Source organism: Sorghum bicolor, chromosome 3, assembly GCF_000003195.3.
Source record: "Sorghum bicolor cultivar BTx623 chromosome 3, Sorghum_bicolor_NCBIv3, whole genome shotgun sequence".
Classification (NCBI taxonomy): Eukaryota; Viridiplantae; Streptophyta; class Magnoliopsida; order Poales; family Poaceae; genus Sorghum; species Sorghum bicolor.
The window spans coordinates 58,859,533-58,912,502 of record NC_012872.2 but is presented as its reverse complement, the minus strand read 5'-3'; the positions used below and the strand labels follow the sequence as shown (position 1 = coordinate 58,912,502).

The 52,970-nt window shown below is 41.1% G+C and overlaps 4 protein-coding genes across 10 annotated transcripts; 3 read left to right on the top strand and 1 right to left on the bottom strand.

Annotated features, from left to right (window-relative positions):
* Positions 11,265 to 12,391, top strand: LOC8080824 (monothiol glutaredoxin-S5). The gene has a single exon (XM_002458241.2). The coding sequence runs from the start codon at positions 11,435 to 11,437 to the stop codon at positions 11,939 to 11,941; it is 507 nt and encodes a 168-aa protein (XP_002458286.1). The 5' UTR covers positions 11,265 to 11,434; the 3' UTR covers positions 11,942 to 12,391.
* Positions 20,243 to 23,281, top strand: LOC8080823 (splicing factor U2af small subunit B). 5 transcript variants are annotated; one of them, XM_021457349.1, is made up of 3 exons: positions 20,244 to 20,398; positions 21,351 to 21,436; positions 22,018 to 23,281. In XM_021457349.1, the coding sequence occupies exon 3, from the start codon at positions 22,048 to 22,050 to the stop codon at positions 22,912 to 22,914; it is 867 nt and encodes a 288-aa protein (XP_021313024.1). In that variant the 5' UTR covers positions 20,244 to 20,398; positions 21,351 to 21,436; positions 22,018 to 22,047; the 3' UTR covers positions 22,915 to 23,281. The 5 variants fall into 5 exon arrangements, with proteins under 5 accessions (XP_002458285.1, XP_021313024.1, XP_021313023.1 ...); XM_021457348.1 differs by having other exon boundaries at positions 21,351 to 21,443; XM_002458240.2 differs by lacking the exon at positions 21,351 to 21,436 and having other exon boundaries at positions 20,243 to 20,398.
* LOC8061836 (E3 ubiquitin-protein ligase arkadia-B) lies at positions 30,248 to 39,458 on the top strand. 3 transcript variants are annotated; one of them, XM_021455217.1, is made up of 6 exons: positions 30,248 to 30,584; positions 35,924 to 36,805; positions 37,058 to 37,389; positions 38,067 to 38,168; positions 38,249 to 38,413; positions 38,978 to 39,458. In XM_021455217.1, exons 2-6 carry the CDS (start codon positions 36,007 to 36,009, stop codon positions 39,125 to 39,127), a joined length of 1,548 nt encoding a protein of 515 aa, XP_021310892.1. In that variant the 5' UTR covers positions 30,248 to 30,584; positions 35,924 to 36,006; the 3' UTR covers positions 39,128 to 39,458. The 3 variants fall into 3 exon arrangements, with proteins under 3 accessions (XP_021310892.1, XP_002458284.1, XP_021310891.1); XM_002458239.2 differs by having other exon boundaries at positions 30,249 to 30,584; positions 37,040 to 37,389; XM_021455216.1 differs by having other exon boundaries at positions 30,250 to 30,584; positions 37,040 to 37,389; positions 38,070 to 38,168.
* Positions 39,584 to 41,772, bottom strand: LOC8080822 (ras-related protein RABA1f). Its single transcript, XM_002456066.2, has 2 exons — positions 41,088 to 41,772; positions 39,584 to 40,367 (listed from the first exon to the last, which is right to left on the bottom strand). Exons 1-2 carry the CDS (start codon positions 41,309 to 41,311, stop codon positions 39,932 to 39,934), a joined length of 660 nt encoding a protein of 219 aa, XP_002456111.1. The 5' UTR covers positions 41,312 to 41,772; the 3' UTR covers positions 39,584 to 39,931.

Genomic DNA, 52,970 nt, shown 5'->3' with positions numbered 1-52,970 from the left:
CAGCCGCAGGTCGATAGCGTCTTTTGTTGGGAACCTGTGTGGACTAGCCGAACCCTGCCCAGCGGCTCTCAGCCAGGACAGACGGGAACCTGCCGGGGCGGGCCTGCAGAGTGCAGATGAGGCCATGAGGGGCCATGTCGACTTTGGTTTTGCGGCTCGGGCTCAACCGGCTTTGTCAGGAGGGACATTTGCGCGAGAGGCCTTGTTCACACAGAGAGGAGTTGGCCCGTGAAGACAACAAGGCCAGGCCTTCGCTAACCTGGACTCGTATGCCTTTGGTCCTCCTTTGAAAAAAGTCTACTTTAGCTTCTTCAACTTTCGCGAAAGTCTGATTTTTATCTCTGAACTCTAAAATTGGACAAAATACGTCACTCGACTTTTAAACCGTGCACATTACATCCTTGACCTGGTTTTGAAAGCGGTTTTACCTTTTTCTTTTTATTTATTTTGGCTGATTTTTTTTTGAAAAATCATAGTAAATCACATAAAAATTATAAAATAGAAAACTCAATTTTGTTGGACTTCAGATCAGTAGATCTACACATTGAATATATATAATATAGTATGTTCTAGTACAAATTTTTTTGATGCATCTTTAGATCTATGTTTTTCTGTAATTAATTAGACTAATTATAGCTACATTTTCTATGGTCTAATTGTGATGAAATTTATATGGTGAGCTAATTATTCTATGTTTGAGTTATAGTAAAAATTTTATACTCATTGAATCATGTATTACTTAGTTATAGATTTATTTAGGTTTATGTTTGTTAAATTAGAATAAATCTATAACTAAGTTATACATGATCTAATGAGTATGATTTTTTTACCATAGTTTAAACATATAATAATTAGTCTAACATAAAAAATTCACCACAATTGGACCATACAAACTATAGCTATGAATTATTCTAATTAATTATAGAAAAAATAGTTCTAAAGCTACAATAAAAATTTTGTACTAAAGCATATTATATTATATGTTCACTATGTAGATCTAATTATCTGGAGTCCAACAAAATCAGATTTACTATTTTATGAATTTTATGTGATTTACTATAATTTTACAAATATTGAGCCAAAATAAATAAAAATGAAAAAGACAAAACTGCCTTCAAAACCGCTCATAACCATGTCAGAGACGTAATATGCATGGTTTCAAAAATTGAGGGATGTATTTTACCCGGTTTTAAAGTTTAAGGATGAAAAACAGACTTTTGCGAAAGTCGATGGACTCGTGGACTTCTTCCTCCTCTCCTTTCACGTAACGAAATGCTAGGCGAGCGAAATGCTGCTGCACCGCTGATTGGATTTGGTTTCCCCACGGCCCACGTAGAGCGCGCTCTGCAGGCCCCCCATAGGCCATAGCATTCCACTGCCAGAACTCTAGTGCTTGTCATCATCATCATAGAACGAACCCAAAAGATCATCTTCCGACTTCTGCATAATCATTCCCCCCCCCCATGTCAGCAAGCAACTTTTATCCCCTGGACAATGGTTAGCCGAGCAGAGCAAGGATAGGATTGGCGATTATGCATCATCATATACTTCGATGCCAGCCAATCGTCGCTATCGCTAAGAACCGTAACATCCAGAGAAGAGTAGACAACACTTCGATCGATGTCAGTCAGTCGTCGTAAAGTAAAGTCAGGGATGCTGGCTTACGTACGTACTCGCTTCATATATGATTTAGAAATCGTTTATAAAAAGTAATATAGTCTTTAAAACACAATTTCAACCTCTTATTTTTATAAAAATATTTAGAAAAAAATGAGATATGTATACTTTTATAAAAAAATTCCAAGATAAATTTATTCATATAATTTTTACATTTATGAATTTAACAATTTAAAAGTTATTAATGATTTATATTTTGAATATTTGATCCAAACTTTGTTTAAAATAACTTTTAAATCTGATATGAAGAGAGTACGAAAATGGTGTGCCTTGTTGGATGGCAAGCACACCACACGACGTGGTTTCGCCAACAAGTGTGTGCGTCGACGCTTGCCGTTGCCGCCTTTTCCGTGGAAAAAAGAAGAGGCGTCCGCGTCTGCGTGGTGCGGAGCATATCTGCGCACGAAAACTAGTAATGGTAGATTTTTATGAGGCGATCGACCGACCCGGGATCTCAAATGGGCGACAATTGGCCACTTCTACTCCGTGGAACCGGATTGACGACGCCACCGCACCTAACTCTCTCAAACTATGACGCCTGACCTTAGCTAATAAATCGGGTTTTTTTGGTTGGAAAACACATGCAATCTGCCTGCCCTGCATCAGATGACGTACATGCTGGCGTGCCATGCACCTTTGCTTGAAAAAGATAGAAATCGCGCCAGGTTGTAGCGCCACAATTTTTGCTCCAGCTAGCAGACCCGTCTTTATTCTCCAACCACATGTGTACTGGATTTCCAACTGATAAAGTCGTAAGCTAAAGTTAGCGTTGCGGTACGATGAGGTTTGTCGCAATGTCGCCTGTAATCTGTTTGTGTGCCACCTAGGCCTTGTTTAGTTTCAATTTTTTTATATATATAAAATAGGAATAACAACACTTTTGTTTGCATTTGATAAATATTATTCAATCATTGACTAACTAGTCTCAAAAGATTTGTCTCATAAATTATAAATAAAGTGTGTAATTAGTTATTTTTTTATTTATATTTAGTGTTTGTGCCGTAAGTTTTGATGTAATGGAAAATCTGAAAAATTTTACAAAATATTTTAGGAACGCCCTACTTAATGGACTAATCCCCTCCCTTTTGTTTTGTTGTTGTTGGAGTGAACGTGACTAGGGCGCTATCCATTCGAAACCAAATGTGTTGCTAACACGTGCCCCGCCCGTGGAGAGGAACAATATCGAAAGCGCTCTGCCGCCTAGCGAGCCCACTGCGTATTCAAGTCAACAAGTGGATAAAATTGGACGGGGTTGCGCAGCGAACCATATCCAGATATGGGCGATATGCCGCGATATCCAGGACACGTCAGCGGATCTGCACCGGGGCCGTGTGAGGCTGACGGCAGGACGACGGCACGAGGGCGCCCGGCCGCCGGCCACGGCGAGGCCGCCATACCCACTTTGCGCGTGGTGCGCGCCCACGTACGTGGCGGCGCCATATTGAAGAGCTCGCACGCGTTCAAAAACACGAGCGCCGCGCTCGCGGGCGTGGCAGCCAGCGCTGAGCGGCGACCGGCGATGGTTCGGACCAGCTCCAGGCCGGGGGCCGGTCAGTGGGTCACCGGTGTTTCGGGGTCTGGCCGATCATTGATCCGCTTAAATAGCAGAGGAAGCTAATTTGCTTGTTGTAGTATTCGAATTTTTCAACTAGCTCATGATTTGTGTGTCTCATGCTTGAGTATTCCCATACCGATCACATGATATAGAGTATTATTTTTTTTTTCAAGGGTTTAAATTAGTTTAATTCTATGTCTTTGTGTAGTTGTGCTACTAACTTCGTCCACAAAATAATTCAATTACCGGATTTTGAGAAATTAAATATTTTGAACTTTGACTAAATTTATATAAAAAATTACAAACATTTGTAATACAAAATAAGTGTCATTAGATTAGTTATAAAAAATATTTTTATAATAAATTTATTTATAGAGACATAAATGTTAATACTATTTGCTATAAACTTGGTCAAACTTGATCTCAATTGACCAGCACGGATAACATAATTGTATTGTTTTGTAGATGGAGGGAGTACCATATATAACTTAAATATCGGTTTGTTTGGCACTACCACAAAACTGAGTATCCTTGAGGGGCGAAATTAAACCCCCAAGGATATACAATTACCTTGAGGGTTGTATAAAACCCCCCAAGAAAATGCATATTCTTGAGTGCTAAACCAAACCGCGAAGTTAAATTTGTATTTCCTTGAGTGCTAGTTGAAATCGCCAAGGTAATTTTATGTTTCCTTGAGTGTTATTATAAACCACCAAAGGTAATTCACATTTCCTTGGGTGTAACTAGAAACCGCCAAGTAAGTTCTAGTTTCTTTAGGTGCAAACCCTCAATTAAATTATTGTAGCTGCCAAGAAAAAAACAGTTTATAGTCATATTTCTCTTAACCACCGATATAGTGAACTCATTGCATTCTTGTTAGTTAGACATTGCATTTTATAGACATAAATGCTCCATTGACATGTTTGGAAAATGATATATATTTGTTGTTAGTAAATTAATCCAATAAAAATTATAATTTTGTGTTGTTATGCATTAGAGAATGCATATACTAGCACTTAGCTTGAGATGCCTGCTTATTTTAAAGCTAAAATGTAACATACTAATATGGTATGGAGACAAAGTTTATATCAAAGTTATAGAGCCCGATGAGATATACAACTTCTTAGTTGATGAAATTTTTATTTGAAATTATTTGAGGTCCATAAAATATGTTTTAAATTATTAGAATTTGAACTTTAAATTTTTTGAATCTTTCAAATGACCTCAGATAGAGATACAACCTAAACCAAAGTTATAGTACTCGGTGAGATACAAAACTTTGTAATTCAAACTTTTTTCATTTGAAATCATTTAGGTTCTCAAATATTTATTACAAGATCCACTAAAGTGAAAACAAAAAGAAAGAAACATTCACTTGGTAAGTTAGTTTCACCTGGAATCTCAAGTCATGAGTTCGAATCTCAGCTGCAATAAATATAAGATTGTTTCTCTTTTTTCCATGCATATCCTTGAGGATTATCGGCACTCAAGAAAACATCTATCCTTGGGTGTTTTTATATTTTATTGGGTGCCATCAGCACTCAAGAAAACCTATATCCTTGGGTGTTTTTACATTTTCTTGAGTGTCATTGGCACTCAAGGAAACCTATATCCTTGGGTGTCGTTACATTTTCTTGACGATGCTAAAAATCTGACCACTGATTTATTTTTTTGATGGTTTAACCCTTAAGAAATTGATTTGTGACGGCCGACACTTAAGGGAATATTATTTTCTTGTCTCTCTACCCTTAGCGGCCATGCCTTGAGTGCTAGCCGCTAATATTGATTTTCTTGACGGTTTTAGGGGTTTTCTTGAGGGTTTTTGACCCTCAAGGGTATTCAGTTTTGTGGTAGTGTGGGATTGTTCTTCTCCAATTTTTCTAGCTCTACTTCACTAACTCCATCGTAGCTTCGCAATGGAGTTTCTAGAGTAAATGAAACTTTTTGGCATGCAGCTTGATTCCACTCTAGAAACGAGAGATTTTGTAGAGAATGGTCTAATATATTTTGTGGGGTATATCCCACTCTACAAAATCTGCAAACATTTTCCAAGAACTCATTTGTTGTTTCGTGTATGTCTTCATATTTATAACATATATATCTGAAACTAGCAAAAATGAAGTAATTAAAAAGTTTTTTCTGACACTCGTATATACGCTGCATATACATCCACGTATGTACTCTACTCTAAGCTAGGCTTCGAGTGAATTAATTAACCTTGCGTACACTAGATAAATATATAAAAAAATGGTCATTAGAATTTATCACGTAACCGTACTTTTTTTAAACAATTGACGTAACCGTACATGGACATGGCCATTAGAATATCACGTGTACGCGTCCATGAGGTAGGCTGGCCGAGGGAGAATGTAATACGGTGGTTTCATTAATGAGTGACTGACAGATATGTAATTTCTCTGCAACTCCATGATGAGATACAAAACTCCAAAAGGTGGACAACTCCATGATGAGGTCTTGTTTAGTTGGCAAAAATTTTCAAGATTTTCCGTCACATCGAATCTTTAGTCGTATGCATAGAGCATTAAATATAGACGAAAGTAAAAACTAATTGCACAGTTTACCTGTAATTTGCGAGATGAATCTTTTGAGCCTTGTTACTCCGTAATTGGATAATAATTGTCAAATAAAACGAAAGTGCTACAGTAGCCAAAAATCAAAAATTTTGCGAACTAAACAAGGCCTGAGATACAAAACTCCAAAAGGTGGAGTACCTCTTGAAGTGCTGGAGAAAAAAACATAGAGTTAATTTATAGAATTTTTCTTAAAGAGAGTTCTTAGAGTTGAAAGTGTTTGGCAACATAGAGCTACAGTGAAACTGCAAAAACGAAAGCAAGCCAGTCCCAATTACCCCATAGTCACGATCAGGGGCGGAGCTAGAATTTAAACATAGGGGGGGCCGTGCAAACCAAGAAGAATCATGTGTATTAAAATATTACATGATAAAAGTGTACATAGCAGCAAAATAAACGTTTGCGTTACGATAAAAAAAATAAAAAATAAAAAAATAAAGATAAATTAATTAGTCTTAGGCCTCTAACCTTCACCTAATCAATCTATTTCTTTGGCCAGGAAAAAAATCACAATAAAACAAGTAGTTAAACGGGGGCAACATTAATTAGCACTAGATCCTAACATTGAATGACAAACAATTAGTTGCATGTCGTTTAGCCTCAGCCAAGACGATCACTTAAACGGATAAAATGGTCATTTAAATAGAAGGTTAAACAGAAACACCACACCACTGTTAGTGTTTAAAAGTTGAGTACACGAGCTAAATAACCGTTTAGAGTTTAGACAAATAATGACAAAAACTTAGGAGATAAGAAAGATAATAGAAAGACTAATGCTAAATTATATAGATTCTATTGTTGGGGATCAATTAGGAAGGATTAAACAAGAAAAACACTGATTTTTAATTAACTAGCTAATTAGAGTATGTAGTAGGAGACAAACTAATGTTTGATAGGCAATAATAAGAATAAAAGATATGAAGAAAACATTAGAAAGATTTAGATTTTATTTGTATAAGAAACTATTAGAGATTAATATATAATAAGAATAAAAATCTTAGTACAGATAATATTATTAACTAGTTAATTAGACAATTCAGCATCTAATCTATGTGATGTATTAAGGGAGTTATGGGAAGGTTGGGGGTGCCAGGCCCCCCTCAGCCCCCCCTTCCCTCCGCCACTGGTCACGATGGTGTGTAATCATCATCTGACATAACTGACTCTCGTTTTGCAGTTTGTACACAGTGATTTAGGAGGTGTTTGGGAATGTTCTGCTCCATGTTTTTAGATCCGTTTTATGTTTTTAGCCAAACAATTTTAGGTCCACACACTTATTTCGAGTAAAAAAAGGTGAAGTTGTAAGAGCTTACTCCACAAACTTTAGTTTTTTGTGAAGCTGCTCCACGGTGAAATTTATGTAGCAGAGTTTGTGAAGCAGTCCAAACACCCCCTTAAAAGATGTCGGGGCACAGTTTGATCGAGGTGTGAAGGTGATCTTAATTATATGTGCTTTGTATACTGTGGCTCTAGATGACTTGATAGAGTTTCGACACAAAACAAACAGCTCAATTTTCTAAAGACCCTCGTAGGGACATGATGTACTTTCTTTATCCTAAATACCTACATACTTCTCCGTCCACGAAAGAATCAACTTCTAGAATCCGTATCGGTTAATTTTTTTTAAATTTAACTAGCTTTATAGAAAAGAGTAACATCTATAGCATAAAATACGTATCTTGTAAAAATATATTTTATGATAAATTTAATATACTAATTTAATACCATAAATCTTAGTATTGTTTTTAAAAATTTGGTTAAAGTTTAAAAATTTGACTTAGAACAAGTATAGAAATTGATTTTTTATGGATGGAGTGAGTATCTCGCTTGTTAAGAAGTTATTAAAAAACTAAATTTTAGCTCCAAAAAAACTTATTATCAGAAATACATACCACGATTAATTTGCAGACATTTATTACGTGTCATCATACTAGAAATATATCTAGTTAAATTTTGACTCTTAAAAAAAAGACGTGCATTATTTTAGGACACATGCGCGTTTCAAAAAAAGAGTTCTTGGAAAAACGCTGAACTGGAAGCCTACTTTAACGTCATTCGGCGACTGGACAACTAGTGGCATCACTGCTTAGGTTGGAAACCTGGAGGGAATAAGTAGAATATATATAGAACTGAGAAAACAACAAATGGCAGTAGAATCCAACCTTCCTTCTCCTTCATGTACATCCAAAATGTAAATTTGAAACCATGAAACTTGAGTTGGAAAGATAAAATAAAGCGGTATACACATAGGTGTTTAATCCCAAATAACAACAAAATGTTTTACCAATAGTATGCTTTTGGATGAGCTAGGACTAATTACTAGTTTGATTTGACTAAAAAATAGCTCGAATTAACTCAAATTGGCTAATAACTTGTTGAAGGCATAGCTAAAAAAATTTGTCCACTTATTAGCTCTCTTGTTTAAATGCACGAAGACTAATTTGGTCTAGCTAGCAATTAACTCTTGTATTCAAATAGACGCTAGTACAATATAGTAAATGACTTTGAATGTGCCAAACAAACTTTATCTTTGAACTGAACTGAGTTCACTCATTGGAAAGGCAGAAAGTAATAAGCCCACTCCGGCTGCTTATATACTCCTTAAATAAAAATGAAAAGGATAATCTTGTGATTGGATAATCACAGATGTACGTGTTTGAATCGACACAATTAAACGTGTTTGAATCAACACAATTAGACGTGAATGGACACATGTTTGAATCGACACAACTAGACGTGAATGGATAATCACTACTTCTTCTAGTGTTTGCAGGAGTGTTTTAATTGGGATCGTGTGATTACCATCTTTCGTTTGCCTCTCTTCATACAGGTCAGACTAGCTTGTCCGTATCGTTCAGTTGGCGGAGGAAACGAACCAAGACAAAACATGACCTGATGTGTGGCGTACTTGTATGCGTCATGTGGCTCTAGTGACGCAGGCATATAGCTATATGGGCTATGGCTTTTGTCCGGCGGCAATTGTGCCGTCCATCTCCTCGCCTCCTGTGGAAACTTTCACGTAAATGATTACATATTTTATTACTACTATACAGAGTGACCAGAGACTAATTTAATCAACTTCCTTGATTATATATGCATTCTTGCAGCAGTTAATTAAGGGTCTGTTTAGACTACTAATTAAGGATTACTTAGGGATTTAACCTTGAGCAAAAACCTGTGTAAGGAGAAACTAAAAAGAGAGGCCATCGTATGAATACGCCAATAGACGCAGATTTAGAACTAAACAGTTACATCCGGGAACGTTGGCATGTTGATTTCTCTCTGATTTTTTTTTCTCGTTGCGCATTTTTTTTTATTAAAGCTCAAAATTCCTCTTGTAGTAGACGGTTACTTGATCTATCCATTATTAATTACTACTAATATTTAAAAACAATTCTAGATGGAGATCTGTATATATCTATGCTACTACCTCTGTGTTGGTAGCAAGCACGGTAACTAACTTTAGTAGATGACGTGGTAGCACCGGTGATGTTCTCTGTATTTTAGCCCAATTTCGCAATATACTGAAGCTAATAAAAACAAATCTTGAGTTGTCACAGTTTAGAGACCTAATTAAATTAGTTTAAATTTATACTAGCAAGCAGGAGCAATACTAGCGCAGCACGCAAAGAGACGTAAGTTGAGTGCAGAAACAAGAGCAGCAAGCACAAGAGAGACGATGGATCTATCAGAAGGTTCTCTCCAGCTAGGGTGCGTCATGCATGGTGTCCTCTCGTCTGGCCCTCTCTTTCCCCAGCTACTGTAGGTCGCAACCAAAGCAGCTCAGTACGGGGCCAACAAAAGCGACGTCATACGTGATCCACATGTGCGCTGCCCCGGCCCCCCGCCACGCGATCGTATTCTCCACCGGCGGCATCAACCGGCAGCGACACAGTCTGACCGATCGACCGGCCGCGCGCGCGCCGTCTCCCAAAGCTGGCCCGTCGATCGATCGGGACGCGCAGCCGCAGCTCGACCGGCGCTAGTTTAATCGGGGCCTGACATGTGCTGGTATAAAAAAAAATGTACACTACGCCCAACCCCGGGTGACGTCGCGGATTACGGACGGCTACCGCCGACGCCATCACACACGCGAAAAGTTGAGCGCCCGACGAACGACCAAGCTATACTACAGCCTACAGCCAGCGCTTGTGGGCCCGCTGTTGACCGCTTCCCTGCGAAACTGGCTGGGGGGGGGGGGGGGGGGGGGGTGTCATAGTATACGGAAATACGGTTTCGCCGTTGATCCAAGCGGTTTGGTTCTTTTTTTGGACGGTTATGATTGATAGAGAATGGAAACTTTGTGATTAGGTTGGCAAAATGCTCTGGATGGTCTTTTCCGGTAATGTTGATGTGTAGCGCGATTAATCAACGGTCTCTATATTTGGTAATCTAGATTGTCATATCAATACTATACTCTTGTCCCTTAAGTTTTTTTTTGGTCTTATAATAAGCCAAAGTGTATTAGGTATTTATGTTTGATAAGTTTATTAAAAACTATCAATATTTATGCGATACTAAACAAGTATGTTTGAAAGTATATTTAATAGTGAAGTTGATTATGTTTTTCTATATCAGAATTTTAGCAGTTTTATATAAACTTATATGAGTTGATTATACTTTTCTATATCAAAATTTTAACAGTTTTATATAAACTCACAGGGCAGTTTGGTTTGAGAAGTGGTCTCATCTGACATCAACACGTACGTCCAACATGGCTTCGATGACGAATTTAAGAGGAATGTCTCCATGATGTGATTATATTGGCAGAGCGTACGGTCTAATAACCGATAATTTCGTTCCGTGCACCAATCCAAAAATTGCATTTAAGATCGAACGCAGATATAATTCTTTAACTGTCGGTTTAATTTCGTGTACCAATACAAGCTAAAATATCACTTTTTGGCACCATGGAGGTATCACTGACTTAATATATTTCCTTTGTTTCAAATTCCAAGTCGTTTTATTTTTTATGTTTATCTATTTACTATACATCTAGACATATTATTATATCTAGAGGCTAGCAATTAAAACACGTCGCAAGTGCTTGCATTTCTTTTTTTAAAAGTCACTTCTTGAAAAAAAAAAACCATGCCCGCTGTTCGCGGCCCCGCAGTCTTCTTTCGCTCGCACAGGATGAGGACCGGCCGCCTGGCCCTCCCCCCCCATCATGAGTCCAACCGCAACGCGCGCGGGTCCGCGTCCACGTCCGCCTCCGTAGTAGCTGTCGTCACGGAGCCGGCGTCCCCGGCGCGGCCCCGAGCCGCGGCTGACGCCCCTCCACGCCAACGCCACTCCTCCCCCCCTGCTCCCAGCCCGAGCCCGAGACTCGCGTGCGGCAGTCACTCGGTCCGCGCGAACCGGCCGACCGCGTCGCGGTGGGGCCATACAGTGACGTCACCCGCCCACCTCACCTCCCTGTATATATCCCCGCGTCCCGCACCCCGACCCAACCATCGCGACCCACACGAACCACGTTCCACGCCCGCGCGGAAAAGACGGGTTGAGAGAGAGAACCCAAAAAAAAAAAAAAAGAAGTTAGGGGAGGAGGACGACGACCCGGCGGCCGGAACGTCAAACGCGGACGCACGCACGTCGTCGGGAAGTAATAATGTACCAGGCCATCCCCTACAGCAGCGCCCGGCCGTGGCTGATGCCGCCAGCGGCTGAGGCGGCAGCCGTCGTCGCCGTGAAGCCGGAGCCGGTGGTGGTGACGACGACGACCGTCGTCGCGGAGGCTGCGGCTGCGGCGGAGGTGGAGAGCGCCCGGCCCGGCGCCGCGGCTGGCGCTGGCGCTGGGGCCGGGGACGACGACGGCGGCAAGGCGGAAGTCGGAAGGGCCGTGGCGGAGAGCCCGGTGCTGGTGGTGGGGCGGCGCGGGTGCTGCCTGAGCCACGTGGTGAAGCGGCTGCTGCAGGGGCTCGGCGTGAACCCGGCCGTGCACGAGGTCGCCGACGAGTCCGCGCTCGCCGGGGTCGTCCCGGCCGCCGACGCCGCCGCGCTGCCCGCTGTGTTCGTCGGGGGAAAGCTCCTGGGCGGGCTCGACCGGCTCATGGCCGTCCACATCTCCGGCGAGCTCGTGCCCATCCTCAAGAAGGCCGGTGCCCTCTGGCTCTGATTTTAATCTTAGTCTATCGATCAGCAGCGTATTTCTCCTTTCCTTTTTTTTCCTTTTCCCCCCACCTTCCAGAAATGATGGCGTCGTCGTGCTTTAATCCTGGCCGTTGGATCGATCGAGTAAATTACATCACATCGCGGCGGATGCGTTGGCATAGTAGGACTTTGATTTTCTTTTTCTTTATTTACTTTTTTAATTAGGAGAAGCAAAAAAAAAAGAACAATGAGAATTCTAATCGCAAAATTTATCTAGGAGTAATAGCTTGTCTGGTAGCCTGCGTGCGTGCGTGTGTGATGATGAGGGCTCGCTTCGCGTCTTCCATGCATCCATCCATCCATCGTGTGAATACGGAAGACGAGCGAGAGAGACAGAGGGACGTCGTCTGCTGCCGCATCTGTACAGTCGTTTCCGTTTCGGATTTTTAATGAGGATGAGCTGTCCAGTTTCGCATTTCCTGTGTGTGTGGCCCGGACCATTTGCGTACATCACCTGGGTAGTAGTATGTACACTAGTAGCCCATACGGGTTCATTGCCGCCCGTATACGGCATTTGTCCTGTACGGCTGTACTCGACTGGCTCGATTCATTCATGGCCGGTTGCTGATGAGGTGGTATATGTATGGGTGGACGTCACTAGCTTTTGATGCCATCAGAGATGACATGCCAAAGACTGCATCCGTGCGTAAAATTAACGAAGGTGGCGTAAACAGCATGCGAAGCTGAAAGCCTGCTGGATTAATTAACGACACACCAAGCCTGAATTAACGACACACCAAACAGCACGCAACTATTTCATGTTCCTAGTATACTCCTACTAAGCCCTTGTTTGGATGTCTAAATATCCACCTCAATCATGTGTTGGGATGGTTTAATGTGCAATTTAGTTCAAATTTCACGTTGAACCACCCAAAAATCATCTAAAAAATTCAGAAGGGAAGCGTTATTTCAAAATAAGCTTATCATTTAGCTGCATGATTTTCATTGCTACTGGTAGAAAACAGTTAAAGGCTGGTCCCTAAAGATTACTGGTGCCAAATAGAAGACGATTGCAATTTTTTTTTAAAAAAAAATCAGGGATTATGCTATGCTTTGGTTGCCTATATTTTACTAGTACTACTCTGCCAGGAAGAAATAAAGTACCGTACTCCACGGTTCTTCCCTGCTCCGCTGGACTCTTGCGTGCGACAAACGTGACACACTGGTACTATTTCCGTTCCACAAAAAAAAAAAATCGTGTTAGTGCGTAAGCAGTGATGAGCGCGAAACTGGAAACAGCCGTAAAGTTTGAGTCGCAGCCTCGCAGGGAGTATAGGCAAGCACGCAGCAGCCGAGACATCGAACCTCTCGGCTTGTGGAATGGAAATTACGTTTCGGCTGAAAGGAGACGTTGCACAGACCAAATTGGGCACAGCCAGCCCAAGTCGAATCCCAGCGGCGATCGGATCTACCAGCGCAAAAGATCTTGGGCTCCGCTCCGAGTCCGGTGGGATGGAGTGCAAAAGCACAGTACGGTACGGTACGCGCGCCTTCTACCTCGGACGGGGAAAAGGCGAAAAGGGCATACTTGTCAGACTCTACTACCTTCACAGTGGGCAAGATCCATCCACCTGGTCCCTACAGTACTAGGAGTACCTTTTTACAGTGGCAGGCACAGAGGAATTTTCCGTGGCAGAGGCAGGCAGCACAACCTGGTCTTGTCTCGCGATCGCACAGTCGCTCTTGAGGTCGCTTCTGATGCATACGGCGGCCTCCGGGGCCACAGCCGGTGAAGGTCGGAGCGACGGGCCGGATTGACATTTCTCTACCACTCGAAAACGCTGGAGCAGAGCAGAGCAGAGCAGGAGGGCGGTTTCGTAGGTAGAAGCGACAAAGCGGCGGGATCGACCGGCACCGGCTGTAAACGTACTGTACGTGGCCACAGGTGCACGGAGCCGCGTCCCGCCACGGGCCACCAAACGCGTCCCTCTGCCCGCGGCCCACCGCACCAAATACGCCATGTGCGCCGCATCAACTGCGTTCATGTAGGAGTACTCTACTACTACTTGGCATTGGCAGCGAGCTCGCCCGCGACATCCAGGCGACGGTACGAGTAGTAGTACCCAGACAAACAGCGGCGTACTAGTACTGCGCAGTAGACGCGCAGCTATACTGCAGGTACGTCTAGCCGCCGACCCGAACCTAGGACTTGTTTAGATGCGAAAAGATTTTAGATTTCACTACTGTAGCACTTTCGTTTGTTTGTGGTAAATATTATCTAATTATGAATTAACTAGAATTAAAAGATTCGTCTCGTGATTTACAGTTAAACTGTGCAATTAGTTTTTATTTTCGTCTATATTTAATGTTTCATGCATGTGACGAAAAATTCGATATAACAGAAAATATTAAAAACTTTTTTGTTTTTGGTGAACTAAACAAGGCCGTAGTAGTAGAGCGGAAAGATTCCGCGCCACTTTCTCGTGGTCCTCCGGCTCTGGCTGCAGAGGAGCTAGGGAGAGGCTACCACAGTACCACTGGGCACTAGCTACTTGTACTTGCACTCACGGTGGTACGTATGGCCAGGGCAGGCCACCACAGATGACAGAGGCGCCGCCAGCGAGACACCACACGCCCCCTACTAGTTATCCGAGTCATCTCCACGTACGTAATCCGGCTCTTTGTGATTTCTGTTTATGGTGGTGGGCTGACGATTGTAATAAGATTCGATGAAACAGGCGGCCTGTACCGCAAGAAGACTGAGTTTTTAAAAGCAAGCTAGATCCATTACTACATTCATGATGATGGTCTTTTGTTGTTTATTTTTCTGTCATCATGAACGACAATCCTCCTTTTTCATGATTACATTGACCCACCGATGGCGATGGATCACATGAACTGTCGTTACGGTAGCCTGTACTAGTCTCTTACACTGTCCCGGGGTACAGCCGTACAGGCTTTAGGCTAAAGATTCGATGTGACGGGGAATCTTGAAAAATTTTGCGTTTTTGGGTGGAAGTAAACAAAGCCTTAAGATACGCAGGTAGAGGAAACTTCATGGTGTCTCATATCGTCATATGGCAGAGGATTTGGAGATGATACGTGTCGTCCCAGCCTCCCAGGTAACGTGCAAGTCAAAGCCACCCAATCATGGTCGACCGCAGGTTGCTGACGGCCGGGATCGACGATGATATGGGCAGAGCAGTGTAGACTGCAGAGCACACAGGAGCGCGCGCGCACGCGCCGCGCTGACGAGGCGCTGTCGGCGCGCAAGCGGACACGCTGCGGCTACTGCGCCGTATACTACAAAATTACAAACACCCCCGATCAGAGGTGAGATCGTCTAGCTAGCAGCCGTGTATACAAATATACCACGCGGTGTCAGCACGGCAGCGACGATGAACAACACGAGCTCGATCACCACCGGACAGAGTCAGTCGTTTTTATTTAGTTTCACGCGTTGCGCCGGCCCCGGGGCTCGATCGACCGGCCGCCGATGCTTCCTTCCTGCTGTCTGCCACGGTGCACATCATCGTATCGCGTCGATCGCTGTTCCTCTCCGACATGCAGCGTGCATCTATATCGGCGCCTCGCTGATCGCTCGCGTGTCGCGTGTGCGGGGCTTGTTTATGCGTTGCAATCCCACGGATCTGCACGCCTGATGATCCGCGCCGCGCGCGCATCTTCTGAGGCTAGTTTCTGATTGGCCGGTGTCTCTCCTTCTCTTCCCTGTCCCTGTCCGTTCTGCGTCTGAAGGGACGTACTACTGTCTGTCTGTACTACTAGACGCCGGCCACACCACACGCCGTTCGTTCACTGAACCCATGCATAAAACTCCTGTAGGGCTGTGCCCTACACACATGACACATGCATAATCATGCATGTTGGTATTGGTGTAGTATGTCCGGTGGAATGTGATTCCCGTCGTGCCACGTAGCTTGAAACCCCCACATGGGCGGCTTGTATATTAATCCCCCTCTTGTCCTAACTTAACATATATACTACAAGCTTAGCACTAAGGCACATGGTTAACGCACGCAGGTAACACGATGCGCATATGCATCCGTGCGCGTGTTACTTGATGATGCTTTAGCTAGCTAACGCTTAATTACGGTACTTAAATTGGGGAAAAGAAGAAGCATTGCAAGCGACAAGTACGGGAAGCGTACTTGTAATGCCCATGCCGTCACGCTCTTGATTCGTCACTGGGGATATCATGATGAGCTCACGTTGGGGGTTATTCAAGTCATACTACGGCAGCTTCTACGTGAGAAGCACGAGGAAACGAATGACACAGAGAGGAACGGGGAAAAAGACACAGCAATCGAATAGTGCAGATTTCCACATCATCCACAGAGAAATGTCAATGTAAGTCTAAACTACTAGAAGCTGGGGACGTAAACCATGCACGATTGCCGCTCTTCTGGACTCTCTCTAGAAGCTCAGACATGTGTGTGACTGGCAGACTGCACCTGATCGATGTGTTGAATTGACTCAACACCTAGCCTTTTCCTGAATCACAACATGCTGGTAGGTGTGGGAGGTGAATCGATCATGAGTTGCCTGATTATTTTGCTTCTGATATTTTGGTTCGAACTTAAAAAAGTAAGCTCTTTTTAGTAGACAAAAAAAATTAACCTAAAAGGAAGGGAGCTTTAGCTAGATGCAAAGAGGAAATATGCATGCTTGATGCAAAATGGAACGACGAGAGTAGTTTCGGATGCATCCGCTACCCATTCAGAGAATGGAATGACAAGTGGATACTCTTGTAGTTGAATGGCACACGGCACACGGGGACGTAACCTGCTGATGATATAACGACTACTCGTACAAGTTACTTTGTTTGACAAATCACAACTCAAATTGTGTGACGTGACCGAGCATGGCCAGGTGAGATGGAGCAGGGGATTTGATATCCATAATCCCTATGATGATGCATGTACGAATTGAATCGATCAGCACAACTATTATATTTGTCAGATTGTTTAACTTGAGTTTCAAAACGAATGCACTTCTGCTCCGACCACAGATGATGCAGAATTGAAATTTTGGGACAACTATGCTTTGCAATGTAAGGTAAAAAAAATCTCAGAACGGACATGGCAGAGTGTAGTCGATGGGGAAAAAGGTTGAACTGAAGCACAGTATCTGAGGAGATGACACATTCACACTGCATGTCAGCAGGCTTGACAATTTAGGAGAGGTTGTGGTCAGATCTCCAAATTTTAATGCTACGCAAAGACTATTCCATGACCATGCCGACAAATTTGCCACCAAATAGGACCCAGTGACGTCCTTTAGCTCTGTTAATTAACATTTTGATCGGCACCCCGAAGTCAGAACGCGTGTCATTTGTTCTAACAGACGTGTTATCAGTTGTCATGCACTGAACCAGTGGTGTCCGCGACACGGCGTCACTTTGGTTCCAAACATTTTTTTTGTTTGGTTTTGTGTACTGTAACATTTTCATTTTTATTTGGTAAATATTGTCTAATCATGGACTAACTAGGCTTAAAAGATTCATCTTATGATTTACAGGCAAACTGTGTAATTGGTTTTTGTTTTCGTCTATATTTAATGCTCCATGCATGTGCCGCAAAATTTGATGTGACGGAAAATCTTGAAAAGTTTTTGGTTTTTGGGATGAACTAAACAAGGCCTTAATTTGAAGGTTTTTGTGCGCGCTACGTCATCCATATGCAAGGCCAAACGGAAACGATGTTGAACAGTTCACTCGATGTATTCTGAAATTAAGCCTCCTACAGAGGAAGCTACAACGTTCTTCTTTTTCTGAACATTGTTATATGATGGTTCACCAGCTGCTTCTAGCCTGTTTTATTAGGCATGTGCATGTAATCGCTTAGGAGTAGTCCCAGCACTGAGGTGAAACAATGGTAGAGTAGAAATGAAAGCATTTATACCTGAGAATGCTATGCATCGCCAGAAGTCCAGTATGTAAAAATGAAGAATTTGCTGTTTTCAATCGGTGAAATCACAGGATATTCCTAGCTAGTTCCTACCCTAAGTCATGAAAACGAGGAGTGTACTTGTCATGTGGTTGGCCGTTGAAAGGAACAAGTTTAGGTGTGACTAGATCGTTTCGAGTGATGCAATAGACGACGCATCATGTCGACCTTCCTGACGCCAGATCGATTGGGATCAGCACAAGGTCTGTAGGGGTACTTGTCATTATCTTCATGTTTGCGTTCGCCAGAGACATAAGAGCAAGTTTGATAGTTGAGATAAGTGCTTGTCTCTAAGAAAGCTGTAGACTATTGTTAGAGACTAACATGTAAAACAACTCAACTCATCACTCATTCTAACATATTTTCTTACTGTATTATTACTCTCTACATCCATGTGTCTTTCATAGTATGTCTTATACTGCCTTCCTCTTCCTCTCTCCTCTTTTGATGGGCCAGCACCTGCATTCGCAACAAGCTCAGATCTCTCTTCCCTCCAGCTAATAAGAGAAGCTTCCGACGCGTTGGTCGTTACGACAATTGTTGGACTTGCTCTGGTCTTGTTTAGTTCCCCAAAAATTTTGCAAAATATTTCAGATTCCCCGTCACATCGAATCTTTAAACGTATGCATGGAGTATTAAATATAGATAAAAATAAAAACTAATTGTACAGTTTGGTCGGAATTGACGAGACGAATCTTATGAGCCTAGTTAGTCCATAATTGGACAATATTTGTCAAATACAAACGAAAGTACTACTATTCCTATTTTGCAAAAATTTTTGGAAGTAAACAAGGCCTAGAAGAAAAGAAAAGTCCAAGAAGACTCGACAAGCCCGTTACGGAAAGCTCCAGTGCTCTAGGGAAAAAAGAAGCAAGAGAAAATGCAAAAAAAATTAAAGAACTTCGATTAGCGACCTAACAACAAAATCATATGGACAAATGCTTCGAAAGCCGGCCTTTTGCATAGACTTTCTTCATCCCAATGTCCTGCAAAATAGCACTGACATTAGGTGAGCCCACCCCCCCTCAAACACACATTTGTTTCTAACTTTCTGTCTATGCTTCTAAATCCACGAAGCCACCAAATAGACTAGAGAATTGAAGCTCATAAGATGGTGTTCACTTGTAGAGTATATTCATTTTGAGCAGAGTCTGTCGCCAGTATTAAATGAATTTGTAGTCAACTGGTTGTGGAGTTTGTTGCTGCAGACCAACCTGGGACAGAACTCAATGCCAAACTTGTTTGAGAACACACATGTAGTGTGATTTGTGAAGGTGCTGCACATTCTCCTCTTCTTGGGCATTTCTTAGGGTGCTCAAGTCCTTAGACGATCATCAGTCCAGCACCGATATAGGGAGGCCAATCAAATAAAAATGAGACTGCAGCGAGGCGTGGAGCCCAAATCTTCATATTTCCTTCCATGGCTGAAATTCTATGGACGCCGTGGAGAAATGGCGACCCGTAGCAGAAGGTAACTAACCTTAGGTGTTGATCCTACACTCCGGGACTCCTTTCCTAATACCATGAACCCAAGTATTATGTCAGATTGTCAGTAAAAGCCTCTTGTGATGTTGTTCTGCTTTTAACTCTCTGAGTCTGTTATATGCTTACACAAGGACGGTGCGCTTGCATATTCTTCGACAAGGCACAAGGACTAATGAATGGTGAGAAATATCTCTTGTTACAAAGTGTGGTGAATGAACCAATAGATAAACATTATTGCACAAGCAAAGACGTTGAAGAAAGCAGACCGATCATGCCGACAGCCGACGGTACGCTTCCAGAAGTCTGTTCTTTTCAGTCATCATTTTGGTAGGAAAAGGGAGGGGCTCAGATATATCATATCATAGTACCTTCGAGAAACAAAAATATTTTGATGATCGACAAAAAAGAATCCTACTGTTTTCCGTACTTTCAATGGGTTTAGGATTGTGATATCAGCATGTTTAGGCCGAACAAATCCTCGCAATATTCCCATCATAAGGAAATAGCTGAATCAGCTGGGGATTCTGATTAGAGACTGAGTATCTCAGTGGACCAAGGCAGAATAATTTGGATAATTTCAGCTGAAGAATTTAATCTGCTGGTGGAATTCATTTTGCATCATGCGAAACTGTAATGACGTGCTGAGCACAGTCGGTTGATTACACACGAAATGAATCACGCGGTGGTCCACTCAGACTCTCCCGGACAATCTGTCATGGACAGTCGCAAATTTTTTTTAAAAAGGACAATCTGTCATGGAGAGAGAAGAGCTGCGCCTGGGCCCTGGGCCTAGAGCCCTAGACATGATGATGGATCAGACCAAAACGGCACCCAGGTCCGCCTTGAGGCCCATATAAAATTTTCGAGAAAGAAGCAGCCCTCCTGACCTTTTCTTGGAACCCCTCTTCTTCTCCCGTTTACCCCGCGTGCGAAGCTCTCTCTCGTGGCGACGATTGGAACGCCGCCGCCGCCCTTCGCCAGGTCTTCTTCGGGCCCTTCGCCAAGTCTTCTTCGGGCTTCGCCGGCGACGAGTATGCCCACCCCTTCTCTTCCCTTCCTGCTTCGCAAAACTGAGCACCCAAACCCTAGCTTGACCTATCTGTATTCGGATCTGATCTAATTACAGGAGTATACATGTATTATGCCTACTAACTTCGATTTTTTGTTTCCAAAAATTATCTGGTATAGTGTATGTATAGACCCATGTCCTTTACTGGGCCGCACCTGCTGTGTTTGTGTTCAAACCCAAGGCCACAAGGGGGCAAGTGTATTGATTTACCTCGTTGGCTTGACTGGGGGAAAATGATTGGGAAATAGCTTAATTTGTTTAGTGAGAAGCTCATTTAAACATCTTGCTGTAAAAAAATCCTAAGGTGTAATGCATCTTACCTGGTACCGGTCTGTCAGCCTATTCCTGTTCATCTTTGAAGCAATAGCTTGTTTTATCCTATCCGATTTTCCTGTACAAGTCTGCTGTGCCATACTGCTGCCAATCAACCATATTAATCAGCATCAGGGAAACTAATTTTGATGTCGATATCATTGACCATCAGTCATTGATGCTTCATAAACCAAGGTTGTATGTTTTTTATGAACAAAACTTATTGTTGAAGCTATCACTTAGTTTGTTTCATAACTGTGCTAGCATCTTGCAATCAGCAGCTCTTGCTTATGGCTGACTGCCCCATAGATATGATTCCAACACTTCTTTACCTGCCTAGTTAGCGATTAGGGGGTTAGGTGCAGCTCACCTAGTGCCTTGTGCATATTAGAATATTGCTTTAGTGAGCACATAGCAAGGTTCTAGGTCATATCTTGTATTATGGTTATATTTTTGTACAGCAACGATGTACTTTAATTTACTTATACATATTTTTAAAGTGCTGTTTTATTTTTACGTTAGTACCCTAAGCAGTAATATAGTTTATTTCTTTCCTTGGTTGTTTACTTGATTATATTTTAACGATCTTAAACGGTGTGCAGATTAGGGTTTTAAAATGGCCGAAATAAAATTCTTTGCTGGATGGATAAAACAAGGCCTGCCTGAGAAGGAGCTGCTCTTTTGCAAGGCGAAAAGTTGCTCTTTCTATCTTCTATTTTTTTCTTTCTTTTTGTCTTGTTGGTCTCGTTGCAGTTGCAGGGACAAGGGACAATAAACACTTAGTGGGGGACTATCAGTAAACCGTCTTTTTGCAGTTGCAGGGGTTGTACCTTTGGTGTTAACTATTTGAAGGAGTGAGTTTAGGATAATAGACTGCAGATATCTGATAATGCTTTGCTCTGGAGAAATATTATATTCTCGTCATTCTGATATTAACAATTTGAGTTAGTGTGCAGCTTAGGTCATAAGAAGAGGTTTGGCTAGTGTTTTTTGCAAGAACTTCAGGTCTGCTATGTCTTTGGACTGCAGTATTAGATGCCACCTTTTGAGCAGTTAAACCTCAATGTTCAGATTGGTAAATATGCTGCATGCTAATGTGTTGGGAATAATGTAAAACAAATAAACAAATACAGTGCATCTACATAGTTGTAAAGCGAACACAGTGCATCAAGTATATTCTGGATGTTGATATTGTGTAACCGCATTGTGCATCAATACTCATAACTCTCAATTTAGAGAGGTATTAATGATCTAATACTTTCTTTGCAGGCTTCTAGTCAGTTGGACTGATTTTGAATCATGGCGGAACACTTGGCTTCAATATTTGGTACAGAGAAAGATAGGGTCAACTGCCCATTTTACTTCAAGATTGGGGCTTGTCGTCATGGAGATCGTTGCTCACGTCTCCATAACAGGCCAACCATATCACCAACTCTTGTCCTCGTTAACATGTATCAGCGCCCTGACATGATCACCCCTGGGGTCGATGCTCAAGGTCAGCCAATTGATCCCCGCAAGATGCAAGAGCATTTTGAAGATTTTTACGAGGATATCTATGAGGAACTAAGCAAGTTTGGTGAGATCGAGAATCTCAATGTCTGTGATAACCTTGCTGATCACATGATTGGTAATGTCTATGTCCAGTTCAGGGAGGAAGATCAGGCAGCTGCTGCACATACAGCCCTTCAGGGCCGTTTTTACTCTGGCCGACCAATTGTTGTTGACTTCTCCCCTGTGACTGATTTCCGCGAAGCGACCTGCCGGCAATATGAGGAGAACAGCTGTAATCGCGGTGGATATTGCAATTTCATGCATGTGAAGAAGATCGGTAGGGATCTGAGGAAAAAAATGTTTGGGCATTACAAGAGGCCATACAGGGGAAGGAGCCGTAGCCCTAGTCCACATCACAGGAGAGAGCGCCGGGACCGAGATGATTACCGTGGCGCAGGTGGTGGCGGAGGTCGTGGCCGTGATGATTACCGTGGTGGTGGTGGTGGGCGCAGGGGTGGAGGCAGCAGGCATGAAAGGTATGACGATGGAGGGAGGCGCAGGCATGGTGGCAGCCCCCCTCCCAGGAGGGCGAGGAGCCCTGTCAGGGAGAGCAGTGAGGAGCGCAGGGCTAAGATTGAGCAGTGGAACCGTGAAAGGGATGAAAAGCAAGGGTGAACATCAGTGGTGTGCTCCTCTAAGGTGGGCAAGGCAGACATTATCAGTTAAGGTTGTCTGGCAGTTTGCTGGTTTCGTTGTATGCCTAGGAACTTGCTATTTTATCAGGATTGCCTTTTGAGTTCAAGTGATCTCTAGGGCAAGGGTTCGAATTTATTTTGTTGCATGAAACTTGTGAAACTGTCATTTTTGTTTTCCGTAATGTTTTGTCAGGCTGTTGTGTATTGCATTTGCTCGGCCCTTTTGTATTATGCCGAATGTTTGGCATTCCACTGTGGTGGACTGATGGTTGCCTGATTGTAATGGATCACTGATCATTCCTGGCTGGGGGTGCAATGGTGGTCTGTCACACCTTTGTTTTCGTTTCTACTGTGCTTTGCCTTTGCGGCCACCTCTGACTCCGAGGTCGTGGCTGATTTATTTTTTTTTCCTCTGTGATGATCAGGATTTGAGGCTCTGAAGAAAAGATTATCGTCTTGTGTAGGAGGTTATCCCTGGTATTACGCCTTGTTAATGGAAAAAAGTTTAATTTACCTTGCTGAACATTAGTCGTAGTCGGATTTTTCTTATTGAACATAGAGAAGGTCCGCCCAAATTCTTAAAACCGTTCAAATTATCTCATTGCCCTGTTTTGAATTTGGTTTGAAGGAGGGTTTGTCCGTTTCTAGTTAAAACGATCTTGTAAATACTTCCTCTGTTTTCAAATTATAAGCTGTTTTTTTTAAGATACATTAATTTTACTTCCTCTGTTTTTTTGAGATACATTAATTTTACTATATATATATCTATGCATAGTGGATTTCTAGGTGCATAGCAAAAATAATTATATATATAGATGTACTTAGAATAGAGGAAGTACCTGATAAGGCTACTAAACCACAGAAATGTTTATAAGCATCTAAAAGTTACTAAAAAAATCTTAGAGATAAATTGGGATATGACGAATCCAAATAAAATAATTATAGCTCGTGAAAATATATGTAGAAGCTTCCAAAAATAGAATTTGGACAGAGTAAATAGACCCAATTCAAACCTATGAGCTCCAAAACACCCAAGCAAGCAAGTAGACAGTCCTACACTCCTATTGGATGGTTGCCAAGTATTCCTTTTTGCCGACAAACATCTCGTTAGAACGAGGTGTAGCACCAGACTTGGGGCCTCTAGTGTGAAGTCGATTTCAAATGGTTTGACCGGTCTCAAAGGTGGAAGAACAAATAAGATACTTCTAGGTCTGGAGAAGAATATATTTCTCGCTTTTTTGAGGTATCAAATAGTTTTAACTTTAACTAATTCTATAAAAAGTACTGGTATTTTTTTATACCAAATAGCACTAAATTAATTATATTTTTATAGTACATTTATTTGATGTCATAAATGTTAATAATATTTTCTATAAACTTAGTCAAATTTATGAAAATTGATCCAATCCAAATCTAGAATGACATCATTTTTTAGACAAGTAGTATATGGAATGAGGTACTTGTTGGTTGAAAATTGTGAGTTTATTTTTATAGAATGTTTGACCGTGGTAATTGAGTGATATGTTAAGGTTATGTTTCTTTATAAGCTCTAATGCTAATATTCATATTGTCTAAGTTTATAATAACGCCACAAATTTAGTGTTTTCTTTGCACTAATTTTTTTGGAAATAATTTAGAACATCACTTAAGAGCACTATGAAAGGATCAAGATGTCCAAGAGGGGGTGAATTGGTCATCTCTAAAAATTTAAGCAACCTATAAGCCCTTAATTCAACCCTTGTGCCTATTTGTGTTCTAGAAAACTACCGGATAAAAGTTTTGCAACTTAGTTCCAATCCTATTCTAGCATGACAATCCTAGAAATGTAATGTGCTGAATTTAAATGCTAGAATGTAAAGGATGAGAAAAAGAGGAACGCCGCGATGTTTTGCCGAGGTATCGAAGAGTCACCACTCTCCACTAGTCCTCGTTGGAGCACCCGCGCAAGGGTCTTGCTCCCCCTTGATCCGCGCAAGGATCAAGTGCTCTCTACGGGTTGATTCTTTAATACTCCATCATGGTGAATCGCCCACAAACGCTCACAAGCTTGGCACGAGTCACCCACAAGAACACCGAGTGATCTTTATGCCTTCAATCACCACCGAACCATCTAGGTGATGACGATCACCAAGAGTAATAAGCAATGAACTCTCACTTGACTCAAACAAGGCTAAAGAGAGTGGTGGATGCACACTTGAACTCTTGATCACACTAGAGAAGGATCACTCAAGAAATCACTCAAATCTCAATCCTCTCTAGGCTCTTGCTTCTCCCTTGCACCACAAGGTGTTTCTCAGCTAAACAAATGGGCAAGAGAGCTATCTTGGGTGTGGTGGTGAAGTATATATACCCCACATCAAGTCCAAGAGCCGGGCACACAAAAACAACAAATTTCGTGTGCACCGGACGCTCTTGATGTTGCACTGGGCGCTCGCACAGAGAGTCCGGTGCCTCACCAATGGCTAACTACGATTTGACAACCCTGCTCACAACGGACGCGCAGGGGCGTCTGATGCCCCTCCACTGGATGCGTCCGGCGAGGGTTGTCTTTTGACATGTTCTCTGTGTAAGGGAACAGACGTGCTTGGAAGCGTCCGGTGCCGCGTCCAATGCTCGACCCTAGACAAGTGGCACGCTGGCCCATCACCTGCACACACCGAACGCACAAACAGTCTCACTGCCACGTCCAATGCCTAAACATGAACAACACTTCATCGAATTGCGAACTTTTCAAAACAAAGTTTGATTCTCTTGATCTTAGGACTCTCTCTGAACTGCCTAGTGCTAGATTTAACAAGTGTGCACCACACCTAAACCTAAAGTCTTGCCTAGGTCAAGCTACCTGTTCGTTGCCCCCTTTATAGTATGGTCAAAAGGAAAAAAACAATGTCCTAAACTACTCTAAGCACCCTTCAACTCCAAATAGTACTTAGACCTAGTCTATTCTTGATGATATCCACCATCCTTCAAAAATTGAAACGATTTCCACCTTGAAAGTGGGCACGAACTCAATAGTCCATCAATCTCCATTACCATGACCTAACTTAATTAATTGTCGCTGCAAAATACACGTTAGTCATAGTAATAAACATTGTCATTAATCACCAAAACATACTAGGGGCCTAGATGCTTTCACACTAGTTGTTTTTGTATTTATTCAACTTATCCAGATGATATATTTATGGTGCTTTAGGAAATTTTTCACATTAAAGTATAAACAAGAATGCTCTTAATTTTCTCATATATTAGCCTCACTATTTATGTATCTGAGAAGATATATGATGATGATGTACTTGTTGGATTATCCTAATGTTTATACCCCTCCCCCACCCCTCCACACCACACCCCCACTAAATCTCTCTCATAACATTTCATGTATATCTCGATACATAAATTTTAGATATGCCATGTGTTGTAATGTTGTGTATTAACTATTAAGACATCTGGGCTACATATATGAAGGTCTCACCCATATGTGTGATTCTTCATTGCAAGAGTGGTGGCCATCTCTACACCTTTCCCTTGGCAATCTTGTCGTCTTCACCACACTGGCATCACCACCTAGGCAACCCTCATCTAGCTTTCGTCAATACCCTTCACAAAGTGTTAGCCATTACAAGCTCTAAATCATACACTCTCTATCATGCAAGTTAGCTAAGCAAGCATGAGCTTGTTCATTGTGATATTTGGATATCAACTATTGCTATCGTCTGTGACAACTTATATTATTTTGTAATGATTAGTGACGAATTCACTCATTTTTATTGGACCTTCCCTCTTAGGTACAAACCCAAAGTTCATCGATAATTCATCAACGTATTGTTGAGCTTTGCCATTGCATTTAGACCTAACCTAGCCTAGCACTCAAATGTAATTTGATTGACAAGGGCACTAAATTTGTCAAACATGCCACAAAAGCCTTCCTTGCATCCCATGGCACCCAACTTTCCCTATCCTTCCAATGCACACCCTCTCAAAATGTCAAGGTTGAACACATTATACGCACTCAATATTAGACATACCTCGAGCATCCATGCCCACATGCCAACTACTTACTATGCTAGGCACTTGCAATAACCACACACCTTCTTAATAGGCGGTCACCTTCATATATCCATAATGCCACCCCTTATGCTTTATCACAAAAACCCTGATTATGCTCACTTGTGTGTGTTTGGTTGTCTTTGTTATCTAAACCTTGCTACCATGACCCCTTATATATAACCATGATCTACCGCATGCATGTTACTCAGTTAGTTGACACTGCATAAATGCTCACATTGCCTCGACCATGCTATTCATCATGTTATTATTTCATGGCATGCTATCTTTGATGAGTCCTCATTTCCTTTAGTAGCTTCATCACTCGAGTACTCTTCTAATGCCTCAAGTGACTTCCTTATTGATGATGATGATGGCATACCAATGCTCTAAACTATTTTCATGGCCCTTATGGTAGCTCTATCACACTGTACGAAGGACCTTGATGTTGCCTAGAAGGGATTAATAGGTGAAACCTACAAGTTAAAACAACTTTACATGCTTATCTAAGAGGCAAGAGCAAGGTTGGGACCTCGAGCAGGACAAGAAAGATCTACAAGTGGCACTAGAGTTTGGTCGCAATGAGTTTGGCATGCAGGAGATTTCAAATAGGGGCACTAGAGCCCTCTTGTGACCCACCAAAGCTTCGTATTGGGTGTGTATTTACAGAGATGGTGTTTTTCGTGCAAGTCAGTCGCTAACACTCACCAAAATTGTCTAGTGGCCCACAGGAGACAACACTAAAACTTAGAGCACAATAATGGCTAGTTCTAATAGGGTATAATTGACCACTAAGGGAGCTCTGATGGTGAAATTTGGTGACCCACCAGAGGTTTCTAGTAAAGCCAAAAAAGTTGCATTAAGAGCTCAACATCTAGTTCTTGAGTGAGGCTATTAATAGAGGGTGATGCTAGGCTAGATAGAAATTTTGTAGATCCTAATTGATATCCACACACATTATATCTCAAGATTCACTTGCACTCACATTTTCTTACTTGAGATTGCATTCTCGATAAGATTAGAGTGATTCTAATGCATGTGCTTTGAGAGATTGGATTGAGTGGCATTAGAGATCAAGTTTGTTGTAGGTTTGCTTGTTACTCTTTAGTGGCTGCGACCACCTAGACGGTTTGGTGTAGTGAGACTCCTTTGATGCATTCAATTGAAGATGGTGAGGTGCTCTAAAGGTGATTTGCAAGGGGCTATTGGGTTAATCCTCGCTGGAGGAGACGAAAAACATCTCTAGTGGAAAAGGGACTTGGAGAGCACCTTGTGATCGATCTAGTTCAAGATCAAGTGCTCACGTCGGGCCCAACCTTGCAGGGCTATTGACTTGGTAGAGGAGCAACAATCCTTGGACTTGCCTAAACATGGATGTAGGTTACCAACAAGTAACCAAACCGCGGTTATATATCTTTGTGTCATCCCTTGTGTGGTATCTCACTTGTTCACTATACTCTTGTGCTTTATTTTGTGTTGTTCAATTCATATAGTAGAAGAATTAGAACTCGTCAGCTTAGGAAGCAAGCTAAAATTTGTTTAGAAGATGATGTGGCATTGCTAATATGGACACCTAAATGTATGTTATTAAATGATGACATGTATATCATAATTGCCTATGCTAGTAGGTTTAATTATATCTAATAGTGGATAGCAGAGGTGGACGACTTGCATGTTCAGATATAACCTCTAGTGGGGTTTAGATTTAGATATAGATATAGATATAGATATAGATATAGATATAGATATAGATATAGATATAGATATAGATATAGATCATTTACTTATTCTTGTACTTTATTAGATTAAAGAGAATGCAAGAGCCAGGAAATCATGGTACATGTAGTAGCACATTTCAAAGTAAAGTCCTCAAGTATAATTACTAGGTAATCAATATAAAATGGTCTATACAGGACTATTGGAGTAGATTAGGGTGAAACAATTAAACTAAATTCCACTCCAACACATATGGATTGAGGTGGATACGAGTTCATCTAAGCAAGGCCTTATGATGTTTTTGGTAGGGTTCCAAATTTTTGTAGAACCATTTTAGATCCAAATTATCTTAAAAATATTTCTCTAATGAATTAGAATCAAATTATGGAACCATTTGACTAACTTTGCTATTTTTTTGAAGAAACCTTTTCAAAGAATTCAAAGAGCACATGTAATTCACTGAAAAGAAAAGAATTGACCTACTTTATAGGAAATTTGACCCCAAAGACATTACAGTCGCATCAATTTGTTAGGAGAAAAAACTGTGAAAAATCTAGGCATGTGATTCTACACAACAAACCCGAGTATCCACTAAATACACAACACACCAAATGATTGTTCCTAAGTGTTTCTCTCTTTGTGACGTTTGACATGAAACATCTCTCGCTACTAAATGCACTCTTTGCATCCTAAGATTCACAACAGAGACAACATTAGTCAGGAACAATATGTTTATCTGATGGCGGTGAGCAATTGTGGAAAAGCTAAGCATTTGCAACAGTCAACAAGGCACATGAAAGGTGCTATATGGCAGTCCTGTATATCAGCAGGTGCAAAGTTGTTCTAGGCCTCCAAATTCATAGGGCCTCCAAATTTAGTACATATATATATCACCAAGTAGAAATATAATTGAAGACTTCATTTCAAAGAATACTAGGAGTATGATGCTTTTCAATAGAACATAAGGTCAGTTTGTTGCTTAAGTACTTTTGTATTGTTTTAGCATCAAGATTTAATATGTTCTAAGTATTGTATGACCAGTCTCAATGGAGTTTCATGGATATTAAATATGTTGATGTGACATCATATTAATAAAGAGAGAGGTGATAAGAATTTCATAGGAGCAGCTTCTATACTGTTTCTAAAATATGAATGCATTGAAAACTAAGCCATGAAATCTGCACTGAGGGTGGCCTAAGAACAACATATATCTAAAACTTTATAACAAAGTAAAATTATGTTTTTATTATATTATTTCTTATAGATTTTAGGGCCATGTCACGAGTTTTGTTCAGGGTCTTCCAAATCGTACGTACAGCCCTGTATATGGAGTCCCTTGGCACATAAGATCACACGCAGAAACAGAGAAATTGGGCAATTGGCGTCACACGCTCCGTCGCTGTCGTCTCCCCCTCTCTATTCGCCACTTTCTCTCTCTCTCATTCCTAAAAGAAAAAAAATAAAAAAAAAGACAGCGGACGGATAAAAAAAAAAGGCTGGCAAATGCTATATCCCCTTGTGCCTAAAAACCGATACCAACCAGAGCCTCTTGCTCCTCGTCCTCTCTCCTCTCCTCTCCTCTCCTCTCCCCCCTTTCGTCCCTCTCTTCCTCTACCACCACTCTTCTCCTGCTCGCTAAAAAAAGCTTCTCGAGCTTATAAATACGCTCCCCTCCCTCCCGGTGCCAAGTTCCTCCCCCCGATCCCCTTCCCCCCCCTCCACCCGCCGATCGCCCTCCGCTCGCTCCACCGCGGCGGGCGATCGCTCATCTCCCTCTACCCTCCCTCCGGCGCGCGATTCCCGAGCGAGGCGCCACCCACCGAAGATTTCCGCCGACGGACGGACGGCTCGCTCCGTCCCCTGCCTTGCCGATCGGATCGCGTGCTCCCCGAGGTAACGATCTGCGAATTCCCTGCATTTTCTCCCGGTATTTCTTCCCCGCGATTCGATCGGGCTAGCTCGATTGCCTTTGGGTGGGCGCCAAGGTATCTGTCTACTTGGGCGCCGGCCATGCATGCGCGAGCGGACGGAGTGCGGGGGGAAGGAATTGGATGCGCGGGCGCGTGCGATTTGAGTGCCCCGTACGGCACTGCGTGCGAATTTCGTCGGTGATGGGATGAGGGAGCTGGGACTGTAAAGAGTTTAACTGTATAAGGATACCGCAGCATGGGCGTGTGATTAATTCATCTCGGGATTGTGGGCGGTCGTTTCCATCCCTGGTTAGTGGCTAAAATTCAAAGAGGTGTTGGATTCGCCTACCTGGGGCTAAACTTTAGAGAGGTGTTGGATTCGCCTAACTCAGTTATGCTTTATGTGCATGCACGTTCTGATGGCGTGGGGGACTTTGCTAGGCTAGCTAGCATTATTTGCTGCTGTTGGTAGTCATCTAGGGGACAGGGGATGCATCTGTTATGCTTGGGGTGTGCGGGTAGTGTGTAAATGTACCATTTTATTGTGTATTGGTGTGCTAGTGCGCACATGCATGTGATTGTTGCAGAGAATAGGAAAGAGTAAGTTACACCAAACTACCACATTCATGTCCTAAAATCTTCACAGAACTTCTGGTGCCAGTTTCGTAGAACCACTACTACTTTGCCCCCTTCTCACGAACCTACCACATTTTCCTCTTACAGTATTCTGATTGCCTGGCCCACTCATCAGCATCACATAGTGCAAAACCGAGTAAACCAAAGTGGTGGTAAAAATATGACACTGACGAGCTCATGATAATGCAGGAGGCAAAAAAGGTTCAGGGTTTGTTTAGAAGGGATCCCAAAGTAGTGGTAGTTTCTGAAATGGACACTAAAAGTCATAGTTTTGTGGCATGGATAAGAATGTGGTTGTTTTGTGAAATTTACTCAGTGACAAATGTGGGCCTCGTGTTAGTTCGAGTCAGGTATGCTGAGCTTATTGTGAGTTTGTTGGAGGTGAACTTTCTTTGGTTAAGATACCAATGATAAACAAAACGGGAACTACTTTCCAGCAAATTTTGGTGTGGTTTGGGATGTTGCAGTTGCGAAGTTGTGCGGTGGGTACCTCAGCTGTTTAGTTGGTAGTTTGGAAATCAGATGCCTTTTGGCAAGTGAAGTCTGCACTTTTTGTTTCATGACTAAAAGCTACAGCTAGTGGATTGGGGAGACAATTCTTAATTCTTCTAGGATGATGCTGATATAGTGATACCCTGAGTTACTTTTTGTGTTCTTGCACTGATGTCAATGTGTACAATATTTCTTGTCTGGCCACTTTCAATGCAGTTTAGCTGGTCATGGAGATTTTCTAGTACATTTTTTTTGGGTGCAATAACTACACTGTTTTCCGTGCCCTCGTACCCCTGCCCCTAGCCTCTCCGCATTTTGTTGTTTCTAACTTGGTCCTCTCAGGGTATACCTTGAATTGGGGTTTTGATTTTGGGCTATTAAAATATGTTGAAAAATTTCAGTGCATTTTAGGAAGTAATTGTGTTTGCATGACTGCATGCATGTAGTGGCTTGCCATGCTTGATTATGAGCATTGTTGTATTTCTTGTGTCCTATTGTTATTGCATGCACAGTTGGCTGGGTTGCTATTGACTGCAAGTTGATTTGGGCATTGGAATGATAAGATTCTCTCTTCTTGATGAGCATGCCACTTTCATATACATATAATTCTTTTTTCCATCCACAGAAAAATCACCATCAAAATCTGCTTCCACTAGTGGTGATTTTAGCTTGTAGACATGGGCACATGGCAGCAGGTATAAAGCTGGTTCCTCTGAAACTGGCTTGGAACAGCTAGCGGCAACAGAGCACAAATTTCAATCAAAAGTTCAAATCATAACTGCATAAATGGTACTGATAATCCGAGATGTCTTTCTAAGTTTTATAGGACCTCACCTGAATACCTGATTTCATCGTTTTATAACTAGATGATACCTCGCGTGTTTCTGTGGGAATTTGTAGTGCTGTACAGGGGGAGGGGGATTCATGGAAGGAGAATTGATATGTACGATCCACCATGACATCATAGCGAGTTGTGGCGGGATTGATGGGAAATTTAATAGAATGACAAAATAAAATCATTTTACTAGTTCACCTTTTTAAAAAATTGTTGTCAAACTACATTCTTGTTTAGTTACAAAACCGAAAGTGCATGTGAGATCTTAACTACTTGGAAACTGTGACGTACTGACGTCACACATAGTTGTATCTACAGGCAGGACAGCTGTAACAGCTTGTGAGATCTTAACTACTTGGAAACTGTGAGCATCCATGCTGCGAGCACTAAAACAATGAAGTTGGTGCAATTATAATTCCCAATAGCCTTTTCAGCGACTATTAAAATGAGTATCACTCTTCTGTACACAGATAAATACCCCCAATGTGGAATATATTTAATGAAGCAACATAAGTTATACTTTCTGAAAAGTAGGACACAAGGAAAACGTAGTGTATGAAAGTTAAAACATTAAATTTTGATTTGTCATTTTCTTTCATCGGCATCACTTGCTAGAGCTTATCTGGTAGCAAGGAGAAAGTAGCACAGGACTACATGGTAAACACACTTACACACCTGAGTAATTTCAGAATACGCGGTCAATTTCTTGTGAAGAATCATTGGGTCAGGAAAATCTCCCTAATTCACCTGATGATAGGAAAGGGCATAATGAGAAGGAAAATGGTACATAAAATTGAAAGCAAGAAGTATAGGAATCTAAATTACTAATCTGATTAATTAAGGTAATGAGTGTGTCTGCTGCTGACGGGGGTGCGAGATAACCTTCTATGGAGCGGTGAGACAGCGAACTCCATGCAGAACTGCTAGCTCAACATCACTGGCTGGGAGGCAGTGAAGTCATCAGTAATGGAGGATGTTTAGTGCGGCTAGCCTTCAGGTTTGAGGGTGGCAGCGTAGGAGGCAAAACAAATGAGTATGCCTTTCTGTGGAAGACAGTTCAGATATAAAGGGATATGGCACCCATGGGCAGGGAAGCTGGGCAGATGAAGGATACTGACAGGCAGCAACAGCTGTGCAGTTTTCGTGCACCGGGATTATGAACAGAGATGTCCACTGAGTGTTGATGCAGATGGGTGGGGATGTGTTGGTCACCCTTGTGTGACCAGTGGGTGACGTGGCCTCATGAGAAGCTAGAAAAATCAGGTAGTGAGGCTCTCCAATTTAGGTATAGAAGATAGAAGATTCGTTGCTTTCTCTGTTCAATGCAGAGAAGAGTAGGCATTTGTATCTATTTGTGTTACCCATGCTGCTTAATACACCAGAATATTTGCGACACAATATGCATGTTTGTCTGTCTTGTTCCTCACAAATGTTCCGTTAGCCGATAATAGTGGTCAAAAGCACATGTGAAATGCACAATCCTGTTAGTAATTAGCAGTGAACTAATTGGTGCCGGATTGGACTGTTGCTAGTTCTATTTCAAAATGGAAATGATTACTTGTTACAATTATCTGTATGCATTATAGTGCTGGTTTCCTTGTGCTTATTACGCAACTTGCATACACTATAGGCTGTAACATATCCATGTTAGTATCCTCCCCTTCCTCTCAGGCATCCATTCCTTCAATTTACCTTGCATGTTCTGCTCTTTGAAAGCAAAGGTTTCTTAGGTGAGAATGGACTGAAAACCAGCAGGGTTTTTCCTAGGTCTTGTTGAAGCTCATTTTTTTGAAGAGTTGTTTGTTCTGTTTGCTTTTTCTCTTTATGCCTTTTTGAGTTATTAATGCTGCCCCTATGGGCTCTCCATCCCGAAGAACCAAGCTTTCATGATGAGAAACAACTTGATTTCTTGTGACTACTGCAGCATACTAGCATTACAAGCAGCTGGAAGCATCTCTAGTTATGGATCCAGTTAGATCCTCAAGAGGATTGGATCCAGGTACATTGCATATGGTTGAAAAGATTGTTTTGGAAGTTATTAGTGGCTTGGTAAAAGTGGAGCAGATTAATTTACATCATCACATACAGCATGATTCTGTCAGTTACCACTATTCCTGTAAGTCCGCAAAGCATTGATGGCTGAGAAAACTAGGACAGCCCTGTCGCCATGGTACCATTTTGGATCTTTGTTTTCTGATGCTAGAATTAGTTTTAGCAGGATCAGTTGCAATATTCTGATATAACTTGCTATGAGCCTAAGACTGCCCAAAATCAGTCTGGTCAGTTGTCAACTTTTGGTTCTAACTGGATCACATCAGTAGTTAGCTGATGATGAGAGGTTTCTAAAATAGCTATTCTCCTTGTTGGTTGCATTTACTTGTGTTACTTCTCATTGCCTATGCATATCCTCCCTTCTAGCAGTAGTCCTTTGATGATACACTTTCCTCATGTTGGGGTATGTAATAGCAGTTGTTATCAGTTCTCTTCATTGATGTCAGACCATTTTCACTGATCCACTCACTGTAACACACTACCTGTGACTATTGTATCTTTGAATCATGTGCTTGGGGTGAGCAGCAAGAGTGACTGCTACAGTCTCTTCGATCTTTAGCATCTCACTCTTTTCTGATTGGTATGCAAAAATGATGGATATGTCTATGAGTGATATTTTTTCGGGGCAAGAAATCGTATTGGTTCAAGACTGATTGGATTACACGATTCTATATGAGTGATGCATTGCTGCTTAAGTCCTGAGGCAATCTTCAACTACTATCATTGGTTGAATGTGTATGCATATGCACTATGTAGTGTTAGGTTACTTGAGTAAGGTGTAGTTAGCATTGTTCCTTGTGATTGGGTCGCGTTAGAAGAGAGTGAATTTTGCCTTGCTTGCTTATGATATATAAAATAAAACCTCTACATTGAGAACCAGGTTAATGTTTTGCCGGGCTTAGGGAAGCTGCATGTTTTTATGTGGTAACTGTAGTATTTGAGGGACACTGATCCATGTCATGTCACCTAGAGATGGCCGTCTTTACCAGTGAATGTTCTGTCTGGCAACTTCTATACTTCTCTATCTATATCTGTGTCGACTTTTTTTGAAACAGGTGTTACTTTGTAATTTTGTCGTGTGTTTTTGTAATTGAATTCGGGATTGCCTATGGTGGAAAAAATTCTGTCTATTTTTCTATCAATCATCTTTAGCTTATTTATAACATTACTTTTTTTAAGATATGAGTTTTAGAATTTTCATGTCCTTTACCAATCAAATTCCTAAAATTTCATAACCTTGTCGCTTTGCATGTCACATTTTAGCCTATTAATTTTATTTAACCTTACCTATTCTTTTGTGGTATCAGGTAGAGGTGATGATAAGGCATAGTTTTTTGACTTAGCCTGCCTTAGCTATTTCTTGAAGCTAAGGGAAATAATAATTGGCGTTATGGCATTTAGAAATATGGTTTGCACTCCCCAAGTCATTGATCTTACGTCAGAGAGAGGGCAAGCTCAAGGAGGCAATGGTAGTGAGATACCTGAGCAAGGTGCACAACATGCTGTCAGAGTTGTAGGAAATGGAACAAATGTTGGTCTCTCTGGTGTGCGAAGTTACTATGATGTGAGCATAAATCATCACCATCAGCCTGTTCATAACCCACCCCCAAATTTAGGTGTTGATTCTGGTTTTGTCTTCGCATCAAATATGTACAATCCCTGCATGTCATCAACATCAATCAACAGACATGTTTCTCATGCTCAGAGCTTTGGATCAGGGAATCAAACATTGCCTCTAAACCAAGTTCCAGGAAGTATGGATGAGAGTAGCAGAAATGACAGTGTTGGTGAAAGTGCTAGAGACCATATTAAAAGGAAAAATGCTGCAGTTGCTGGAAGCTATCCTTTTGTTAATGGATTTGCAAGCTCAAGCTCATCTTCTCATGCACCTCAGAATCCTATGCTTAGGCCTTGGGACCCTTCTTTTGAATCAACAGTTTCTTCTAATGTTGCACCGTTCAACCCATCAGAATATCATGGACACAGCAGTTGGCCGTCCTTAGAAGGATCTTCCATAGCTGGAACTAATGGATTCAACTCAATGGCTGTTCATCCAGAATCAGTACAGCGTGGGAACTATACATTTCCATCCAATCACATTGGCCATTCATGGATGCCCCATGCTACTAATGGTATTGCTGATGGAGTTCCCCAGTGGGAATATGTTAATGCAACTACTAATATTCAAGGTAAGGAGTTCATGGACAAATGCCAGTTTTTTCATGGGACATCTTTAAAATCTATTTTCTGCTATCTAATTGAACAATCAATATTGACATATAAAATCGTTGCCAAGTGTACCTGATAAGTCAACTCATAGTTGATTAGCTTTGTTTATTTTTTTTTAAAAAAAGAAACTCGAGTAAGTGGTCTTCTGAGTTCTTTATTGGGGTGATATGATTCAAACGTTTTGCTTTTAACAGGCAGATTTGCCCATTCAGGAGCCACAGAAATTGCAAATGGAGGCTTTCAGGAATATCAGAATGGCCCTTCAACTGTTTCTCGGGGACCAGTACCTTATTTCCACCAGCATGCGATGCATGGCATGCAAGCTCATAATCTGCTTGATCCTACTCAAATGCAAGTTCCTTACCAACAATGCCACAATAACGGTGTCTTGCATGGTGGTGTTAATTACCCTGGAAACCGTCTCCACTTAGGTCCGCGAATTCCAGTTCTCTTCTCCAGTCCTGAACGTACTTTTGGACCTCCACAGCATCCATTCCTGGCAAATCCAGTTAACCACCGCAACATAAGGATTCTACCACCCGAGGTAACATTACACTTCAATATGTTCTGTCAGTTAGCTTTCTGGCTACCTGCCTTTGTAGTTGGGAACAAAAACATTTTGGGAATGCTTGGATCAGCTTGCTGTTGCAGCTGCTGCTGCAATTTCTCAACTGCTAGCCACTGTTGCAGCATCAGCAGCTGCTGCTGCAAGTAGAAGCAAACACAGCCATTAAGATTTTGTCCTGTTGCATAGTAACTGTGCATATCATATGACATGCCCTTTCTGATTTATGACAGCATGTAACTTGTTTCTGTCATTAGTACTACATACTCCCTCTAGCTTTGTCCTAAGTGAAACTTCTACTATAATTTTGACCAAGTTTATAAAAAAATGCACCAGCATATACAACATTGAATTAGAGTCATTAAATTCTTCATGAAATGTGTCTTGATAGTACACAGTTTGAATTTGTAGATGTGAATATGTTTTTTATAGAACTTGGTCAAGATTCGTAAGTTTGACTTGTACTAAACCAATGGAAACTATAATTTGGAGCGAAGGGAATAATAAGTTGCTGAAATTATGTTTTGGCTACATGAATGTAGAGTACTAGAGTAAACAGATGTACTCTTGGCAGAATTTTTCGCAGCTGCTTTATTTTTGTTATTAAGGATATATGTTAACAGCACATGTAAATATTGCTATTTTGTTTGTCCCAGCAGCATGCCACAATAATGGATTTTTCGAGATTGTATGAAGTGTCAAATACTGTAGATGAGCATAGAGATATGCGTCTAGACATAGACAGCATGACGTATGAGGTATTTGGATGCCACTGCTCTGTAAATTCACATCACATATTAGCTATTGTCTGACATGCTTCTTTGTTGTTTCACTACAGGAGCTTTTAGCATTAGAAGAGCAGATTGGAGATGTCAATACTGGCCTGACAAAAAGTCACATTGTAGATAAATTGAGGACTAGCCTATATGTTCCAGGAACATCAAGCATGCCTGATCAGCCATCTAAATCTTCTCTAGAGAATGATGCTTGCATAATATGCCAGGTCCTACTCCTTCACCGTATACTTAGTTTATTGACAACTAAATTTCAGCTGTTCCAAACAATGAATCATCATCCAGCTATCTGCCCCAGGTTTGACATGAACATTGCAGCTGCTGCGCTCGTATAGCCTTGCAATCATTTCTCTTCCATGCGCTCGTGTTCACTGGTAGCTTGAATAATATGCATCTGTTGACGCTGCAGATGAAAACATGAAATATCTAACACAACACCACCGTAGGGGCACTAAATAAAGAAGTATTATTTTGTTTACGTTTGTTGAGAAATAAATTAGTGATTTATTGCTTATTTAATACTATTATATAATCAATTATGTATACAACCCATCTTCAAGAGATGGTTTGTACATGCTTCCAGCGGCTTTTACAGTAGTAATAAGTAGATATAGTGTGAATAAGGCATTACCTGAAGAAATGGAAAGATTCATGAAGTGCATCATCAGGGATGAATTAAATCAGAAACACTTTGTTTTTTGACTGTCGCAGAAGCACTTTGTCACTCTGCCAGTTCATTGTTCTAAGGAAGTTTTGCTCGGTTCATCTCGCAGGAGGAGTACCAGGCTAGAGACTGCGTTGGCACCCTTGACTGTGGTCACAGGTACCACGCAGAGTGCGTGAAGCAGTGGCTGATGGTGAAGAACTTGTGCCCCATCTGCAAGACAACAGCATTGTCTGCCAACAGAAGACAAGGAAAATGAGCAGGAATGAAATAAGCCTGTTACTTATTTGCTTCGACAAACGTTCAGCTCAATTTTGTACATAAGATGTGGTAGACAATGGTGCTACCTGTATTTGTTAACTTTGTTGTGACCGGGAGTACCCAGCTTCCTAAAACTGTACAGCCATAACATTTATTATTTTTCTTCAAATGTAGAATATTTTAAATCCGCTCAGTTCGCCCCTCCAATGTGTATGATATGGCGAACCAGGGAGACAAAGCTTCCGTAATGGCATCTCTAGGCAGCCTTGTATCTATTAACTTTGCTGAAACTAATAGAACATGGATCCCTCCTGTACATTTTTTTAGAAGTTGACAGCACCAAAATGGCTCTTTTATCACTTATCAGTCTCGCCAGTGATAATGTTTCTCTACAGTTTTAGTGCGTGCGGGTATATTGTTCACTCTTGCTCGAAGCTGCCAAAACATGCCAATATTTCATCCAAATCAGTTTCAATCGCTTTCCCTATATGTATGACAGTACAAAGGTCATAGCCGGCCACTTTGTAAATGTACATGTACTACTAGTGTATCAATCGAATAGCCCGAGAAATACAATCGAGGACAGCGATTGCAGGTCTGCAAAACATCATGGTGCCCTCTCCAAACCACGTTGTCAATGTCGAGCGCCAACCACCCCCAACCGCTTGACAGTGTCAAGAAAGAAGATTGTCATCACGTTTTGTCTTTCTTAATCAGCAAAGCGTACTGTATGTATGTTTGACCAGGGCTATCCCAACGGGGGAAAAAAAAAAGAAACGAAACGAAACGAAATAAAAAAAAGCTAAGCCGAGCAGCAGCCGCCCGTATTCACGGGGGAGACCTCGTCCTTGGCGGCGCCGACGTCGATGGTCTTTCCCCTGGGCGGCGCGGCGGGGTCCTCCCCGATGTCGAGCGCGTTCCGGCTGACGACGTGGTAGATCTGGCGGAGCACCTCGGCGAAGGCGCGGTCGACGTTGGTGGCGTCCAGCGCCGACGTCTCCATGGAGAAGGTGCCGTGCCGCTCCGCGAAGGCCGCGGCGTCCTCGGGCGTCACGGCGCGGAGGTGGCGCAGGTCGGCCTTGTTGCCCACCAGCATGACCACGATGTTGGCGTCCGTGTGGTCCCGCAGCTCCCGCAGCCAGCGCTCGGCGTTGTCGAAGGTGATGCGGCGGGTCACGTCGTACACCACCAGCGCGCCCACCGCGCCGCGGTAGTATGCGCTCGTGATGGCGCGGTACCTGGAGGGACAGGCAGCAAGGGCACACGCAATCAGCTGCGATCGCAAGCAAATTGAATGGCACGCTAGCGAAATGCAAGTAAAGTTGTTCTTTTTAATAAAACGATAATGCACGTAAAGTTTGCTGGAGTTGAAAATGCGATACGCAAGCAAAAAACTGAAAAGCTTGTGATGATCGTGGACAAACTTATATTGTTCGGTTCATTTTGGCATGAACGCCCAGCTGGAGTAACACGGAAATCAATCCCGGCCGTTTTCAGCTACAATAAAGCATGAAGCAATCATCAACAGGCCAGTGGTTTGGTTTTTTTTTTTTTTTTTGAAATGTGAGTCAGAAGCACAAGTGCATGTTCATTCCGTCAGTTACGCTTAAGTTTCCATATTAACAACCATTTACTTACTAATAATCCATACAAGCAGTGGCGGATATAAACCTAGGGCCAACATGGCCATGGCCCTAGGCGTGGGAAAAAACACTAGAGTATTCCCTTTGTTTTTTCCAGCTAAATCTACGTATTAGTATTACTTTTATGTGATCCGATGTTGGTGGTTTATAGTATTGGCCCTAGTCGTGAAAGTTCCCCACCTCCGCCACTGCATACAAGTTACTACTAAACAGGAAGCTTTCCTGAAAAATGGTGCACAAATCCTAAGAAGTGCATCTGCAATCTGCATAACGAACGAACAGCAAAGAAAGAAGGGGAAAAGAAGGGCGCAGTACCTCTCCTGCCCGGCGGTGTCCCAGATCTGCGCCTTGACGAGCTTGTCGTCGACCTGGACGGTCTTGGTGGCGAACTCGACGCCGATGGTGGACCTGGTCTCGAGGCTGAACTCGTCCCTGGCGAACCGCGACAGCAGGTTCGACTTGCCCACGCCGCTGTCCCCGATCAGCACCACCTTGAACAGGTAGTCGTACTCCTCCTCCGCGCGGTACCCCGACGCCATCTCTCTTTCTCCCTCTCTCTCTCTCTCTCCTTCCTCCCGGCCCGCAACGGAACGGAGACGTGGAAGGAACGCGCTCGCTCTCGTTGATCGAACTACCGGGTACCGGCTGATCGATCGATCGGATTGGTTTGGTCGGCGCGATTCGAATTCGATCGCCCCGCTTCCTGGCTAAATAGCAGCGCGGCGCCGGCCTTGCTCTCCCCCGCGCCTCAATTATAACCCCTTCCACTTCCACTTCCACGCGGACGCGGCGGCGCTGGGCAGGGCAGGGCAACGCGGTGCGGCGCGGCTCGGCGCGTTTCGTCTTTCTTTCTGGTGCCTCTGCTACGGGGAAAAAGGGGGAGGGGGAGGGGCAGGGGAGACGACAGACGAGGTCGCCGCGTTTTGCTACGGGTTGTTGTTCTTGTGTTGCGCTTGCGCTGCTCTGTTTGTTTGTTTGTGATGAGGTGCTATCGGGGCGGCGCGGGAGGGAGGAGGTTGGAGGCTTTGGAGCCTGGAGCCAGCCGGGACAAAAAGCCAGGCCTTGGAGATTGGGTTGGCACGCGTGGGCGTGGTGACTGCTGAGGTGGACACACAAGCACAGGCAGACGACGAGGCGTTGTCTCGGTCTCGGTCCTGGTTCCGTCTCGCTGACTGGGCTGCTGCGTACACATGTGCACGGTTGCCTGATTGGTCTTCATGCCGGAGCTACCGACGGGTGGGTCACCCTCCTCCACCCTCGAGAGAAATATCAGGCACCCATTTGCCAAAGCTTGGACGCAATAATCACGGTCATTACACCGCTGCACCAGCGAGAAAAGAGCACCATCGGCTTTGCTGTACCAGCGTGTCGAGCTATAGGCTCTGCTTGGGCTGGAAGGAGAATTAGTAGGCCTGCGCACTCAGTTGATTTGATTTGATGACATCAGTTATTAAGAATTTCGGTTTTTGCAAAGTGTTAACTGAATTTGTTGTCGAAAAATCAATCAAATCCGGTTTCTGTTGAGTCGGTTAATCGTAATACATATTATACTTACAAGAGAAAGTACAACAACATTTATATTGGAAAGCACCTAATAACAAGAAATGGATCATGTAATAAAACAAAAGGAAAAACAACCAAGAATGCTTCTAACAAATAAAGTTAAGTACATTTAAATATGCAAGTGGGCACAATTTTAGTGTTTAATATAATTGTCCGAAAGAATTTCAGTTAAATCGTTTAATTCTAGGTCAAAATTGAATAAAAGTTGGTTAAACATATAGTGCCAAAAGTCTTCACCAAATAGTTGACAAAAAATTCAGTTAACTGGTTAAATCGACTCGGTTTGGTTAATCTATTTTGGTGAAATTAAAGTTTATCCACCCCTGAAAATTAGTATCAGGTTGGCCATCTAGATTCTAAGCTACAGTATAAAACTTCTCTACATAACCTAGTCAAAAGTCTATTTTATCTCTCTAACCTATGTAACAAAGTTGTGCAACAGGGTACATGCAACAACACAGGTACTTTGAAAAATTATCTAGGCCAGAGGACCAAAGCCCACTATACTACTGACCAGATTCTATGTAGTCTAGATGATCGATGTCGACCAACTATAACAGATAACAAAGATTGTTCTAGCAAAAAACACCAAAAATAAGTTCATGAAGACTCAAACAAATACAAGGTAGGTGCCATGATGATTTTAGAAATAATATGAAACTAATGTTGTAATTTTCCAAGGTAAAACATTTTTTCTTTGAATTTTCTAGGTTAAAGCAAATTTTAGGATTTTTACTTGCATTATTTTTTCATGTATAAATATTTAGATAATTTTTTGAAAAGTTATTTTTATAATTTTTTGGAGATTTTTAAAAATTATTTCTAGTTTGACTTATCTTCTGAAACTTTCAACTTAGCTCGAGATTTACTTCTTTCACGTGACAATCAGCAAAATCGAGAGGGTCAAATGAATCAAATGACCACCAAAGTCGAGAGGTTCAAATGAACTTTTCCTTTAAAAATCCCCAACGATCCCTGCGCTGCCTTCATCCTTTTTTTTAAACCGAGAAAACTATATATTACATAAACTTCTTAATGTTTACTTCAAATTTACATAGACCTCTCAAGGAAAATGAAACTACAAGGACTGCGCTGCACGCGCCCCGCCGGCATACGGGGAACGTTGGGCTGATGAGGCTGGGCCGAGCCGGCCCATAGAATGCTTACTGGGTGTACGTCTTTCTTTTTTAAAAAAAAAAACAAACTGGGTGTACGCTTTGATCCCCTAATCCCCTAATAAAAGGGGGAAGGGAATACAGAAATCCAATCTATTCTTTACTATGGCCTTGTTTAGTTCCCAAAAAATTTTGTAAAATTTTTCAGATTCCCCGTCACATCGAATCTTTAGACGCATGCATGGAGTATTATATATAGACGAAAATAAGAACTAATTACATAGTTTGGTCGGAATTGATGAGATGAATCTTTTAAGCCTAGTTAGTCCATAATTGGACAATATTTGTCACAAACAAACGAAAGTGCTACAGTACCTATTTTGCAAAATTTTTTGGAACTAAACAAGGCCTATACGTAGTATTCCTTCTTATGTATAAAAGTTTTTCAGCTAGTTATTAGAATACATTTTTTTGTACCACGGTCCGATAACTCGAACAAACACAAGGGATCATCGATCATCATGGTCTCGTGGAAGAGATCTGCAAAGAAAATTAAACCTGTTGATCGATCGGAGAAAAGGAGACGACGACGCCGACCCATATGCATGCAGTCTGCAGATGCCGCCGCTGTCTCATCTCATCACTCGTCTGCTGCATTGCATGTGGAACGGGATGGATGATGGGTGAGAAATGGGAGGGGGCTTGCAAGTCAACAACCGAGGGCTCCCCTGGCATGCAATTTGTTTAATCGATCTCCCTAACTCGCCCGCCGTCAGCCCGCCAATTGAATAGGAGGCCGAAGAAACCAGACGACCTCGGTTCACAACTCACAGAAGCATGCATGTATGGCGCGCTACCGCCAAACGATCGAGGTTTTCCGTGCCGCGGATCCATCAAACGGACACAAACAAACACACGCACGCACGAGCCTGGATCATCTTGGATTGCACAAGATCAGCCATTTAAAAAATGGAATATAATAGCCCAACCAAAATCTCTGCAGCTATAGGCAAAGGCAATAGTACTACATGTCATGGCCCATGTATATGCATTTGCATGCATCGTCATGGATCGTTCCACACGGAGATGGCTATAGCCTAGATTATCCAAGAGATAGTTAGGAAGTTAGCCATGCCGACCGTGACGTGAACCGCATGCGGTACGAGAAGGGAAGGGCCGCGGGCACCGTGGAACGCCGTTTGTTCCGTGGTCCCGAACACGGCGGTGAGGAGACAGGAGAGGTCCCGAACACGAACAGGCGTCCCCAAGGGCATGGCATGTTGACTGCGGCTCTGGGCGGTGGCCGCTGCATCTGCCACGACCACGACCACGAGCGACGGGATTGCCTTCCGCACTTTCTGCCATTCGTGCGTTCCAAAGGCAGGTGTCAGGGTCGACCCCCACGAGGAGACACACACGACTTCAGCAGAGCACAGACCTGCGCAGGAGGGCGCCACAGCCCACAGGTCAGGTCTACATCTTCCAGCTGGTCGAATCGAAGTCCTGGGAACAGAGAATTCGAAAACAGAGGATTTGCAACAACCAAAAAAAAAACTGTGTGTTATTATTGTTTAAATCGATACACGCGTGATATTAAGGACCTAGCAGCTAATTTTAAATAGTGATGAGAGAGTAGACTAGATAGCAAACATGGAGTACATTTCATGTGGATAGAGAAGACTGCTATAAAGTACAGAATTGCTATATGTCATCCGGTTGATTTGTGGTTTGCCATCAAACCGAATTTCTTGGCCTTTAGATCTGAATCGTGTGCCTCTTCTTTGGTTTGCATCTTGCCTTTCTTTTTGTGTGTCTGTCATGTGGGGCTCATCTGTCGGCACCACTGTTTGATTTTTGGGACTCGCGCCCGGTAGTGGTCGTTCTGTTCCGCTTCTCACTCCTCATTTCATTTCGTCCGTTCTCTCTCCTGTCGTTTGGGCTGCTCTCGGTGGCGACTGGCGATTTTGCTAGGGTTTCCGAGGTTCGTCCGTCTTCCCATTTCGTGATTCCTTTTCTCCGAGGTTCGTCCGTCTTCCCATTTCCTGATCCAACATCTCCGAGGTTCGTCCGTTTTTTACGTTATTTTTTGGTTTTGAATCTCTTCTGTGTGTTGGTGGATGCGATGTCTTTGTTCATAGATTGCCGCTTGTGGTTTCATGTGGTTAGTGTAGGGTTTTTTCGTAGATTTCAGGTTTTGATGCCCTGTGTAGAGGAGGTGTTGGATCTGTTGTTTAGTTTGGGGTATGTCGTTGTTTGATTCATTAGGATGCGATTGGGGATTTGGTTCTGTTCTTACCGGATATGTTGATAGATTTACCTATATTGCTGTGATTTCGCCCTAGGTTGGATGGTGATTTCGTGTTTGTGTGCTCAGATCTGATAGCTGATTGATGATATTTATAGTTTCATTAGTAATGATTCGTTATCAGGTCGTTGTGCCGCCTCTGGTTATGTTTATGTTGTCATTGAGTGTTGGTTTGGACTGAATCTTATTTTTGTTTATGGGTATTTGCCTAATTGAATGGATTCAGGTTCAGTTAATGGGAAGACAAAATTATTTCTGTTCGTGGGTTCAGATTCAGTTAAGTGGACTTTTTTATTTTTGTTCATGTATTGTCTATGTAGCATGTTTTCAATTTATTTGTGGTGTTTTACTTCCATTGGTGTTGAAGTTGGATAGAGGTTTCGTGGTTTATATTGTGGTGATGGTGTGCTGATAAATTTTGTAGACGGCTGCTTTTTGGTTGTTAGGAGTTGTTTTATATCTTTGAATGAACTGTGCATATTTATGTTGTTATGGTTATCTTTATTTTAGATTTTGGTTGTGTTTATGAACCTATAATTTGTTTGGTGTAATGATTATTGTTTAATTTTTATTCTTTTTCTACTGAATTTGTAGTAGAATTGACATAGTCTTAGTTTAGTTAACTGATTATTTTACTACTTATTAGTATATTTTTATTTCTTCCTTTATTTGTTTTATTTCATATATGTCCTAATAATTTTGTAGTTAATTTTTGGTTTAATGTAGTGAAGATGGTTCGGAAAAGGCCTAGTGGTGTAGTTGATTTGTCTAGCTCTACTGATTCAGAAACTGATGGTTCTGAAGATGTTCAATGTTCTCAGTTACCTTTCATGGATGATGATTCGTATCCATCACTTTCAGGATCAGAGCTTTTTGCAGAAGTGTGTTTATTGTTTGTTATTTCTTAGTTATTTGTTCATTGTAGTTGCATTGTGTATACATTTATAATTTCTTTTTTTTTGCAGGATGATTCGTCCAGTGACAATTCAAGCTTTGACTATGATTTGTATGAGAAGTGTATAAGAGATGTAAGTCTGTTTTTTATGTTAATTTCTCTTAAATTTTGTATTTTTTTTTCTAATTATTTTTTTCAGTATAAGAAGATTAAGAGTATGAAGAGAAGACTTCAGATGACATTAAAGCACAAGGTTACTTGCATTGTTTTTTTCTAATTTTTTTTGTTCTTCAAAACTTATTGTTTACAATTACTTTGTTTTTTTCAGTCGAAGAAGCTGAAAACTGGGAACAAGACTAAAGATGGGTTTTCAAGGTTTTCTGCCACTGCTTTCTCAAATGTGATATCTGCTTTGTCCCCTAAGGAGAAGGGTGTAATTGAGAGATATGGTTTTGGTTCTTTGTTGCTGTTCAACAAGTGTTTTGTCCCAAATAAGTTTGCTAACTGGGTTGCCCGTTTAGTCGATTCCAAATCTGGTGACATTATTCGTGAAGGAAAGGTTATTTCTCTTAGTGTGGAGTCAATTCATCTAGTTCTTGGGCTTCCTTTGGGTAGAAGAGCATTTCCTGTTGATCCAAGTGCTGGAAAGGATGTTGTGTTATCAAAGTTTGGGAAGGATAAGATTCCTCCTATTTCTTTCTTTGCTGATAAGTTGATTAAGAAGGAAAATTTATCTGATGAGGATATGTTCATTTGCTTTATGGTAGTTGCTTTGAGTAGTTTTTTGTGCCCCAACACCAATATTGTTCCAAGTCCTAAATATTTTGGTGTTTTCCAAGATATTGATCATATCAAAGATTTCAATTGGTGTGGTTTTGTTTTGGACTGGTTATTGGATCACATAAAGGCCTTTAACCGTGGGAAGAATGATAGACTGAAAAGGTGCCAAGGTCTTGGAGGCTGCTTGTACTATCTTGTGGTAAGTTTTATATGCTTCAGTTTGTTGTATGTTGTTTCTTTTTTTAGTTCTTGGATGTTTTAATTATTATATTTGTTTTTAGGTTGTTTACCTCGATCACATTGATTTTAGTCAGAGACAAGTGGATGATTCTATTCCTCGAATTTCAGTTTGGAAACATGATATGATTAAGTTTTACTCTAATCTGGATCTTAAATCTCCTGGTGTTTATGGTTACAGACCATTAATTGAGTTTGAGAGAACTTGCTACTACAAGGTTAGTTGTATACATATATGTATATATATTTCTTCTTTTCTTTTATGGCGAGTGGGTGTATATTTTGTTTAATTGTTTATTTATTTTTTCCACAGTCTGTCCATGTTGCATCAGTTTCTTGTGTTGATGATCTTGATGTTGTTTTCTTTGAGAAGATGGAATCTGTATCTGGGTGTAAACTTCCTTTTGCTTTGAAGATGAAAATAGCAAGGTTGATTGAGGAGCATTCATTTAACTGTGGTTTGTCTTTGAAGTTGGATGTGAAATCTCTTGGCAATGTTTCAAAAGAGTTCCAAGTTATGTTTGCGAAGATGATGAAACATATGTGTAGTATTGATGTTATAACCAAAGATTTGGTTTTGGAAATTATGAAAGCTATTGCTGAGACTGATCCTAATGTTGATGATAGTGGTGTTTCAGTTTATGATTCAACATCACAAAGAGTAGGTGTTGTTGGTTCTGGTAGTGCTCCTGAACAAGTTGATGTTCGTTATGCTAAGGTATTATTAGTTTATTTTTTTGCTCTTATTTGTTTCCTAGTTTTTTATTTGATCTCAATACATTTTTTTACTTTTCAGGCTGCAGTCAACACTTTTGTTCCTTCCACATCAAAATGTGCTCAAAAGAAAACTGTTCCTGTTGTTCCTGATAATGTATGCTTATGTTTTCTCTTTGATTTGTATTTTAATTATTTTATTGTTCTTTATATCTTTTTTTTGTTTCAGGTTCATTTGGTTGATTTGGAGGACGATATGCCTAAGATGAAAAAGAGTAATGTTTTTTTCTTGTTTTGTTTTTTATGTTGTCTGGTTAATTTTGTCTTATATATTATAGATTGTTGTCTTTATATTTATTTATTTTAGTGTGTTTATATATATATTGTCATGTTTGTGACACATTTGTTTTCATAATTAGTTTATCAATGATTTTATGTAGATATGTTATTTTTCAGTCAGAAAGTGAATTTTATGCTTGTGCTTTTGTTGTCTAATGTAGCCACTCCTGGGAATACCACTGTCCGTAATCCTTTGCGTGATATAAGCAATAATGGTTCCCAATCTGCTACTCGTGGAAAAAGTTCTGATCTCGAGAAAGATGTGATTCTGATTGATAAAGAGAATATTGTTGTTCCTGATTCTGTTTCTCCTTCTCCTTTTCGGCGTCGCTCTAGATTTGTTGGTTTCAAGGTATTTTTTCACTTTTTTTTTCAGATTATTTACGTGTTTTTTCTCTACCTTTTGTTTTTATATTGTTGGCTTTTCTTTTTAGATCTCTGAAGATTCTGAGAATGTTTCTCCTACCAATAGAGATGAGGTTAGTAACTTTTTTGTCAGCTATTATTAAAGTTACTTTACTGCTTTGAATTTTTTGTATTAGGTTTCCAAAATGTTTTTATTTGTTTGTAGGGCTGCTTGTTCATGCAATCTATTCCTTTTACTCCTGAAGGATCTCCTCATATTACTCCCAAGCTTTCTAAGAAGTCTTCTATCTTTCCTGTCATTAATAGTTCTGGCAATAGGACTCATTGTTCTTCGGCTAAAGAAAATGTTAGTTTTCCTATGTAATTATTCTTTATTTGTCTTATATTGTATTATTTATTTATTTATTTATTTATTTATTTATTTATTTATTTATTCTTTCTTATTAAACTTTTGTCCTTCATTTCTTTTAGGATTCTTCTCCAGTTATTTGTACTGGTTCTAGGCCTTTTGCTGAATCTGTTCGAGTTCAGATTAAGAAATCAGAGGCTATGTACAATAATAAGTTTGCGAAATCAGATATTAGCATGCATACTCCTGCTGTACCGTTTGGTAATACTCATGGATTTCCGGCTGATTCTTCCATTGATACTCATAGTTTGGCAACTCGTTCAGATTTCAAGGTGAGGAGCTCTTCAACTGGTGGCAAAATTCCTATTCATGGTCCAAGAAGGTTGGTTTGTCCTAGTAGAGGTCTTATTGATGACTTTGTTATTACTGGTGATAAGTTCAAGGTTTCTAAGTCTGAAATTGCAAACTACAAGGCTATGTGTGGTTTGGCAAAATCTCGTTCTAGCAAGTAAATTTCTTTGTCAATTATTTTTTTCTCTGCTTTAATGTTTCATTGTATTTAGCTGTTGAATGTTGTTTCTTATTCGTATTTTGTTGTCTAATGTTACTCTTTAATTGTCTGTTTTTTGGTTCTTTTAGTTTGGATGCTTTGTACTTTGGAGGTGTTCGTGTTACCTATTGGTCTCTTGGAGAATCTATGAAACCTGGTGGTAAAGTTAACAATTTTGTTGTGGCTGCATTTTGCTATCATCTTTTCTGTCGTCCTGATGGCCATCCAGATATTTCTAAGCGCCATTACTTCTTTTCAAATATTTCAGTAAGTGTTTGTTTCTATGCGTATTCAATTTGTTTAATTTATTTGTCGTAAGTAATTCTTTATTTGTTAGGACAATCTTCTCAAAGATCATGATGAAGTTTCTGCTGATGTGATGATGAGAGCTTTTGAGCGTTCTGCAAAGGCTAGGCCTCTTTTCCAATCTGACTTGGTAAGTTTTTTATTAATTTATATTAGTATTTTAAATTTTTGCCACTTTGCTTTGGTTTTGTATTCAATGAATTTAATTATATCCTTATTTTTGTAGCTGTATTTCCCAACTTTTTATGAGGATCACTGGTTTGTATTTGTTGTGGACATCAAGGATAGGAAGTTTGTCTTTCTTGACTCATTTTATTCAGAAGTTCATTCTTACCAAAAATATGTTCGCGAGAAGATGGTAATTATCTTTGTATATGATTTTTTTTACTTAGTGTAAGTTTTTTGATTTATTTATTGTGTTGTAGATTCCTGAGTTTCAATTCTGGTGGGACAAGTTTGTTAAGCGTGACATGAATTTCAAAGATTATGGTGTTTTATACCCAAGTGTGCCCAAGCAGTCTCCAGAAAATAAGTATGTTTTTGTACCATATTTTTGTTGTCTTTTCTAGTTTTTTTGTTTTGATATGATTATTTTTAGATTTCTAGTTGTATTCTCCAGCAGTTTTCACTGATTTGTCATGTAATGTGTTTTTTTGTAGTGTTGATTCAGGCATTTACACTATGATGTTTCTTGAACATTGGACTTCGCCAAGATCATCTCTTTTTACACTGTTCAGTAGCAATGACATTGGCAATATAAGGATCAAGTTAGCTAATGAAATGTTGTTCAATCCTAGAAATACTGGTAACAAGAATCCAGTCATTAGTTACGACCCGAGTGAGGTATTGTACTACCTTTATACTTGTTAAATAATTTTGTCTTAATTATTTATATTTCATTGTATTTTTTTCACAGGATGGTTCTTCTGAGTAGCTGTTGCTCAAGTTTCTTAGTTGGTTGCTGCGAGCTCAAGTTCATTCTAATGGATGTATATTTGTTCATGATGTCTGTGGACTTAGTATATTCTGTCACATATAGGGTAGTAGTTATGAAACTGTTTTACATGGTTGTGCAGTGTTGCACATGATATTACTGAGTAGCCATTACATATGATGAAATGGTTGTGAAGTGTTGCACATGATGTTACTAAATATCCATTACATATGATAAATAGTTGTGCAGTTTTGCACATGATATTACTGAATATCCATTACATATGATAACTCTATAATTCTATTATAGTATTTCATATATCTTGTTTCTTTGTGACTTCGTCTCCTTCCTTTGCTTTTCCATCTTCTTCTCCTACTCCTTGGTTGCTCCTGTTGCTGTGCTTGTCTCTATGTCATTACTCTTCTTTGTAGTTTTCTTCAATCTCTTTGAGTTGGGCTTCATTGGTGATCCTGTGATGGCCAATAAAAGTTTATGATATTTTGTATTTACTTAATTGTACATGTAGTTTTAAAAGTTTTCTACCTGTACTTTCGTTTGTAGTTGTCTTCTTCTTCTTCTTGCTCTCTTTCTTCTTTAGTTTCTCTCTTACTTCTTCTATATATGTCTTCATTCTCTTTGGTTTCTCTGGCCTTCCTTTTTTTTGTATTCTTTCTGGGTCCTCTATCTCATCCAATGTAACATTGCTCTCTTTATCTGCTTGTCCTTGTATTTGAACTTGTTCATCTTCTGTTGCTTGATAATTTGTATCCACACTGCTTGGAGGTGCTAGTAATTTGTTCAGGTGCAAGTCAATCCTCTTCATTTCTGCTTCAAGGTACATTGTTGCTTCTTCTGTCTTAGCTGCCTTTGAATTCATAGCTGCAGATATCCTTGATAGTACATTGAATCTTAGCAATGAACTTGTTGCAAGTGATGTTTCTTCTACTCTTTGCTTTATCAATCTCATGTCTTTCTTCCTCCATCTATCTATTATGTACTTATCTGGTATTGCACTAATTTCCTTCTCTATCATGATTTTCAGGATATGGGAGCACAAGATTCCGTCTTTGCTGAATTTAGCACATATGCAACTAAAGTCTTCATTCCCTTGTGTGAGGTTAGTTAGTACTATGTACCTCCTAATTCTTTGTGCCTTGTACACTTGGTTACTTCTTTGCCAGACTTCAAATATCTTCCCTTCTTCAATTTCCTTGTAAGTTAGAGTTGAAGTAGCTTGTAGTTGAATTTGAAACTTCTTGTAAATATTCCTGTTATATAACTCTTGTGCTTGCCTCTCAAATGTGTACCCATAAAGAAGTTCTTTTGGTCTCTTTTGGATGCTATAGTGGTCCTCTAGGTTTTCTGCTCTTTCTATGCTGTCAACTATGCGATCATACTCTGCCACAAAGCTGTTAATACTATAGGTAGGTCCCACATTCTCCTTGAATCTAGCATTTGTTGCTTCACTCCTAGATGTGCTTTGGATGAATGGGAAGAAGTCATTCTTGTAGTAGACTGGTATGAACCTCTTTCTTGTTTCCCACATTTTTGTCAAGTACTTGTTCTTCTCTAAGCCTCTTTCCTTGATCATCTGTGTCCACAAGAACTCAAACTCTTCTTCTGTGACTGAGTTGTTTACTATGTCTTCGAATTCCTCATACAGTCCATCTTTAGATGCAAAAACTTTGATGTTCTTGGAGTAGCATTTCGTTTTGATGTGGAAAAGGCAATTCCTGTGCCTTGTT

What these genes read in the sequence shown, in the direction of transcription:
- LOC8080824 (XM_002458241.2), top strand. Translation starts at nt 11,435, where the DNA reads ATGTACCAGGCCATCCCCTACAGCAGCGCCCGGCCGTGGCTGATGCCG.
- LOC8080823 (XM_002458240.2), top strand. Translation starts at nt 22,048, where the DNA reads ATGGCGGAACACTTGGCTTCAATATTTGGTACAGAGAAAGATAGGGTC.
- LOC8061836 (XM_002458239.2), top strand. Translation starts at nt 36,007, where the DNA reads ATGGCATTTAGAAATATGGTTTGCACTCCCCAAGTCATTGATCTTACG. An exon ending in TGCAACTACTAATATTCAAG is followed by an intron (nt 36,806 to 37,039) that starts GTAAGGAGTTCA and finishes TGCTTTTAACAG; the next exon opens with GCAGATTTGCCCATTCAGGA. An exon ending in TAAGGATTCTACCACCCGAG is followed by an intron (nt 37,390 to 38,066) that starts GTAACATTACAC and finishes TGTTTGTCCCAG; the next exon opens with CAGCATGCCACAATAATGGA.
- LOC8080822 (XM_002456066.2), bottom strand. Translation starts at nt 41,311, where the DNA reads ATGGCGTCGGGGTACCGCGCGGAGGAGGAGTACGACTACCTGTTCAAG. An exon ending in GACACCGCCGGGCAGGAGAG is followed by an intron (nt 40,368 to 41,087) that starts GTACTGCGCCCT and finishes CTGTCCCTCCAG; the next exon opens with GTACCGCGCCATCACGAGCG.